The following is a 72089-nucleotide window of genomic DNA, read 5'->3' as shown; positions in this document are numbered from 1 at the left end:
GAAGTTAAGAAGGGTCCATAGTGTTTAGTTTTCATACTCATAATTAAAGATGACTATACATAAGATGTATGTTATCCAAAAGAGTATAAAAGGAGATTATTAAAAAATCTTGAATTCATGATTTATTAGGCTCCAATGAATGTAGTGGCTATTTTTGGCATGAAGGGAGTAAAACCAGTACTTGGGGAAGACACAGAAGCTGTGTAGAAGAATTACTTTTTAAAATTTAAATACTATTTATCAATCATATTTTTGACTGGGTTTTGAGTTTTACATTTTTCTCCCTCCCTCCCTTCCTTCCTCCCTCCCCATGACAGATAGCAATGTGATTTAAGCTCTTTATTTATAACCATGTTAAACATAGATCAATATTGAACATATGAGAAAAAAATGAGACATAATGAAACTCAAGAAAGATAGCATTAGAGAGGGGAAAATGACAATATATATGATAACTTTTAAAAATTGAAGATAATAAGTTTTGGTCTTCATTTAAACTTCACAGTTACTTTTCTGGATATGGATGGTATTTTCCATCACAAGTCTTTTAACATTGTCTTTGATTATTGTACTGGTGAAATGAACATGTCCCTCATGGTTGACCATAACCCCTTGTTATCATTATTGTGTATAATGTTCTACTGGGCTGCTCATTTCACTCAGCATCAATTCATGCATACCTTTCCAGACTTTTCTGGAATCCCATTCTTCATAATTTGTTATGAAACAATAGTGTTCCATCACATACATATACCACAATTTGTTCAGCCATTCCCTAAATGGTGGGCATTCTCTTTTTCCAATTTTTTGCCACTACAAAAAGAGCTGCTATGAATATTTTTGTACATATGGGATTTTTACCCTTTTTCATGATCTATTCTGCATACATATTCAGTAGTTGTATTGCTGGGTCAAAGAATAAACACATTTTTATTACCTTTTGGGCATAATTCCAAATTGCTCTCCAGAAAGTTTGGATCAGTTCACAGCTCTACCAACAATGTATTAGTATCCCAGTTTTCCCACATCCCCTCCAATATTGATCATTTTCCTTTCTAGTCATATTGGCCAATCTGAAAGGTATGAGGTGGTAACTCAGAGTTATTTTAATTTGCATTTCTAAAATCAATAATAATTTACAGAAATTATTCATTTGACTAAAGATAGCTTTGATGTTTTCATCCCAAGAATTCTTTCCCTATCCTTTGACCATTTATCAATAGAATGATTTGTTTTTTTATAAATTTTATTCAGTTCTCTATATATTTTAGAAATGAATTCTCTGTCAGAAACACTGGTAGTAAAAATTGTTTCTCAACTTACTACATTCCTTTTAATTTTAGCTGTAGTGGTTTTGTTTGTGAAAAACTTTTTAGTTTAATGTAATCAAAATTGTTCAGTTTGTTTTTAATAATTTTCCTATTTCTTCTTTGATCATGCACTGCTCCCCTTTCCATAGATCTAACAGTAGAACTGTTCCTTGTTCTCTTAATGGTTTTATCCTGCACCTATTTCAACTTTATCTCGGTATGCAGTGTGAGATGCTGTTCTTTGCCTAGTTTCTGCCAAATTATCTTCTAGTTTTCCCAGCAGATTTTATGGAAGGGTGAGTTCTTATTCCAGACTTCAGTATCTTTGGGTTTATCAAACAGTAGATTATTATAGTCATAACCTATTCCATTGTTCTACAACTCTATTTCTTGCAGTTTTTTGTGACTGATGCTTTATAATATAATTTTATATCTGGTATGGCTAGGCTGCCTTTCTTTGCATTTCTTTCACTAATTCCCATGTTATTTTTGACCATTTGTTCCTCCATATGGATTTAGTTATTACCTACCTCACGAAAATAATTTTTTGAAGTTTAATTGATATTGCATTTAATAACTATTTCAACTTAGGTGGTATTATTTTTTTTGTTATTTTAGCGCAGTCTACCCTAGACCTGATTTCATTGATGTAAAAATTGTTTTATAATTGATTTCATGCAATTTCGAACTCTGCTTTTCTAGGTAGTATTTTATGTTTGAAATTATTGCAAATGAAATTTCTCTTTCTATCTCTTGCTTCTCTATCTTGTTATTACATAAAGAGAACCTTCCAACACTGCTCATTTTTCCTTTTTAGTCATCTTAGTCAATCTAATAGATGTGTGGTGATTTCTCACAGTGGCTTAAATATGCGTTTATATAATCAGTAATGATTTAGAGCATTTTTCATATGATTATATATTGCTTTAATTTCTTCATTTGAAAGGTTTCTATTTTTATCCTTTGATAATACCAATGTAACCTTATAAATTTGATTCAATTCTCTATATATTTTAGAAATGAGCCTTTTATCAGTATCCCTAACTGTGAAGATTGTTTCCCAGTTTTCTATTCTCCTTTTAATCTTGGCAGTATTGATTTTATTAGTGCAAAACCTTTTTAATATAGTTAAAATCATGCATTCTGCATTTTATAAAGTATTCTATTTCTTGTTTGGTCATAAATTTCTCCCCTTTTCATAGATATGAAATGTGGGGGTCCAGCCTCCGCGGGGTCCTTGGAACCTGACAGGAGGGATAGAGTCGGCGAAATGAGTTGAGTGAACAAGTGGGTAAAGGCAGGAGCAGGTTGACTGACTGTCAGCTGCTTATATTTATTTTTATAGTCTCAGAATCATATGAAACAAGCAAACTAAAATCATTTCCCTGGTTACAAAAGTATACAATTTTCATCATTAATCACATAGTTCATATGGCTACAAGTTTGATCATGTAGTGGTTACAGGTGTGATTATCAATCATGTAGTTAATTTTCTTGTCCCTGCTCAGACCGTGATGACCTCAACCTGCCTGTTGCCTAGTTTGTTGCTGCATAGTAAAGTTATTGATTAAGCGGAACTTTCCTTAGAATAATCTTTGATATAATTTGTTTAATGGAATGCTTTTATGTTTCTGTGCCACATATGTAATGTTTTTCGATATGCTCCCTTGACAACCTATAGCGAGGGTAGTTTTGTTTGTCCACCTGTCCGTTGACTCCTTCAATAACTAATTTTCCTTTCAGCCCTTGTTGGTAGACACTACGGTTTCTATGACTTTTTATTCTTTGCCAATGAACGAAGGCTGTTAGAGTTCACATATTGGTTACCTATACTAACTATTCTCTCACCATCTTTATCATATATTCCTGTGTATGATAAGGGGGGCAAAACTGTTAATTTCCCTGGAATTCTATCTGACCCATCTTGTATCTGGTTTCCCTGTATACATTCTGACATCTGTCTGGAACTCCCAGTGCTGTGTCTTCCAAAGATTTCATAATGCTGAAGCCCTTTGTATGTCTCAGGGAGAGTCAGTCCTGTTAAATTTGGACAGAGTTCACAATCTGTTTTATTCAAGGAATTTCTCTGAAATCCTTCCTTTATAGTCATTCCACTATTAGGGTGAGTAAGTTTTGCAATCAATAATAGACCTATAAATATGGGTATACATGGAATCCCTATATATATATTGAAGAAGGAAATGTTGTTCCATCAGGCAGTGTGACTGCCCTGAGTCTACTTGCCGCGACTGTGTCAAACAGCTTAGAGACCCTGGCTCCCAACAATGAAAGATAGAATATTTCTTGATTTATAACTGGTCTATGTTATTGCCCTTTATGTCTAAATCCTGTACCCATTGTGACCTTATTTTGGTATAGGATATAAGATATGGGTCTATACTTAGTTTCTGTTATACTATTTTCCAGTTTTTCTGACTGTCATCATCAACTCCTACTGATGTACTGAAGGGAAAAATTTTCTTTACCTATTTTTCCTAATTCCCTGTCATGGATCCATTGGATCTGAGAGATTAAAGGCTATTCCTTCAGATTATTATCTGTTTTTCATTTTTGTCCTTTTATACTGGCCATGCAAACAGGGAGAATTTAGAAATTTAGGAAGAATTGAAATAATCTCTAAATGACAATGTGTCTTACCATATCACCATTCTATTCAGAACAACAGAGAGTTATTTACTAATTTCATGTCACCTAGGTTTGAACTTTAGTGACCCTCTCCTCAAAGTTTCTCTTACTTTCACTCTGGGTCTAATTCCCTTCCTATTTCCATTTGATTAGCTCTTCTATCCACTTACCTTCTCACCCCTGAAATTGCCAACGATTGTTAACTCCCAAAGTCTCACTGAGAATATTGAAATAATCAGCTGCTTAGGTTCCTTGTTATGCATCTCTCTGTACTCCTCTTCCTTCTCCACTCAACTTTTCTTGACACCAATCCAGAGGCACAGTCAGTGGTATAGTGAGAATGCTACTAGAAATGGACTCAGGCTGCCCAGATTCACCTATTAAGGGTGTTTCTTCAGTAAAATACTCATACTATCAACCTTTCAGCACTATTCTGACAGTGCTCCTTACATCTTAAAGTGTAAAATCAAGGTGAGGATTTAATATCACTGCCAAAGAACAATTAGTTAAGGGAAAAAAACCTACTTCATATTTTTTAAAATCCAAGAAGCGAAAACCTTTTTCTCAGCCACTTCAAGGCACCTCAGATGTTGGTGGTGAGCTCACTCTTCCCCAAGGCAGGCACAAGGTGCTCTGACCTTCACCCAATGGCCTCCAATGTTGCTGCTGCTTCAGCTCCCAGGAGAGCCTTATGGATCTAATGAAGATATGAGAATGCAGACAGGCCTACATAGTCCACATCCTTCAGACCTGCAAGCTGACACAGCCCACAAGGGTTCCGTTCCAGTCTCAGAGGACAGCTGTTCTTGACATCTAGCAAGTTTTTCGAAGAATATGGAAAATGAGAACAATTCTGTTCCTCCTTCCTGGTTTCATTCATTTTTTTTTCCACCAATAGTCCCAAAAGTTGGTCCAGAAGCCATTTCAAGGAGATATCCTGAAGTTTAGGGGCCTCGGTTTCCTTGAAAAGACTGGTTATTCATGGTCTTTTCCTTTTGATCCAGGAAGAGGGGGCTCTAGACTGGCTCAGCCAATTGGTTCCTTCCTCTAGATTGGCTCAGCTGAATGGTTCTTTTCTCTAGGGAGGATCATGATTCTGGAGGCCTTAGAGGCCCTAGAATTCCTTGGCTCACCTCTTCCTGCAGCCTCTGGCGGTGAACCATCCTCCCAACTTCCCTTTCTCTTCTGTAACCCAGAGCTGCTGGCAGGCCTGTCATGGAGGGGCAGAGGCCTGGTGGCCTGGCCTAGGGGAGGAGAGGAATGAAGGCTTCCACAGGCCTCCTTGTATAACAGAGCCTCGTGCTTCAGTGGGAGGGGTGCTGAGCTGCTGGTGAAGTGGGGGTGGGAAGGGAAGAAGGGGGCTCCAGGGGAGTTGTGACCTCATATGTGAACCCACTTTTATGGTCAGGTCAGGAAGAAGGTTCATCATTTTCCCCTTCTCTGTCTTTGTATAAACTTTCAACTCTCTGACAGTCCAGGTGTGCTCATTTTTGCAATGGCCATCAACTATAGGTTAGAGGTAAGATCTTAAAGAGTAAAACTCCAAAGTGTCCCATCTATACTTTCTGTTATTTTCTTTTTTCCCTATATTTTTAGGATTTTACATGTTTAGGTGATACCATTATTAGAAGACATAGATAAAGTAAGCCTCCTGACTCATTCTGAGGCAAATTCTTAAAACCTGTGACAAAGAAAAACTTCCAGTTCCCCTAAGACTGTCCAGACCTGGGGTGGTAAAACTCGGCAGGGACTGGGCCTCAGCTGGTAGAGACATGTGGAAAGCAAATGTGGCTGAATGAAGGTGGAATCTTTGATTATTGTCATCTTTGCTTACTAGGAACCCCATAGAAAGACCAAGATCCTGAGCAAACGGATTATTGGCACCTGTCGGTGGAACTTTCATAGTGAGAGTCCCCTCATTACCTTGCCCATTAGAGGCACAGCACATTCAAAATATCATCAGAATATGATGCTCTCCGAATAAATGTTCTCAGAAACAAGAACCAAGACATTCTTAAGAATCAATTTTGTAAGCAATAATAAGAGAAAAATGACAATAAAAAGGGGGGGAAGAAGGTAAAGTTAAGGAAATAAAGTTTTGGTAACCCCCATGAAGAGGGTGCTGCAGGAAGACAGAAAAGAAGGGATTAATGACCAGAAAGGGAGTTTTAGGGAAAAATAAAAGAATGCACAGTGTTTTTTTTGTCTTGTTTTGTTTTTATTTCAAATTGTAAAAGGGAAAAGTTTGTCAAGAGAGTTTTCAGGAAATAAGAGCAAAGACCAGGATGGAGATTCCTGAAGAATGCAGCATCTTCCAAATTATTAACAGCTGGCCTCATTGAAGAATCAACTATGTCTGAGACAAATTACAATACCTACAGTGCCTGTATACCACAGGAAAAGAACTGAACTGACCAAAAAAAAACAAAAAATAGCATTAAACTTCAGACAGGGGTGATAAAAAAACATAGAAATCCTGAAAATCTAAGGAAAAATCAATAAAATTGAAAGTGAAAAAAAAGTGAATGGGGGTTGTCCTTGTGACAGCTGATTCTTCATCCTATGGAAACCTAATACTCAACAATTCTCACAGTGTCAAAATTTAATAAGTTTTTATAACCTATATTTCCATCCAAAGTATGCATTGTTAGCCTCCAATTAAGAGTTATAAATCTGAATGTTATCTCTGGGTATAAAAATGTCAATCTGTCATGTCAATGCCTGCTCTTCCTCATTTCATTACTGACTTGGTCTCTGTCAATACCATCTGGTCAGCCTTGTAATAGTATCAATAAATTATTCTATTTTGGTCAATCAATCATAACAAAAGAGACAACTTGGATAGGAGAGAGAAAATTCTATATATTCCTTCTTTGGCCTTTTAATAAAAGAAAGATTTTATTTATTTTGAATTTTACAATCTTTCCACTAATCTTGCTTCCCTCCCCCCACCCCCTACAGAAGGCAGTCTGTTAATCTTTACATTGCTTCCATGGTATACATTGATCTCAGTTGAATGTGATGAGAGAGAAATCATATCCGTAAGGAAGAAAAATATAAATTATAAGAGTTAGCAAAATTACATAATAAAATAATGTATGTCTTTTTAATTAAAGGTAATAGTTTTTGTTCATACTCCACAATTCTTTCTTTGGATATAGGTGGTGTTCTCCATCTCAGATACTCTAAAATTTTCCCTGATTATTGCACTGATGGAATGAACAAGTCCATTAAGGTTGATCATCACCCCCATGTTGCTGTTAGGGTGTAGAGTGTTCTGATTCTGCTCACCTCGATCAGCATCAGCTCACTAAATGGCATTCTTAACAATAAGAATTGGAAGGAAATAACATAACTCATGTGAGGATTATAGTGTATAACTATTTTTATCTGTATGAAATCTCATTGGTTGCCAAACTCACTTTTAAATGGCTCTTTGTCCTTTCTGTATAAACATGCATATTAATTTTGCATCAAGGTAACCATTAGCTATAATGACTTCCATCCATGGATTTCTTGGTAAATCTTACAAAATAAACTTCAAGTATAACAACTTTTTGTTATTTCATTTTTTTTGCAAGGCAATGGGGTTAAGTGGTGTGCCCAAGGCCACACAGCTATGTAATTATTAAGTGTCTGAGGCTGGATTTGAACTCAGGTACTCCTGACTCCAGGGCCACTGCCCCACCTAGCTGCCCCCATTATTTCATTTTTAGCCCAAAATAATTAAGTTGACAATGGTGAGGTTATTCATCATTACCAGAAGTATTGATTATTCTGTTTGTCTTTGAAAGTCCTTCAGAACATAGACCCTTCTTTCGTTGTCATTCTTCTTACATTTTGCTCTCTTCCATGTACCCTATGATCCCAAGATTCTGGCTTTTTTGATCCTCAATCATGAGACTCCATCTCTTCTGGCTATTCCCTTTGATGGAATATTCTCCTTTTTTCCCCCTCCATCTCTGTTCCCTGGAGAATTTTAAGGCTAAAAAAAATCTCCTTTCTGTAGGAGGGTTTTTCTGGTATTTGCCTTCCTCAGGCTCCATGGCCTGCCTTCCTTAGTGATTTCCTATAAACTGTATTTTCCTTGAATGTTCCTAGTCATTAACAAAATGCATTTTTCCATTAGAATGTTAGTTCCTTGAGGAAGGGACTGTATTTTAAACTATCCCTGTGAGCTAGATCTTCCCTGACTGGTGGTAAGAGCTCATTAAATGAGGAAGTTAAGAACCCATTAAAAGTGGAGAACTCATTAACTATGCAAGCTTCCCTTCAGCAAATCCCCAAACATGTACTTGTAAAGCTCATTCTTTTCTTCCTAAATTCTAGGGCTTTAGAGAAATTACTGACAAAACTCATTTCATTAAATGTAGCCCATTTTTCCATCCTCTGAACAACTTTTTACATTTTTACATTGATTGATCAAGTATATATATATTAGTACATAACGGTCTCTTGATTACATTATGAATCTCTAACTCATCCATAAAGTCTGTTCTGTATCAGAACTGACAGGATCCAATCAGCAGTAGGACTACTGTCTCATCTTCTGACTTGATATTTTATGTTGTTATCAATTACGACATAAACATATAACAGTGGAATTGCCCCCTTTCCAAAATGCCATAAGTAAAAGAATGTATTTGGTTTCTTAGCGAGGTAACCAGACTGGTTCCTACCTTCATAGGATGGTCTTTATTCTGATTGTTTACACATCTGAAAAGTCAAACTTGCAGATGCAATTAGAGGGAGACCAGGCTGCTTCACACAGATGGTCTATTTTCAGATTTATAACTGGAGAGACACACACACAACTTGAAGGCAAAAGCTAACATTTAGTCTTTCAAACCCGAATTAGACTGAGAAATTTTTTAAAGAAAAATAGGCTTAAAGAAACTAAACTTTGACATGTTTACAGTTCCAAACTTTTAAAAAATTTGATTATTTTTTCCAACTACACCCAAGGATAGCTTTCAGTTAGTTTTTGCAAGGTTTTGAATTTCACATTTTTCTTCTCTCCCTTTTCTTCTCTCTCACTGACAGCACTCAGTATAAAATGTTTACATATGCATAACTGTTAAAACTTATTCAAGAAGACCATAAAAGGGTAAAAAAAACCCACATATAAAAATATTTAAGCAGCTCTTTTTGTAGTTCCAAGTTTTGTTTTGGGTATTTTTTTCCTTGACCTTTGTGGGATGTTGCAATTGTGGGGAGGGTGGATTCTGGTCCCAGGCTGTCCTCTCTGGCATTCCTGGTATTCCAGGTTTGCTCTCTGCTGTAGGCTTTCCCTGGCTTGAAATCTTGCTCTCCAAGCTGGTATTAGAACCCTCATTGCTAGCAGAAGTGTGCCTGGACTTTAGCTATGCTGTGTCTAAAAGCTGCTCTCTGGCTTCCAAGCTCCCCTGCCTACATTGAGCTTTTTAAACGTACAATAGATCTTTCCTTGAAGTTCCTCCAAGACAGCTTGATGAAAAGTTCTTTCATTTGTTTTTAGTAGTTTCTGTATCTTTTGGATCTGTTTACAGGTTTCATTCAAAGTTGTTTCAGGAAAAATTCAGGAACTTTCTAGCTTTGCACTACAAATATGGCTCTGTACCAGAAGTCTTAAGATATGAAAATCAACTGAAAAAATATATATGGTATTTTATATATGAAGTAAATCAGAAACCTGATCCCTATTGATTGTGAGAAAATTATGTTCTAATTTTTTAATGTGAAAAGCAAAAATATTAAAAGTATACATACATTGTCCATATACAGATGTAGATATATGTGACTCTCTGTCTTTGTATATTATAGATCCCAAATCCATATTGAAGCAGCAATAGTAAATGGCATTTACGATGCCTTTCTTACAGATTCATATGAAGATGAAACAAAAATAAATGATATCTTTAGCACCTGGCATTCAAGGTCTCCAGCAAAGTCAATTGTTAGTAGTATAAGGACTGTTAAGGAAGATGGAGCTAGAATTTCATCAGGGACTGAACTGCCAAGTCTTCCTTCTTTCAAAACTTTTCCAGAAACAGCAAAAATAAGAGAATTCCTCGTTGATTACAACTATGAGTCAGAATGTGTGTATGTCTGGGGGGGGGGAGGAAGAGTAACTGTATCTTGTATGGAATTTTAAAGTGAAAAATTGAGACATTAGAGGTATGAAAGATAGAAAATAGAATAGGAAAGGATACCCTGCAAATTTGACTTCTTCATCATCTTTCCACCAAAAAATACGTCTTAAAATTAAAAGAAAAATAAAAACTTTGATACTATTTCAAAAATTCATTAGGATGAATAGGAAAAGATTTCCAATTTTCTTGCAGTATCATTGCATAGAAGATTAATGGGGAAAAAATCCCCTCAGTATTATCTCTGTCTCTGAAAGAACTGAGGTCTAAATTTCTTTTAAGAAGGCAAAGAGGAGCTTTATTACCCATAGACTGAGGAAGTTCCCCCACCAGAGACTGGAAAAGAAGTGAGAGCTTGAGAATCCCTTCCCTTCAGCTTTTATCACATGGATGAAGAACAGTCAGATCCAGGTGGGGGGATAGTAGATCAGACCTGGTCACAATAGAGCTAGGATGGTGAGAACTTTCTTTTTTTTATTTTTTATTTTTTGCAAGGCAATGGGGTTAAGTGGCTTGCCCAAGGCCACACAGCTGGGTAATTATTAAGTGTCTGAGACCAGATTGGAACCCAGGTACTCCTGACTCCAGGGCCGGTGCTTTATCCACTGGGCCACCTAGCCACCCTGGTGAGAACTTTCTAAGATGAAATAATTCTGCATGCAAATGTTGATTACCAAAATCTGAACTCGATTTTTTTTTCCTGGCATCAATGAAAACAAGTGGACAAAAAGATTCAGACACTTGCCCATAACAAGGGTAATGAGGGAAGATTCAGGGGCTATTAATAAGGATTTGATAAAGTTCCAATATTGCTTCAGGCAGATGTATGGTATGAGATGGTTAGGATTTTACCACTCTCCTCTTCCTACCCCAAATGAAATCAGAATAAGGCGCTCTGAGATTATCCCCCTCTGGGGTTCAACATGAGTTCTCTCATCAGAATGAAAAACGATGTATTTCTCTCTCGCTCTCTTCAAGTTATTCTCAGCCAAGTACACTTGTTAGAAGAGAAACATTCCCAGGGATTTGTCTTGAGCTGTTGGTGTGTCCCAGTCTGTGTGATCCTATGTCAACAATCAGGATTGCTACAATGATTGTAGAGTTGATAGATATTGCACCAACCAGAAGTCTAGATGGCAAAGTCAGAGTTTCATTGACTGGGGCAAAATGGAGATTTTCCCCTAGCTCTTGTTTCCTGTATTGCTTTGGTCTGATGCATGAACATCTTCATGCTCCCGGGGTCCAAGGTGTTCACATCACTGATTCTGTACCCTAGATTTATGCAGCAATCTTTTCAACAGTTCTGTCAGAATCACTCAAAGACATTTCTAAGTGTCCTCTGGCTGAGAAGGCAAGGGAATTTGCAGACTCAGTGTAATACCTGGGTAATCTGAGCTATTATCTCAGGGTTCCTCTCTGAAGTGATTGAATCTGCTTCCATTTACTTATCTGTTAACCCAAGGTCCTATACTAGCCTCATTCAGAACAGTTTAACTTTTCAATTATTTTGCTAATAAATAAACTACAATAGCTGAACAATAACAATTTTGCTGATATTTTGGGATTCAAAGATGTCTATCAGAACATTAGCCTTTAAGGAGCATTATAACAAAAAAGGACAATATAAACAGATACTTCTTTGAATGAAATCATCATCATATTGTGAAGAAGTTTTTATGATTTACAAGATATTTGTGTGAAATGAGAAGCTCACTAAACCATTGCTTTTAAATATAATGCCTCCTTACCATGTATAAATGAGTTCACAGGTACTTAATTCTCCACCTGTCACATTCAACTATCTACTCTCCTTTGCATGAATTCTGTAAATATGATCATATTCTGACCATCTGGAAATTATGCCTCAGAAGACCTAGGAAATAGGCTATTCCTATATTTCTATCAAGCAGTCAGCAATTAGACCAAAATTGAGAATAGTTTATCAATCTTTCTTTTTTTTTTAGATTTTTGCAAGGCAAGTGAAGTTAAGCAGCTTGCCCAAGGCCACACAGCTAGGTAATTATTAAGTGTAATGAGTTCCCTAGGGACCCCCCCCCCCCACTCCACACACACACCCTGTGAAGACCACCAACCCCTACATTCCTCACATTTTCTTCCTGTATTTCATCCCTTCTGGAAGATAGAACTAACTAAGCCAAAGGGTTGGCATGGTTTTATACCAAAGTTCCAAATTGATCTACATAATTGTTGAATCCTTTCACAACTCCTCCAACAGTGTATCAATGACTCAATTTTAATACATTTCCTTCCAACATTTGTCATTTTTCTTCTTCTTTCCTATTAACCAATCCAATAGGTATAATGTAATCCCCCCATCAATATTGAGTTAGAATATTTCTAAAAATGATTTCAACAGTTTGCATTGATAACATCATCTGAAAACTATGCATCTCTCTTGATCATTTATCATTTGTGGAATGGCTCTCATTTTCTACAAATTTGGCTCCATTCTTTATGTTTGAGAAATGAGGTCTTTATCAGAGAAACTTATTTCAATATTTTTCCACAGCTGCTATTGCTAACTTTAGTTCCATCCATCCTATTCCCCTGCCCCATTTATTCTGTTCCCTTTCGTTTCATCCAACTGCCCAATTCACTCAATTGCACAATCTTCAGTCCCTCCTATCACCTTCTCTTCACACTCCCCACACCCCTAGTCCCCATCCTCTGTCTCCAACCCCTTTCTTCTCCTACATTCCTCTAGCATAAGATAGATTTCTATTCCCAATTGAGTATGTATGGTATTCCTTCTCTAAACCAATTTCCATGAGAATAAGGCTCTCTTACTCCTCCTCACCTTCTCCCTCTTCCCCTCCACTGCAAAAGCTTTTACTTGTCTCTTTTATGTGAAATACCTTATTCTATCTTTACTTTTCCTTTCTCCTAGTACATTCTTCCCCTCTATTAAATTCATGTTCTTAATCTATTATACTTTCAGATTCAACTTACACCTGTGCTTTGTATATATATATATATATATATATATATATATATATATATATATATATATATACACACACACACACACACACACACACACATATATATATATATATATATATATATATATATATATACACATATATATATATATATGTATATATTCCTTCTAACTGCCCTCATATACTTCCCCAAGATAATGACATCTTTGGATTTCATTTCTCCTTCAAAGCTCCTATGCTTCTATAAAGTGACTTACTTGAGAGTCAGAGAATCAATGGACCCCATCCCATATTGGTTGCCAGATGATGTGGTTTAGATCACCAGTCATACGATAGGTTTTGAATAGTGAAAGAATTTTGCAACTCATAACTCAGGGTGATAAGGGACAGGGTGATAAGATTTATTTTTCCAGTGCAAGATTATTGTCTTTGATCTTTCTCCATAAAGGATAAACAGCTAGCAGAGAGAAAAGTTAGGATTTATATAAGGGTACAGGGGATGATCTACAGCCTGGAGAAAGTATAGGGGCAACAGAGGAATTATGAAGAGGATTATGTTAGTATATTCAGGGATAACAGTTCATTTTGAAAATCAAAGAGCTAACAGTTTGTTATCATGTAAGGCTTCTGCCTCTGTTTCCCTGTCCTTGTGGAATCCACTCAACAGTGCTTGAGAGTTTCAAATGGCTGTTATCATTTTAAGGTCTGGAATAATGGAGGACTTTTCTCAGGACTGTTTCTCAGAGAGAGTAGCAAGGAATATTACAAGAAATTTTACAAAATTTTTTCTCAGAATATCAAAGCCAGCACAGCTCATGATGTAATCTCCTGTAGAAAAGCACAGAATTCCATAATATTCTTTCTGCCTAGCATTTCCATGTCAACAATCTGACACAGGCTCCTACATTTCCTCAGGTTTTCCTATATTAATTTGAAGATCTTATAGTCTAAAATCTCCAAAGGTCTAATTAGAAATGCCAAAAAACTTGCTGCTTATTTCACTTAATCCTGCCTACTCACTAGGTCTCAGTTTCTCCTAGAGTTATTATAAATGCAAGTCCTTCGGAACCTCTGAAGTCCTTTTCAGCTGTATACTTAAGAACCTGTGGGTGATCTCACAAGGTCTCTTTAAGTTCCCTAGGCAGCAAGTACCCCTAGAGTTATCGTGGGGATGGGGATTTTTTTGATTGAATCTAAGTGCTCTGAAGATCTTGGTGCTTCTTGACTTGGGACCCTGTATATGATCTCACACAATTAATGACTCAAAAGGATATGGGAAGTGATCACTGATGAATATGTGCTCAACCAAACATAGAGTTTTCCCTATTTCTAGTTTCAATCAATCATGGATTGTACTGTCTCATTCTACTTAATAGTGCCCTCCCAAAGGCATAAAAGTTGCTTTCATCCAAGGAGAAGTATCACTAATTCTGAGGAAGATCTTGGACCCAATCAAAGAGAGACCCCCAAATCCTTAATAAATAACAAAAACTTCGAGATCCTTAATGTCTTTTTGTTGCTTACTCAGTTGGAATGTTGGAATAAAAAAGCCTCTCTGTTTTATTCATCTGTACTATTTTGTTTTCATGATTACTCCTGTCAAGTATTATTTGAGATATGAGGAGTTAGGCTACCTCTTTACTACATTTTTTTTTAGTTTTTGCAAGGCAGTGGGGTTAAGTGGCTTGCCCAAGGCCACACAGCCAGGTAATTATTAAGTGTCTGAGGTCAGATTTGAACTCATGTCCTCCTGACTCCAGGGCCAGTACTCTATCCACTGTGCCACCTAGCCTCCCCTTTACTACATTTTTCATAAAGAAAAAACATCTTTTTCTTGTTCTAAAAAAAAACAACTTGTAAAGATCTGAAGTAACCAGAACAAAATTTTCAAGGCTCACTTGGGTCATTAATAAAAGGGTGGGTGAAGGTGGGGACATCAGTATCACTATGTTGGTGAGTTGACCTTAAATTATTTATCTTCAAGTAATTTTATCATGGAGGTTTATTTAAAGTTTCCTCTTTCAAAAATAATTTCCATTACAACTTTATGGGATCAGATGTTTTTAACGGTTATTTCTGGTGTTTAAGGGAAGAACTATTAAGATTATTACTCTGTTATCTTCCCAGAATAATGCTGTTTCTACATTAAAATAAATAATTTAAAAATAAAAAATTTAATGACTAGCAGCAATCTGAGTAGAACAGCAAACGAGTAAATTTAATCCATTCTGACATCTCCCAGTAAATATTTATCATATCTCCCAGTCATGATTCTCTGGCTACTGCTGAGTAGAGACAGACTGAAGGATCCTCCCCTGGCAGGGAACTAGATTCCAGATCCAGTTATTCTGAAAAGATGGAGTTCCAAGTTGTGGCGTGGGCACGGGGGGGTGAACACATGCCCAGCAAGTATTGTAGCAGACGGGAACAAAACTCTTCTGGCTGTGGCCACTTACAGGAAAGTAGACTCCCTGGTTTTTGTTTCCAGAGAAGAGTGAACTGAAGTTTGCAGCCAGAGTGTTTACAGGGATAGCATGATTGGAAGCCCTAGTCATGGCTTGGAGATAGAGAGGAATGGATAATATTCTTACCATAGATAGAGCTCAGAAAGCAACAAAGAGAAAAATGTAAAGCCTGAGGAATCATTTCCCACACCTTTGGAGAGAATTTAACTTTAATAACAATACAAAATTAATCATAATGTATAAACAACAAAGGAGAAGGAATCTGACCAATGTTAGATGAATTGAGATAGAGATCTGGGTTCATACTCCAAAGAAGTTAGTAAAGTTAAAAAGAATCACTTTTCACTCAGATAAATATGTCAAATATTCTCAATCTCCAAAAGCAATTTAGAAGAGCTTACAAAGGATTTTAAAAATGAAATGAGAGACTGATAAAAATAGAGAAGAATAAACCTATGAAAAGAAAGTCAATAAAATGAGGGAGGAGATTCCAAAAGTTAATAATTATCTGTTTATAAATTAAAATTGGAAAAGGGGAATCTAATGATGCTAAAACACAAGATATAATAAAACTAAGTCAAGAGATAGACTGCTTCTGATCATCCAAATATTATGAGAAAGACCCATTCATAACATCTGTCAATTTGACTTCTTTCTAAGAAAGGCATCATTTGGAACAGTCTATGTGTGATGGTGGGCAAACTGAAAACATCCTTGTATTAGGTCTTGACTGAGGATAGGACTTGGCAGATGAACACTTTGGACCCCAAAGAGGATGAAGATCCCATGCTTCCTGGTGCAACAATGTGTGAGGCATGGACTGAGCAAATCCTCCACTTTGTCATAGTCATTGACATTCTGACTTTGTCATCTCACACTGATTTCTATCTGATGCAAACTCTATCAACTCCACAGTCATTGTAGGAATATCGATTGTTGACATAGGGTTTCGCAGTCCTGAACACAAGTACAACTCAAGATAAATCCCTTGGCATCCTTCCCTTCTTCTCTAGTCTACTCTGCTGAGAATACCTGAACAATGAACAGAGAAAAATAGAAAAATATGTTTATCACTTAGACATGGGAACTCAGGTGCAGTTGCAAACCCTAAAGAGAGATGGTCTCAGAGCACTCATTGACTTGGCACATTCTGATTCCATTTGGGTTAGGAGGGGGAAGGTGGTAAGGATCCTTAAAATAAATATACCTTTAGCAATAATTAAGCAATTTTAAATACTTATAAATGTCTCTTAATTCTCTCTCATGACCCTTGTTTAGGGCAAGGGTTTGAATCATTTTCCATTTGTCTTCACAGGTGTAAGGAAGAAAAGTGGAATTCAGATTTTGCAACAGAAATCACCATTTGCCTGCAGAACAGTTTCACCTTAGATGTCCTTCACAATCCTAGTTTGACTGTGACCAGGTCTGATTTTCAGTGTTCCCCTAATTTTCTCTTGCTGTAAATTGTCCATGTGTTAAAAATTTCAGAGAGATGTTTCTTATGTTCCTACATCTTTTCCTCTTTCTGATGGTGGACCTTCTTCAGTCTGTGGAGCATAGAGGAACTCCTCTCTGCTTCCTCAAAAGAAAGCTCAGTCCCACCCATCACAGAGATGGGGATCTTATTGTGGGAGGATTTTTCCCTTTAATTATATATGAAATGACTTTTGTACATTTTTGGAAATATTTCCACACCCCTCCTGAGAAATCTCTCAATGGCTTTCAGTAAGTTTTTATTTTATTTCCTTTTTAAGAAGTAATTGTTTTTTGGGGGAAGAGGCTGATTTAAAAGTAACTTTTAACATATTTGCCTGGACAGAATATAATTTCTTGTCCTATTTCTCTTTAAAATCCTTTAAACGGGGGCGGCTAGGTGGTGAAGTGGATAAAGCCCTGGCCCTGGAGTCAGGAGTACCTGGGTTCAAATCTGGTCTCAGACACTTAATAATTACCTAGCTGTGTGGCCTTGGGCAAGCCACTTAAGCCCGTTTGCCCTACAAAAAAAAACCCAAAAAACCCCCCCAAAAACCTAAAATCCTTTAAATGGAGCAACCTCTCTCCAATCAACCACACATAAAATCACACTCTGAACCATAGAGTAATCAAACTGGTTTTTCTTTCTTACTTTTTGTTTATGAAAAGGTTTTGAAAGATCTGGCAACTCCCTCTGAATATATCATTTAACTTTATTTCAACCTTTTTTTTTTCCTGGAAGGCATCATATATGACTTTCTTTATGGCTGCACCATTATGTCTGATCTTTATAATATTTGTCCAGAGAGCCGCTTATGAGTTATATGTATATGCATAGGATCTTATTCTTATATGTATAAATCAAATGATTTTCACTGTTCACATATAACTATTAAACAACTACAATATATGATAGTTGTGATATCTATCATTGCTGTGGACATATAACTACTAATGTATATAAATCCATATGATAATAATCTATAACTAAATTTGTATCTCAGAGAAAAAATAAAAATACATGTCTCTATCAATGTAACAATTATTTAATCTCTTAGAGTGTTGACTGGTGAACTGAGAAGATAATGACTTGCTGATGATTGTTCAGTTGGGATTTTTTAGTCATGACTTTTAGGTCAGATCATCCTGATTCTCTGTTCAGGCTGCTATGTCCCTTTCTGTCTCTGTCTATATCTTTATCATCTATATTTATATATTCATATATATCCATATACACATGCAAAAATGTATATACATATCTCCCTCTTTCTCAGTCATGTTTCCATTATTAGGGCTAAGGACACTAATTATTTGATATAATTATTTTGGTAGATTGAATTCATTCTCAATGTTTAATGTTTTTAAATTATTGTTTTTCACATAAAATATAAGACAGAATTTTCTCATAATCTATCTTTATCAGGTTTGTGAATTACTTTATATATTTTATTTTAGTTGATCGTCATGACTTTTCATGTCAGAAATTTTATTATACCCTATCTTATAGAGATGAGGAAATTGAGTCAGAAAACATTTGGGAAATTTGCTTTATTTCATAAAATTAATATCTGAGATGATATTTTAATTTCAATTCTGTTTTTAAGCTCAAGAATGAATCCTCTGTGCCACTTAACTTACTCAAGTATTCTTTGCTTATTCTTTTTTATATTTATTCTCATCTTGTAAATTTGCAAGTCATTTTTAAGATTTAATTTGTTCACTTTCTTTTTAATTAGATTTATGAAAGTTTCTAAAGGTGGTCTCTCCCTATTCTGGTAACTTCTCTCAATTCCTAAAATGATATTCCTAAGTCATATATATATATGTATATGTATATATATATACATATATATATACACATATATATATGTATATATATATACATATACATATATATATATATGTATGTATATGTCACACACCTATGGTATGAATCCTATACCTCCTTCTTAGTTCCAGGATCAAATACAAAATACTTTATTTTCATTGAAGAGCCCATCACTAATCATCCGCTTCTTACCTTTAAAGTCTTCTTATACTTTACTCACTTTTATAGATGCTAAGACCCAGCTCCACCAGTCCACTTGATGTTTCTCCAGTTCACTAGTCCTCTCTTTTCACTGATTGCTTCTCATCTTCAGAAAGCAGCTCTCCCTTTGAATTTTTGAATTCACTGAGTTTCTTCCTACCCCACCTAAAATCTAATCTTCAGCAATAAATTTTTTGCTAGCCAACTTAATGTTAGGGGTGTCCCTAAGGAATTATTTCATAATAATTTTGCATGTATTTTTGTATTCAGAACCTTAACTTTTTTGATCTTTCTTTTGTTTTAAAACTCTTGAGTTTACCACAATCCTTGGCCCATAGGAAATAATTAAAAGCCTTTTTTGTTGATTGGCTATTAATCTCTTTCAAAATATTTATATTTTTGTATACTTTTAAGTTCTTTATATTGTAGTCCAATTTCTCTGTTTTCTCTATTATTTGTTTTTTCTTTCTTTTTAATCAATTTTTAAAAATTTATTATCATTTGAAAGAGTGATTCACTCTTTTGTGCTTGCTGCTTTTCAACATTTCTCTATAATTCACATTGACAAGTCAAGCCATTTTACAGATTTCATGTTCCCTTTATATTAGATAAGTACATTACTGTAGATGAATTCTTAGGTACATTTGAGCTCTAATTCCACAGTTCTCCATTAAAATTTATTAAATGCACATTATTTATTAATTTTATTTAGAAAAGCAATATATTATTATATTTAATATATTGATTATTGATTATATATATATATATATAAAGATATTGATTTTGATTCTGCCTATATCTGTACTGTACTGAGGCAGTGATGTTGTACAGTGGATAGATTGCTGAGTCTAAAGTCCTGAGTTCATTTCAGATCCCAGACAATTACTGGATATGTGAGCTTGGGCAAGGCACTTAACCCAGTTACCTTCAGTTCCTCAGCTATAAAATAATCTGGAGAAAGAAATAGCAAACCATGCCAGTATCTATGTCAAGTCAAAAAAAGATATGGGTTCAAAAGAATCAGACACAACTGAATTGAGTAAACAACAACATAGTTCTGTATATAGAGAGAGATGGTGAGAAGCAGAGATAAAAGGATGGAAAAAAAACACCTAAGAAGAGAAAAAGAAGAGGTGAGAGAGGGAAATGAGAGAGAGAGAGAGAGAGAGAGAGAGAGAGAGAGAGAGAGAGAGAGAGTTATGACAATATTAGTTCTACCAACGATAACTTCTAACCCACATTATAGCAATGGGAAAATTCCTTAATTTGTCACTGCCTTGAAAACTGTCTGGGTCTATAAGGTGTAGACCTGAAATAATTTGAGAAATTTGCAAAAATAACTGAGAGTTACCCATCTCAAAGAAATGAAAAAACTGAAAATATACATTTTTGTAACCGTCTGGTGAGTTTTAGGGATTAGATGAAAATGAAATAAATCAAATTTATTTGATATTTTTCTTAGCCCAGTTATGGCTTCATTTACCAGGCCAAATTTATTCTGTGTTCCTAGGAGTGAGGCCAGAAGTTGTGATTTAAACTAGCTATATCTTTTCATTGCCTGTATATTAAGAATTGATTGAATAATGACTATTTGATTTTATTAATTTTTCCAACTATACAAAATTGCAATTTTCAACAATATTTTTTCAAAGTTTTGAGTTTTGTTTTTTTCTCCCTCTCCCTCTTCCCTCCCTTTCCCTCTGACAGAAAGCAATAGGTTATTCGTATATAACCATGCTAAATAAAGATCCATATCAACCATGTTGTGGAAAACAGACTCCAATTGAAATGGGAATAAAAAAGAATTAAAGTGAAAAAAAAACCCCTAATACTTAAGACAACTTTAAAAAAAACCTGAACATTGTAAGCTTTCATCTGCATTTGAATTCCACAATTCCTTCTCTAGATATGGATGACATTTTCCATCATAAATCATCAAGAAATTTCATTGATTATGCTGAAATAAACAAGTCCATCGTACTTCCCAAAATTTCCATTAGTATACAATGTTTTTAAGTTTCTGCTCTCTTCATTCAGCGTTACTTGATAAATGTCTTTCCAGGCTATTATGAAGTCCCATCCATCATGTTTTCTTTTTAAAGCAATAGAATTCCACCACATTCACTCATTTCCCAATTGATGGACATCCCCTCAATTCCTCATTCTTTACCACTATAAAAAGAGTTGTAAAAATTGTTGTACAAGTGAGATTTTTAAAGTTCCTTTTTTGTGATGTCTTTGGGATTCAAAGTATTTTTTTCTGTATCAAAAGTTTTAATTCCCTGTGGGCCAAATTCCAAATTGCTTTCCAGAAAGGTTGGATCAGTTCACAAAACCACCAATAATGCATTGGTGTCCTAGCTTTCCCCCATCCCCTTGAACAGTGACCATTTTGATCAATCTGAGAAAAGTGAGGTGGTACCTTAGAGTTGTTTAAATTTGCCTTTCTTGACTCTAGAATGATTTAGAGCATTTTTCATAGTCTTTGTGATAGCTTTAATTTCGTCATCTGCTAATTGCTTGTTCATATCCTTTGATCATTTATCAATTGGGGAATGACTTCTTATAAATTAGACTCAGCTCTTTATATACTTTAGAAATGTGTCTTTTGTTAGAAACATTAGTTGTAAAAATTGTTTCCCAACATACTGCCTTCCTTTTGATCTTGGTTGCATTGAGTTTTTTGGTGCAAAATCTTTTCAATTTAATGTAATCAAAAGTATCCATTATGAATTTTATAATATTCTCTATATTTTTGGTCATAAAACCTCTCCTTTTCATAGATTTGATAGAAAACTATTCCCTGTTCTCCTAATTGGCTTATGATATCATCTTTTATGTCTTAATCTTGAACACATTTACACCATATCTCTATATGTGAGATATTGATCTGTGTCTAGTTTCTGTCATACTATCTTTCAGTTTCCCAGTAATTTTTTCAAAAGAATGTTTTTATTCCATAAAATGAAATCTTTGGGTTTATCAACCAAAGGATTACTATAGTCAGTAACTACTGTTTATTTTACATCTGGTCAATTCCAGTGATCCACCATGTTATTTCTTAGCCAGCACTAAATAGTTTTGATGACTGATGCTTTATAATAAAATTTTATGTCTGGTTTGACTACATCATCTTCTTTTGCATTTTTTCATTTATCCCTTGATATTCTTGATGTTTTATTCCTCTATATTGATTTTGTTAATTTTGTCTACCACTATGAATTAACTTTTGGTAGTTTGATTGATATAGCCCCCCAAGTACTGTGATTTATATACTCTAAAATTAAAAGCACTATTTGAAATTGTCTTTGGGTACCAACTACCTTCTTTGGGAATAAAAGAGTTTTTTGAGTCCTGACATTATTGGTCTCATTTGAGGTATCAAGAAAAACACTACAATCAAGTCCTGGCCCTGGTGTTTGCTGTAGAGGAAATCAACAGGGACGCCGGTCTATTACCTAATATTACTCTAGGTTTCCACATCTATAACTCCTATCCCAACGATGTCAATACCTTGGAGAGCTCCTTAATGTGGCTATCAGGTCAAGGGATGGTTATTCCAAATTACCACTGTGAGAAGAAAGGCAAATCTTTGGTTGTCATTGGAGGAGCCAATTCTGAATTGTCAATCCAAATGGCTTCCCTCCTTGAACTCTACAAGTTTCCACAGGTAAGAATCATGCTAAGAAACAGATAAAAAAAATAGGAAAACATTGATGGCTGGAAGGAGAAAACCCTAGGAATTTTAAGGTGGATAGGTGACATGGTAAACATTGGGAAATCCTATCTTCTGGAGATATTCTTCAGCTCATGCTTAGGGCAAGGAATATACAGAGAAAAGATATAGATATGAGTTATCATCATTGATGTTCTATTAGAATTTACCCCTCTCAGAATGCACTGATGTATTTAACTACTCCATCTATCCATCCATCCATCCATCCATTCATCATACATCTAGCTAGCTATCTCGTTATCTAAACTATCTTATATTCCATTTCATTAATCTAAACCTTATATTGCATTATATTGAAATGATTACATTCATCTTAATATTTATGTGTTCTAAATAAATATTAACTATTTTTACATGTATACAACTATATAAATGGAAATCTAGATGGCACAATTGATAAATACTTGGGTTAGCAATCATGAATACTCATATTCATGAGTTCAAATTTGGCTTCAGACCTTTATTACCTTTGTGACCTTGTGTAAATCACTTGAATTTAGTTTCTCATCAGTAAAATAGACTGGAGGAAGAAATGGCAAATCACTCAGTATCTTTGACAAGAAAATTTCAAATGGACTTGACTGAAAAACAATATAAATATATATACTTTTGTAATCATTACAATTTAATATAATATTGCTGTTTCATATATACATATATACATATATATACATATATATTCATTTGTGGGTACATCTTACATATGAGTTTTTATATGTGTATATATGTATTAATTAATATGTATGTAGAAATGTAACAACCAAAATTAATGAGAACTTATCAAATTCTTGAACTTGAAATGAATATTATACAATTGGGTGCAGAAATGGAATTGGCAAGCTGATGTAGATGGGACAAAGTAAATATAAAATCTCCAAAATTATCATAAAATCTCAAGTGAAAAAAAAGGAAACTGAAATATCAAGAAAAAAGTTATCGCACAAAAGTCTGTGGATAAAAGAAAGAAACTCTGGAGGTTGCATTAAGACAAGTTTTTTGAATGATATGAAACCTAGTCACAGGTACCAGAAACTTCCTTAGAGATGAGATGAGATCTTAAAAGTAAAAAAGGGAAACAATAGCAAGGAGAGAAGGTAGAGGCTCAGATTCTGAGACTGCAGATTGGTCTATGCAAAAATATGGCAAAAATGGTGGCAACATAGGATTCATGGTCTGTTATTATATAATTTTCTCTTATCCATACTTCAGTTTCAACAGAGAAAATTGTTCTTTCCTGTTCAGATCACCTACGGCCCATTTGATTCCATCCTGACTGACAAGGTTCATTTTCCAAGTGTTTATCAACTGTCACCCAAGGATTCCAACCTTGCCCTGGGAATGGTCCAATTAATGGTGCATTTCAACTGGACATGGGTGGGACTGGTTATAATAGATAATACCAGGGGGGAATCATTCCTCCTGGATATAAGAGAAGAGATGGCCAGGAAGGGTGTCTGTGTGGCCTCTATAGAGAGGGTTCCTCCCAGTGAAAAATATACTATTAATATCCATAATGAAATCATGCAAAGAATTGGTGGATTTTCTACCAATGTAATCGTTATTTATGGGGATACCAATTCACTAAGGACATTTCAATATGCTCAACATCCTTATGTGATATGGAACAAAGTGTGGATTACCACTTCCCACTGGGATTTCATTATGAGACCCCATGGCATGCCTGTTGTTACTTTCAATGGATCTCTGATATTTTCTGGTCAGACAAAAGAAATTCCAAGTTTCAAAACTTTCTTAAGGACAGTCAAACCTGCTAAATATCCAGATGATATTTTCCTTAAAAGATTTTGGCATTCAGCTTTTCAATGTCCAGTTGACACTTCAAAATGGGAGCAAGAAATTTGTTCACACAATGCTTCTTTAGAGATACTTCCTTTGCGGTATTTTGACATGTCTATGTCAAGTCAGAGTTACAATGTCTACAATGCTGTGTATGCTGTGGCCTGGGCGCTCCATCAACTACTCATAGCTAGATCAGAAATGGAATACCGGAGAGATGAAGTCAGCCTAGTTCCATATCCCTGGAAGGTAAGTTTCCACTTAGAGTGCTAGAGAGTTCACATGTCCCAACTTCTCTGATGTATAGGTTAGGAAAAAAGAGTTGTGTGTAGAAAGCAAGAAATGAGTGATTCACTCTCTGTTATCCCTTAGGAACTAGGTCTATATTTTTCTTTATCAATAATGCTAGTCGTAGCTGTTCCAGAAGTCAATCTCAATCATGACCAAATCAACAGGAACTGGTGAGGAATTGAACTTTGGATTACATATCTTTAGTTTTAATTCCTAGATGAATCTAGAGAGATGACATAGTGAGTTTTGAAAAGGGATCCTAAGGCCTGTGCAGACACAGTCTCTATGACTTCATCATATTTGATATTTTTCGAGTTGAAAGGACTCAAGCCCCAGATAGTTCCCATTTTTTTATATGTACCACAGCTACCTAAGGTGGGTACCATAGGTTTTACCAGGAGGGCCAAAGGGATCTTTGACATGATGACATCTGTGACATGAGAATTTCCCAAAACTGTAATGTGTGTAGAATTTAGTTTATGGGACTAAGGATAAATAAAACTTGTAAGAAGATCCAGGTTAAGCAGGGACAGCACTCAAAGGCTTCAGGGCCAAATCTGTCCCCTAACTGATTTTATATAGTTAGAAGGCAAAGGAGGAAACATAGTGTTCAGTTTTCATACTCATAAATAAAGATGAAGATAAATAAGATGTATGCTGTCTGGAAGAGAAGAAACAGATGTTTAAAAAATCTTGTTATCATTATTAGACTCCAATCAAGGTACTAGGCATTTTTAGCATGAAGAGAGTTCAAAAAGTAATTAGGTGAAGATGTATGAAAGCTGTGTAGAAGTATTATCGCTTTTTAAAAAATTAAAATGTTTTATTTATTTGTTTTCCCAAGTACATACTACTTGGTTTTGAGTTTTACATTTATCCTCCCTCCTTCCCTCTCCCCCACTCCTTGAAGGAAAGCAATCTGATATAAGTTATATATTTTAGTTCTATTAAATATAGAATAAGATTGAACATGTTATAAGAGAAAATTCAGGTCCACATGGAAAAAAAAGAAAACATTAGAGAGGGGGGAAATGACATAACACATAAGCAACTATTAAAAATTAAAGATAAGAAGCTTTGTTCTTCATTTAAATGCCACATTTCCTTCTCTGCATGTGGATGGTATTTTTCAACGCAGGTCTTTTAAAATTGTCTCTGCTTATTGTACTCTATCAAGGTCAGTTATCACCCAATGTGACATTAGTGTGTATAATATTCTTCTGATCTGTTCACTTCACTTAACTTCAATTCATGCTAGTCTTTCCAGACTTTTCTTAAATCCCATTTCCCATAATTTGTTAAAGAACACACACACACACACACACACAAACAGACAGCAGTTTGTTCATCTATTCCCCATTTGATGGGCATTCTCTCAAGTAATAATTCTTAGCCACTACAAAAAGAGCTGCTATGAATATTTTTGTCCATGTTTTCATGATCTCATTTGGATCCAGACCTTGTAGGTACATTGCTGAGTCAAAGGTTATGCATATTTTTATTTCCCTTTTGTGCATAATTCCAAATTCCTTTCCAGAAAGGTTGATCAGTTCACAACTCCTCCAGCAATATATTAATGTCCCAGTTTTCCCATATTCCCTCCAACACTCATCATTTTCCTTTTCAATCATCTTTGCCAATCTGAGAGGTGGGAGGCGATACCTCAGAAATGTTTTAATTTACATTTCTGTAATAAATAATGATTTAGAACATTTTTTCATATGACTATAGATAACATTGATTTCTTTGGCTGAGAATTACCTTTCCATATCCTTTGACCATTTATCAATTGGAGAATGACTTTTTTTTATAAATTTGACTTAGTTCTCTATATATTTTAGAAATTAGTCCCATGTCAGAAACATTAGTTTTAAAAATTGTTTCCCCCACTTGCTACATTTCTTTTGATCTTAGTCATAGAAGTTTTGTTCGTACAAAAACTTTTAGTTTAATGTAATTAAAATTATCCAGTATGTTTTTCATAATGTTTTCTAAGTCTTTGGTCATAAACAGTTCCCCTTTCCATAGATCTGATAGGTAAATTATTCTTGTTCTCTTAATGGGTGTATAATATTATCTTATATATATATATATATATATATATATATATATATATAAATTCTGCACCTGTTTCAACCTTTTAAACAACTAGTTTATATTTAATTGGGACCAATTCTTCCTTGAAGGTTTGGCACAATTCATTGGCGAATTCATCTGCCCTGGAGATTTTTTCTTAGGGAATTCGTTGATGTATTGTTGAATTTCTTTATCTGAAATGGGCTATTTAATTATTTAATTTCCTCTTCTTTTAACCTGGGCAATTAATATTTTTGCAAGTGTTCATCCATTTCACTTAGATTATCAAATGTATTGGCATATAGCTGGGCAAAATAGGTCTGAATTATAATTTTGCTTTCCTCCTCATTGATAGTGAATTCACCTTATTCTTTTTTGAAACTAGTGATTTGGTACTCTTATTTCTTTTCTAAATCAAATTAATAAAAAAGTGTATCTATTGGTTTCATTTATTAGTTCAGTAATTTTTTTGCCTTTAATTTTCATTTAACTTTAATTTTCAGAATTTCTAATTTGGTATTTAATTGGGAAATTTTAATTTATTCTTTCCCTAACTTTTTAGTTGCATGCTTAGTTCATTAATCTCTCATTTTTTTGCATATAAGTATTTAGGGAAATAATATATCCCTAATAACTGGTCTTCCAGTGCAACCTAGCTGGTGGAATGAATGGTTATCCTGGATGGTCCTACCAAAGCTCTCCTAATGCAAGTGCTGAAACTCTCCCACTGTGCACACCACAAAGGCTTCTGCTCACATTTTACATCACTAGTCCCACAATTGCCTTTGGTATTGTACAATATGATGAATAAGCCCATCATATTTGATCATCACTCAGTTTTGCTGTTGGTGTGTACAATGTTCACATTCTTTGCACTTCTCTCAGCATTAATCCATGCAAGTCATTCCAGCCTATGTTTAAGTCCCATCCCCCAGGGACAGGCCTTTCTGGGAGATCTTCCTCTGTTGTTTTGTCTATCTAAAATCTTTTGAGATGCTTTATTCCTATCAGTTCTGAGGGAATGCCAGGAGACCTTAAAACAATGCCTCATTTTCCTCCACCATCTTGGCAAGAAGTCCCCTGAAGTATTATTTTTATAAAATTATTTGTTCATTTTCCAACTACTTGCAAAAATAGTTTTCAAGATTCATTTTTTCTCAGATTTTGAGCTCCTCATTTTTCTCCCTCCCTACTTTGCCTTCTACCTCAACTTAACAATGAGTAGAATGATTCCTACATGTATAGTATGTTAAACATAGTTCCATAATAGTCATGTTGTATAAAAAGAATCAGAACAAAAGAAAAAAACATAAAAGGGAAAAATAAAAAGCTGTAAAAATTTTTCAAAATTGAAAATATTAAGCTTTCATCTTCATTCAGAATTCCTCAATCTTTCTCTGGCTTTGACTGGTATTTTCCATCACAAGTCCATTAGAATTGTATATGATAATTGTACTACTGAGAAGAGTTAAATCTATCGCTGTTAATCATCACATAAAGTTGCTATTAAAGTGAAGTATATTTTCCTGATTCAGCTCACTTCACTCTGCATCAGGTTGTCTGAGTTTTTCCAGGTTTTTCTGATGTTTGGCCATTAATGATTTCCTATACAACAATAGAGTTCCAACACATTCATATGCCAAGATTTGCTCATTCATTCACCAATTAATGGGATTCACTAGCTGCAAAAAACTGGGTCCCCAGCTTTCTGCATTTCTTCTAATCTTGCTTATATTGATTTATTTTTTGTAAAAAAAAGACCTTTTAATTTAAGGTAATCAAAATGGCCATTTTGCATGTTTTAATGTTGTATAATTCTTACTTGGTCATAAATTCCTCCCTTGTTGAACATTATGATCCATATACTATTCTTTTTTTCCTACTCATTGGCTTTTGGCATTATTCTTTGTTTAAATCCTTTGCTCATTTTGACCTTCTCTTGGTATAGTGTGTAACATGTTGTTCAAGGCCTAGTGTTTATGTCATACTATATTCCAGTTTTCAAGCTGTTTTTGTGAAATAGTGAGTTCTTAGCTGAGAACATGGGAGTCACCCGGTTTAACAAAAGGAGATATTTTTACTCATTTACTGCTGTTTGGTTTGTACCTAATCTATTCCACAATCCACTTCTCTATTTCTTAGTCAGTAACAAACAGATTTGATGACTGATGCTTTATATTATAATTTTTCATCTGACAGAACTTGGCCACCTTCCTTTTCATTTTATTTTAATAATTCTTTTCATATTCTTGCTCTTTTGTCCTTCCAGTTCAATCCTGATAAAAATTTTCTAGCTTTGTAAAATAATTTTTGATGGTTTCATTGGAATGGAATGGAATTAATAATTTATTGTGTGTAGAATTGTTATTTTTGTTGTATCACCTTTGTTTATCCATGAATAATTGACATTTTACAATTATTTATATCAGTTTTTATTGGTAAAAAAGTGTTTTGTAATAGTTTTCACATAATTTTTGGATATATGTTTGCAGATAGACTCACAAAGATTTTATGTTGACTACAATTTCTTTTTTTATTAATTTTTTTAAATTTAAGGCAAAGGGGTTAAGTTACTTGCCCAAGGTCAAACAACTAGATAATTGTTAGGTGTGTGATGTTGGATTTGAACTTAGGTCCTCCTGACTCTAGGGCCTGTGCTCTATCCACTGTACCACCTAGCTGCCCCTATAATTGCCTTAAATGAATTTTCTCTTTCTTTCTTTTTCTGCTCTGCGTTTCTGGTTACAGAAATGATGATGGTATATGTGGCTTTATTTTACGTCTTACAATTTTGATAATGTATTAATTGCTTGAAGTGGTATATTTTTTAGTATGCCATCATATCATCTACAGAGTGTGAGTGTTTTGTTTCCTCAATACCTATTCTAATTCTTTCCATTTCTTTTTTAATTATTTATTCATTTTTTTGCTGCAAGATGATAATTTTGTCTTGCAAAGTATCCATTTTCTCTTGCATTTGCTAAAGTTCTTAATTGTTTCAAGTAGTTTTTAGATGATTTTCTAAGGTTCTTTAAGTATACCATAATATCATTTGTAAAGAGTAAGAGTTTTGTTTCTTCATTGCCTATTCCAATTCCTTCATTTTTTTCTTCCCTTATTCCTGAGTCTAACAATTCTTATTTTTTAGTTTTTTTTTGTAAGGCAAACAGGGTTAAGTGGCTTGCCCAAGGCCACACAGCTAGGTAATTATTAAGTGTCTGAGACTGGATTTGAACCCAGGTACTGTTGACTCCAGGGCCAGTGCTTTATTCACTATGCCACCTAGCCGCCCCAAGTCTAACAATTCCAATGCAATATTCAATAATAGTGGTGATAACAGACATCTTTATTTCACTCTGATCTTATTGGGATGCTTCTAGCTTCTAATTACATAAATTCTAATTGATGGTTTTTGTTATATACTGATATTGTTTTAAGGAATACTCCATTTATTCCAAAGCTCTCTAGTATTCTTAATAATAAATCAACTAAGAGTCTGGATGCATAGATAAATGAATGATTTTCATAAATGAATATTATGCCATTAGATCTCAAGAAGGTACTAAGATGTAAATTGGTGAGAAACAATACAGTAGGTTTTATTTCATCATTCATTCTTTGATTCAAAGAAGACCAAGGATTATCACAACATATCTTTAGTTGTGTAGTGATTAGATTTAAGTGAGGCAGAGTTGCACAAAAACATCAGACTCACTCTCTTCCCCAAGTCATATAAGTACAGCAAGAAGGCAAAAGTTAGTATAAATGACTATGGCCTGAGATCTAAAGGATAACCTTTCCATCTTTATTGACTGAATTAAATTCTACACATTCCACAGTGAATTCTTCTTCTACCTTCATGGCCAGTGGAATTAATTTTTCTCAGTCACCCATTTCATCAAGGAAAAGTCTTCACATGCTTGAAGTAGGAGTCCGGAGACCTCATTTATGACTTTGAGGACTGTTAGTTACTGTCCACTAGCTTAGCCCCCTTGCTGATATGGTTTTCCTAAGGTTGTCATCATTGGTAATGTATCAGAAGAGGAAACAAATGAGTAGAAAGACATCTAAAGAGAAAGTGATACCACAAAAACCAAGAGACAAGAAAGAGTCCATGAAGCCTGGAATGCTAACAGTTTGAAATATATCAGAAATTTCAAGAGGGATAAACAACAACATTATCGCATTTGATCATTAAGTGAACATGGATAATTTTGGAAAGAACATTTATTCTTCAGTGATTTTACAATCCACTTAATAAGTTTTGCTTGGTGAGAATATAAGTTGTGATGTTCAGGGGAGACAATTTGAGTTTTTGCTTGTTTCATAGAAATTCAAATAATAAAGACAAGTAAGATATAATGCAAAGTCCTGGTATTGGTCACCAGTAGAGTTTAAGGAAGGCTTTCTAAAGAATTGGAATGGATGAGGTATATCTGAAGTAAGTCAGAAAAGAACCATAGTATATGGAAAAATAAAAGATTGAAAATAGAAAAAAATCCCAACTGAAGTAGGAATCTATTTAGAGAAGGTGAGTTACTTTTGCATAGAGAAATGTGTTCTACTGGCAACTTTAGAGAGAGATTTTATGGTTTGGTGAAGACATTACCTCAAATGAGCAAAAAGAGTGATTTTGTTAAAGTGGATTAAGAGTGTTTGTTTCCCCCCCTTAAAATTTTGATTGAAAAAGAGAAGAAAAACAAAGGAAAACAGATTGGGAAAGATAACATGATATGGGTTCAATGATTGGCACAGTATGAGTGTTTAAGGAAGAAACAGGAAAAGTGCAAGAGATGTGAGAAATTAAATAATTAAAAAAGAGAAAAATAATTAATAGAATTATGTATCTATTTAAAGGAGGTGGGGAATGAAACTTGCTTGCTGTGGAGGCATATTAAATTTCTATCTTGACTCAGTTCAGTAATAAAATCTTGTGGTTGCACTGGCTAGTTTACAAGGTCTTCTCTAGAGAGCAGTCTATGATTCTCTGACTCTAAGAGAAGAAATGTTTCCTATTTTCTGTCCTTGACATCCTCAATATTGAGTTGAGGTGCACAGGCAAAGAAGATAGACTATAGGAAGCAAAGGTGGCTTAAGAGAAGCAGAACATTCAGGAATGAAACATTCATTATAGACGAAGCAAACACATTTCTTGCTTTTTTGAGTTTCCAAATGGAATTAGTTGAAATAAAATTTTAATGTAATTAGTAGAATGTTTACATGTGACTTATACAAGCTTTGATTAAGAAGATGTGAGTTGGACCCGAGGTGCTTCTAGTGAATTTCCTTGTCCTGAGGTTTGGCAAGAAATGAGTTCCAATAAGGCAAGCAATCAAATTATTTGGGAGTATAGTATGATGTGGTGGTGAAAAGATTAACAATGAAGGCAAAATTGGGAAGGGAGGAAAGTAAAAATATTCATCATTGCTTTAATATACTGCAAATGTACTATGGTATGAAGTAATTCAATGTCAAGCAAAGGTGGAAAATAGGTTTAGGATGGTGAGACATGGTAAGAAATTGAGCAGTTGATTGAATGAGTGAATTGAAAAAGTTTGATTAAGCAACTGCTATCCTTAAAGGGTTGGTTAGCATGAGGTGCACAATAGAATTATCCCTATATAAGGCTCTGGTGACGGCAAAGTTTATCTTGAAATTTCCAAATCTTTTGGGGGTCATTGCACTGGAGAATAACTTCTAACTTCCCTTCCCATTCAGCTGCACTCCCTTCTTAGAAACATCCAATTCCACAACAGTGTTGGTGACCAGGTATTCATGAATGAGAAAAGTATCCCCATGGCAAACTATGATATTAACAATTTTGTGGCCTACCATAATGGTACAGAAGTGCTGGTGAAAGTGGGAGAGTTTATTCCCCAAGCTCCCCTTGGTGAAGATTTTTCCATCCATGGGAATATCATAACATGGAGTCAATTGGAAGAACAGGTTAGTAGTAGCCACATGGAAGTTTTTTTATGGTTTTTGAAGGGAATCTGGGTTTCACTTCCTTTTTACCTCTTGGAGTCATTTTCTTGAGTAATGAAATTCTTCCCAATAAAATTTTTCATTGCATTCCACCATAAGTGTTAGGATAAATGGGAAAAGAAAGTTCAGGAAATTAATTTGGAAAGCACTGAAATGATAGTTAGCATTCTGAAATTCTTTTGTTTTTACACTGTCACTGAAATAGTCATTTTAAGTTGTTCTTTTTTTTTAAGAGGGATGATAAGTGATTGGAGTTTCTCTTTTAGTCTATCACTCTGTCCTTCTGTCTGTCTTTGTCCTTGCCCTTAGGGAAAAATTGCCTATAAAAAGAATAAGCCTCTTTAGGAGTCCTCAACCTTTAGGGCTTAAAGTGATAAGGAGATTCCAGGGCATCTGGTTCCCAGCTTTAAGAGAGAAGATGGAAGATGTAAACCCTTGTTCAAGTTGCTGAAATAAAAATTCTCTGAGACGACATTAGAGGAACAATGTCCCTATTCAACTTGGTATTTGAGAGATGATAGGGAATTACCTCTTAGATGAGGTAAAGGACAGTCTCTTCTGGATAAGTTTTGTTCTCTCATTCTCTGGCATCTAGATGGCACAGTGGAGAGAGATCTGGCCTTGGAGTTCAGAGCACTGGAGTTCGAATACACCTCAGATACTGGTCACTTTAGCTGTGTGACCCTGGGCAAGTGTGGTTTCAGAAATTTTGAGTGTGAATTTGTTAAAGAGCTGGAGATAATTTGATATATATATATATATATATACATATATATATATATGTATGTATATATATATATATATATATATATATATATATATATATATATATATATAGTAATACTCTTAAAAGGTGCCTCCAAGGGTCATCTATTCAGGTAATTAATGATTTGCACTGAAGGTATTTGGATTTAGCTGTTTATATCAGAAAGAAAATTTATTTTCAAGTTACACTTGGAAATACTGATTGCCTAACATCCAAAGTCATCTCCAATCATCCTTATTCATATCTGACCAATGAACCAGATGATTCTGGAAGAGAAATTGAGGCTGGTGACCTCACAAGGATCTACCTCATTCAAATCCAATTCATGTACTTGTCAAGACATCACTGATGTATTGGTATTCTTTGAAAATGAAGGACCAACAGTGTTATCTCATCTTTTTTAGTTTTTTGCAAGGCAAATGGGGTTAAGTGGCTTGCCCAAGGCCACACAGCTAGGGAATTATTAAGTGTCTGAGGCCGGATTTGAACTAAGATACTCCTAACTCCAGGGCTTGTGCTCTGTGCACTGCACCACCCAGCTGCCCCATGTTATCTCATTCTTTAAGAGAAACCTCTTTCATTTTTTATTGTCTTGCATATATTCTTCTCTATATACATTCTCTGATTTCTGTTTTGCTTTGGTTTTTTTGTGCTTCACAAAATAAGGGGTCATGTTGGAACTGGTATACTGTATAAAAGAATTCAAGCCTTGGATATAGAGGTTGGATGTCCTTTCCTTCTCCCAAGTGACAAAAGGTTCAAAGATAGAAGGGGACAAGTTTAGGGGGGAAACTAGTAATCAGAGTTTTTCACACCATGAGTTTACAATATCTATTGGGCAACAGTTTGAAATGTCTGAAAGGCAATAGGAAATCAAAGACTGGAGATCAGTAGTAGAATTAGTGCACAACAGTTAGATTGAATCAAATTCAATATAGAGATGATAATGAAATTTATGGTAGCTGATGGGGTCACCAAAGGAGTAGTCCAGAGAGAGAAAAGAAGTGGACCCAGGACAAATCCCTTAGGATCTCTAGTAGATAGAAAGTACATTTTGCTTATTTGTTTTTTTTTTTTTTTTTAGGATTTTTACAAGGCAAATGGGGTTAAGTGGCTTGCCCAAGGGCACACAGCTAGGTAATTATTAAGTGTCTGAGACCAGATTTGAACCCGGGTACTCCTGACTCCAAGGCCGGTGCTTTATCCACTAAGCCACCTAGCCGCCCCTTAGAAAGTACATTTTGGAAAAGGATGCAGCAAAGGAGACATTTAAAGAGAGTTTAGGTACTAAGAATTTTGATTGAATGTAATCATATACTGCAGTAAGGCTGCAGCATGGCATTCTTTATTCTAAGGAAACCAAAATCATCCCAGTCCAACTTCCTGCTTCCCTCACTGAAGGAATTCAGGTCTCCCTTAAAGTCAGATTGGGAGAAGACTCTAGAGATGTCTATTCGACCCTCCTTTTGAGTCATTTAATAGTAATCCTTATCATAGTTGTACCTCTCTACACCTCTTGGGTCACTGACTCTAAACTTTCCCTACATTAACATCGTGTTTTTTCATTATTTCAACAAGGATCTTTAGAAATCTGTTCTGTTTCCAATGATTATGAGCCAAAACAAAGACTCTCTTCTTTCTTCTGTTTTTTCTTTTCCAGTCATCTTCAACTTTAATTATTTGACAATGAATTCTCTTTGTTGGATCTCATAATTTTTTTTTTGCATTAGAACTCCCATTAATGACATTAGAAATGAGGCCAAAAGCACCTATCTCTCATATTTACTATAAGGATAAAATGACAATGTTTGGAAAGTGTTTTAAAAATCTAATTGTGCTATATAAAACTACCTAAAATTAATATTTAAAAGAATTTGTGTAAGACCAGACAATTTGTTACTTAACTAAAACTATTACTTTTTTGTTATTACGTGGTTATAACTATTATTTATAGCAGCAACTTCAGAAAATGGCCGGCTCTGTCATATGTTATAGGAATCATTTTAAGGAAAATCTTTAGTTAGCCAAACATCTTGTACCTATGTACTAAGAAATAGAAATATGTGGTTACTTTAATGCAAAATGTGACATATATGTTTATTATTTGTATTAACATGCTATAGCTTGTATTTAAATTCATTTGGAATTCTTGATTAGTTGTCATTTGACCTTCTGGCTGTGTTTTTTTCCAAGTTAGAACTGCATTTTATTCAGTTAGTATTTTAGTTTCTCTCTCTCTCTCTCTCTCTCTCTCTCTCTCTCTCTCTCTCTCTCTCTCTAATATGGATCAAGGGGTTGAAGTGACTTGCCCAACCAAAGTTAGACAACTAGTATATATCAAGTATCTGAGACCACATTTGAACTCAGCTCCTCCTGACTCCAGGGTCATTGCTCTATAACTGAGCCACTTAGCTGCCCCTAACTTAGCATTTTCTAGAACTTAGTATAGTATATGATTTACATAAAGTAATTTAGAAAAGCTTGTTGATTGACTATATCCTCAAAAATCTGGACCAGGTTATTACTTCACTAGAAATTCTACAATACTTAATGCTTTATAACATCCTCAATTCTCATGCCCCATGGACTTTCTAGTCTATATAAATGCCAAGACTTTTCAAAGAATTTCCTTCTTATCCAGACTCCCCGCTCGGTGTGCAGTGAGAGCTGTGGCTCTGGATTTCGGAAATCTGTCCGTGAAGGAGACATCATCTGTTGCTTTGACTGTGTCCCCTGCCCAGTGGGGAAGATTTCCAACCAGACTGGTAAGTATGTGAAGAGAAACAACTTTACAAGAAAGAGTCTTTTATAGGAGAGCGAATATAACATTGGAATAGATTCTTAAGGTCACATAGGTTTTGTGGAAGCAAAGCAATTGATGCAAATTTGAAGACATGAGTGGAAGAATACCAGAGATAGGGAAAACCAGGCTAGGAGCATAAAGTGGTCAGTGTCAACATAATACTTAGTATGGGCCCTGATAATTTGGGATAAAATTAAAGTCTTTGATATATGTTTATGGAGCTAATGTTCAGGGAGAGACTTAAGGGAAAGATGGAAATACTAACTCCCAGTCAAATAAAAGTAGTTATACATATATGAAGAAATTTTCACCCAAAGTGAAGAAAACAGCAGTTAATATGTATATATATGAATATTTATGCATGTAGATATTTATATATATATAAATATAAGTATGTATAAATCTCATCTAAGTGGGAAACAATGTATTTTTATAACTTCATCAACTTTTTTAGATGTGTTAATATTTTTATTCATTAACCAAATTTTCCCCATTATCCATCACATTCTTTCCCCCCCTAAATAAGACTGGATGTTACATATTTTTTTAAAAATTTTATTTATTTAAGGCAATAGGATTAAGTGACTTGCCCAAGGTCACACAGCTGGTCAATTATTAAATGTGGGAGATCAGACTTGAACTCAGGTCCTCCTGACCCTGAGGATGGTGCTCTATCCACTGCACCATCTACCTGTCCCCCCATATTAATTTTTGTTATAAAGGATACATTAGGGTTTATTTTCAAAAGAGTAACATTATTTTTCCTATGTATAAAAATATATTTTTTATTCAAGTACAAAGATCTACATTTATCAAATGTAGCCATTTCCAAACCCTGAATTCCAGCCTGAATTTTTCTTATTTCCTAATTTGCCTAATTTCATTTCCTAATCTCTCCTGTCCTGCAACAGAGTTCTTAAATGACCACTTTTTTTTTCTTTTTCTTTTTTAGATTTTTCAAGGCAATGGGGTTAAGTGGCTTGCCCAAGGCCACACAGCTAGGTCATTATTAAATGTCTGAGGTTGGATTTGAACCCAGGTACTCCTGACTCCAAGGCCAGTGCTCTATCCACTGCGCCACCTAGCTGCCCCTTAAATGACCACTTCTTGTCCATGAAGCTTGCTCATTGTGCATTGGCACCACAGCTGTTGGTGATTTCATCCCATGAATTCTTCACCCAAGTCACAACTTCATGTAGACTAGGTGTCATAATGTTTTCATGCTGATTTCTCTCCATTCTATTTTCAGTGTAGTCATTGATTTCCATACACAAATGGTCTTTGAATGACTTCTTGGAATCATGACTTATCTATTCTTCTCTCTGCAACATGTCCACTTGGGTAAAATAATTATTATTTTATTATCAATTATTTTAAGTATTAATGTCAATAATATAATTTATTTATATGTAAATATATATTAATATTATTATTTTATAATTCAATCTGTCCATTGTGTGTTGCAATGGACATAAGAAATCCATCCATCTAGCAAAGGATCTTAATTGCAGCTTAATTTGGGGGTGGGGCTTGTATTAGGAGCATCCTGAAAAATCATACTGGGGTTTATTTTCAGGGATATATGGCCAAAGAAAAAGAGAAAATAAGAACCAGAGAGGAATCAGTAAAATAAAGCAATATGCCAAATAAAAGAGAAAATTTGTGTTGTTCTCTTTTTTTTAGATCTTTGGGCCTCATCCCTCTATGAAAAGCAGGATGTGACTTTTTTTTTCTCATATTTCATCATTAGGACCATGAATTTGTTCTTTGAAATTTTAAAACATTCATTTAAAAAATAACTTTTGTTTGTGTGTTTTTTTTTCTATTTTTTGGTAATTGGTTTTGTGCTAAACCTTGTACATATTCTAATTTTCTCTCAGATTGTGCAATTAGTAAACTAGACCATAGAAGTCAGAATTTTAGTTGAATCTTAAAAGAATCCACAGAGGTCTGTAATCACACCAGTATCAGGGAGTGTTTCAGGTCTGGGGCACAAGTTAAGAAAATTTAGAAAGTTTTCATGTCATTTCAAAATTTCATTTTGAGTGATTTGGAATACTCAAGCTTTCATTAATCCATTTTATGATTTTTCTTTTGAGAATGTTAGATTTGGTAATGTAGGTTGTTATTATAATGTATATTATATATAAATAATATACACTTAATTTAAGCATATAGATATAGATATAAAATGTTCGTTTTGAATTGTTAATTGTATTATTTGTTATTTATTTCATTGTTTCCTTAATTTGGGTCATTATCTCTGTACTTCCTAAATTATTCAATTGAAGAATATTTTCAAAACTAATGATTTAAAATTAGTCACTTCAAGATTTACGAAGTGCCTGCAGGGTTTTAGGGATTGTCCTAAGCAAAAGGCAAAACCCTGTAGGGGAAAGACAATATGTAAAGAAGTTGAGAGAGGTTGGAATGTTGAAGTCCTACAACTGGGTGAGACATAATGAGGTGTCCACTATAGGAATGTCCTTGAATTGAAGGATCTTCAAGGAGTTCTCTGAGGTCCACCCACCAATCTCTCTGATTAAAGGGAGAGAGAGGCCAAGGACAAGGGGTTCTAAAAGGGTATGGGTGTTGGAGGTAGAGTCAATGGGATCATTCAGGAAGAACATTGCAGTATCTCATATTTCTAAAGCTATGCAATTTGCTAAGAACTTCATAATTGTATTTTCATTTGATCCTCACATCAACTCTCAAAGGTAGGTACCATTAGTATCTCCATTTGACAGATAATGAAACTGAGGAAAATGGAAATTAATTGACATATCAGGGTCACACAATTAAGAAGTTTCTGAGGGTGGGTTTGATCTCCGATATTCCTCATTACAGTCCCAGTTCTATTCAGTGGACCACTAAGTCAAGGAGAATATGATGATGTCTAGGTGATCGGCTAATTCTACATTTCATATTTATTTGGACAATCTCTCTTGCCCTGATTCAGGGCATTTTTTCCAATTCCACCTGGAAAAAGTGTACATCTTAACATGATTGAAAACATATCTTCTTTTTCTTCTAGTTTAGTCAGATTTTTTTTTCTATCCTTTTACCATTTGGGTTCATATGCCAAAAAAAGGGAATAATTTGTAATTCTCTTATCATTTTTGCATTACTTTCTATATATCCATTAATTCAGATCGATTTCCTTCACAACCTTCAAAAGTATTTAGTAAATTTACACTGACTATTAATCTTGTTGTATTGTCCATTTTTTAGAATAGTAGTCTTTCCTCATCAAATTTTATATCAAATTTTCCTTTAATTTATAACATAATAGTAACTATTTTTGGAATTTGATGCATAATAATTTTAGTAGGTCTTCATTTTTATTATATGTAGGTATTTGCTTTATAGATGTTTCTTGTAAGATATAAATGGAGAGATTTCTTTTTCTTTATCCAATATGCTACTCCTTTTTTCTGAGTAACAATCTAATCCATAAGCTCATTCAATTATTATAAGGTAATTCATAATATAGTTTTATAATGCATAATGTAATATGATGTGATATGATATAAGATGCTATGGTTTGATATATGATATGATGATGCAAATAATGTTGCAAGGTAATTTGATATGATGTAATACATTATAATAATATAATATAGCATATGCTAATTCAATAAGTTAAAGTATGGAGCCTAAGCTAATTTAATATAAATTTAGATTATTTTACCTATACTTATTTTAAGTTAGATTTCTTGTTTATATCGTGATTCATTTGTTTCTAATACTTTTCTTTTTTTCCAATTTTTAAGTCTCCATGTTCTTCACAGAATAAGAATTGATGTCTATATTGATTCTCCTCTGTGTTGTCTTTTAGATTTTTGACCACGTGATCATTTTTTTAAAATTATGACCCACTTTCAAAATTATGAAATCTTTCAGGAGATAGAGGTGTAAAATTTTAGAAGATGTTGAAAAATTTCTTCATTCTCTTATGTGTTTCATCATCTTTATTTCTTGACATTCTTATGGTCATTTCTTCCCTATTTTTCATGATGCTGATGATTAAGTGATGATTGGTGGTGTTGGTTATGGTGGGAGTGATGCAGATAAATTATTTGATAATAAAAATGTTAATAAAAATCTTTACATGCCAGGAAGAAAATATACATCTTGCCCATAAGTTACCAATAAAGTCACAGAGATGAAAGTCAAAACACATTAAAATAGAAAGTTGAATCATTAAAAAATGTTCTCACTGTCTGATATCCATAGAGTCCATTTCCTTTACATTTAACAATATGTTAATATTGTTAATTCATGAACTTTCAGTTGGTCATGGGGACTTTAAAATCTTACCAGTATTTGTCCTTGCATTTACAGCAAAACATATGATTCAATTTGTTTGTTTGCTTGTCTTCAAAATAATTTAGCGAATCATTTGATGTGGGGGTCCAGCCTCCGCGGAGTCCTTGGAACCTGACAGGAGGGAGAGAGTCGGCAAAATGAGTTGAGTCAACAAGTGGGTAAAGGCAGGAGCAGTTGACTGACTGTCAGTTGCTTAGATTTATTTTTATAGTCTCAGAATCATATGAAACAAGCAAACTAAAATCATTTCCTTGGTTATAAAAGTATACAATTTTCAACATTAATCACATAGTTCATATGGTTATACAAGTTTGATCATGCAGTGGTTACAGGTGTGATTATCAATCATGTAATTAATTTTCTTGTCCCTGCTCAGACCGTGATGACCTCAACCTGCCTGTTGCCTAGTTTGTTGCTGCATAGTAAAGTTATTGATTAAACAGAACTTTCCTTAGAATAATCTTTGATATAATTTGTTTAATGGAATGCTTCTATGTTTTTGTACCGCATATGTAATGTTTTCAATGTGTTCCCTTGAAAACCTATAGTGAGGGCAGTTATGTTTGTCCACCTGTCCGTTGACTCCTTCAATAACTAATTTTCCTTTCAGCCCTTGTTGGTAGATGCTATGGTTTCTATGACTTTTTATTCTTTGCCAATAAACTAAGGCTGTTAGAGTTCACATATTGGTCACCTCTACTAACTATTCTCTCACCATCTTTATCATATATTCGTGTGTATGATAAGGGGGGCAAAGCTGTTAATTTCCCTGGAATTCTATCTGACCCATCTTGTATCTCGTTTCCCTGTATATATTCTGACATCTCTCTGGAACTCCTAGTGCTGTATTTTCCAAAGATTCATAATGCTGAAGCCTTTTGTATGTCTCAGGGAGAGGCAATCCTGTTAAATTTGGACAGAGTTCACAATCTGTTTCATTCAAGGAATTTCTCTGAAATCCTTCCTTTATAGTCATTCCACTATTAGGATGAGTAAGTTTTGCAATCAATAATAGACCTATAAATATGGGTATACATGGAATCCCTATATATATTGAAGAAGGGAATGTTGTTCCATCAGGCGGTGTGACTGCCTTGAGTCTACTTGCCACGACTGTGTCAAACAGCTTAGAGACCCTGGCTCCCAACAATTTGACTTTCAATTTCTTTTTGAAATTAAGCAGATTGAGGAAAATGAGGCAAATGGTTAAGTGACATGCCCCAAACCACACAGCTCATGTGTGCATACATGGCTCTATTCAGAAACAAGAAAAAAAATGACAATAAAAAGTGATAGAGAAAAAAATACATTTGGCCAAAATGGGGAAAAAGGGGCTGGGGATACATTTTAGAAACAAGGGATTGTTTATTCTTCATTCATCACATTTTTATTTTTTTCTGGTATGTGGTGACTTAGTCTAGTAGTTTTCAGTTGAAGTAGAAACAAGTTGTTTTGTAATGCATATTTTACTTAGAAAATTTTAAAAATACATTCAGTATAAATGTAGTTTCACTTCTTTTGCTAATGTTTATATCTGGTTACATTCAAGATTTTTAGAGTTAAGGGAGTGGAAATGATTTTTATATCTTGTAAACAATAATTACTGTGGAGAAGTCTGCAAGATCCTGTGAATTAGAGAAAATGTTCAGCCCTCCATCTTGACTAAGAACTCCTGCATAGTCCCAATATTATTACCATACATGAGTCATTATACAGGTTGACTAGGACAGCTTATATATCTCTTCTCTGTAATTTCTGGTATTCTAGTCACATGCTCCCATATATAAATTCCCACAGGGATTCAATTTGTGTCTTTTTTATCCATGATTCCTTCTCCTTAGGACTTTATTTTTTATCTATAGGCTTGGACCCCATACCATCAAGGAGTCACATGACACCATGCCAACTCCTTCCCTTTACTTCCCCTCCCCAACCTTTACTTTTCAACTACCTTGTTTGTTCTTCTCCTTTTACCCTTCACATTAGGATGCAAAAACTGGAAGGGAAGGATTGTCATCAGTTTGCTGCTATGTGTAGGCCAAGATCTTAACACAGTATCTACCAAGTAAGTTTTAGTAAATGTTTCTTGACCACCTCCCATCGCCTCATACTTCTTTTATGAGAAGCTGTTATTATAATGGCCATGAAATCTGAGAGAAGACTTTTTAAAAATCGATCTATTTATGAACTAGAAGGGTCTATGCATCTGAATTATTATTGATTATGAATTTGGGATGCTCATTTCATGAGATACTGATATCTCTTGAGGAAATGAATAAGATCATGAGGGCCCCTTCCTTTGTAAACAAGAAGTTCAGTTTGCAAAATTTTATTGTTCTCTTGCCAGGGTTAATAAAATTTGGCCCAACTTCAAATATTGAAAATGTTTTTATTCTTTATAGATATGAAACGATGCATTGCCTGTCCCGAAGATGAATATGCAAACAAGGAGAGAAATCGTTGCCTCCCCAAAGTGGAGATCTTTCTGACATTTGAGGAACCTCTGGGCATGACTCTGACCTGCACAACTCTCATCTTCTGTCTCTTGACAATTCTGATCATTGGGGTCTTTGTGAAGCATCAGGACACTCCATTAGTGAAAGCCAACAATATTATTATTAGCTACACCTTGCTCTTCTCCCTATGCCAATGCTTCCTGTCTTCGTTGCTCTTCATTGGAAAGCCTACCTCAGCCACATGTCTTCTTCAACAGACAATATTTGGAATCACATTCACGATGGCCATCTCCTCCATTTTGGCTAAAACCATCACAGTATTGATAGCCTTCAAAGTAATAAGACCAGGGAGCAGGAACAGAAAATGGATGGGCTCTAAGACACCCATTTCTATCATTCTTATCTGCTCCCTGATCCAAGTGATCCTCTGTGGTATTTGGCTGTTAGTTTCTCCACCGTTCCCAGATACAGACCCATACTCAGAACCTGAGCACATCCTCCTGAAGTGCAATGAAGGTTCACTCATTGCCTTCTACTCTGTCCTGGGCTACATGGGGTTCTTGGCCCTGGGGACTTTCACTGTAGCTTTTCTGGCCAGAAACCTTCCTGACACCTTTAATGAAACCAAGTTTATCACTTTTAGCATGCTAGTGTTCTGCAGTGTCTGGATTTCATTTTTGCCCACATACCAGAGCACCAAAGGGAAAATGATGGTAGTTGTGGAAATCTTCTCCATCTTGAGCTCTAGTGGTGGCTTACTTGTCTGCATCTTCATTCCCAAATGCTATGTGATCCTTTTGAGGCCACAGTGGAACACCCAGCAATGGGTAAATCATAAGCCCTATGCCAGAGGATGTCAGCAGTCAAGAACATGACCCCCTGTCTCCTAGAAATATTATGAATATCCTGAAAAAAATAACGAAGTCATGTTTGAGGTTAGATATCTGTTCATATAAGTGTCTCCATTATCTGCTCATCTGAAGCTGTCCATTTTCAGGGCTCTTCCTTTATCTCCATCACCACCATTACCCTTCTGCCAGTTGCTGTATCAATTTCTCAATTATAAATTTTCATTGCCATTTTTACATTCTTAATCCTTTTAGACAAAATTTGTTTTTGCCACCCCACCTAGTGGTGTCTATAGACATTAATCCTTCAACCAACACCATCACCCTTCCCCCCCCCCCCCAGGAATAACTTCAGTTTTGGTTCTCATAAACTCCAACTGATATACTAATGGGAATATTTTTCTTTCATCATTTTCCTTTCTTCTCTGTCATGAATCCACTTGATCAGAAAGATTAAAGTTTTTACCTTCTAATTAGCAACTACTTTTCTTTTAGTCCTTTTATACTGACCATGCAAACAAGGAGAAATTGGAAATGTGTTTAAAAGTGAAATAAACACTTTTCTAAAATAAATCTTTTATTTTTTTTCCCATTATATACAATAATACTTTCTACCAATCAGTTTTGCAAGGGTTTGACTTTTACAATTTTTCCCTCTCTTTCCCCCAACAGAAGATAATCTAATAGTCTGTATATTTGTTTCTGTGATATTCATAAATCAAAACTGAATATGTTGAGAGAAAAAAACATCCATAAGAAGAAAGAAATTATTAGAGTGAGGAAAATTATTTAATATGTAGGACAACTTTTTTCAAAATTGAAGAAAATTATCTTTGATCTTTGTTTAAATCCCATAGTTTCTTCTTTGGAAACAGATGGGGATTCTCCATCATAGATCCCCTAAAATTTTTCCTGATCATTGAACCGATGGAGTGAACAAATCCATCAGCTTTGATCATCACCCCATCTTGTTGTTAAGGTGCATAATGTTGTTCTGGTTCTGCTCATCTCATAGCATCCATTCATGCAAGTCTTTCCAGATATATATATACATATATATATATATATGTATATATATATATATATATATGTATGTATGTATGTATATACATCATAATTTGGTCAGCCATACCCTAATTGATGGACATCCCTCAGCAATTTTTTACCACTACAGAATTACTATAAATATTTTGTACATGTGGGATTTTTATCCATTTTCATGACCTCTTCAGGATATATACCCAGTAGTGGCATTGCTGGATCAAAAGGTATTCACATTTTTATTGTTCTTTGGGCATAATTCCAAATTGCACTCCAGAAAAGTTGGTTCAGTTCACAGCTCTAACATCAATGCATTAGTGTCCCAGATCTCTCCCACCTCCTCCAACATTGATCATTATCTTTTCTGGTCATATTGTCTAATCTTGGTGTGAGGTGGTACCTCAGAAATGCTTTAATTTGCATTTCTCTAATCAATAATGCTTTAGAGAAATTTTTCATATGACTAAAGATAGATTTAATTTCCACACTTGAAACGTGCCTTTGCATATTTTTTGACTACTTGTCAATTGGGTAAATGACATCTTTTTTAAAATGAATTTGACTCAGTTCTTTATGTATTTTAGAAATGACTCTTGTCAGAAAACACTAGTTGTAAAATTTGTTTCGCAATTTACTTTCTTTTGATCTTGGTTATATTGGCTTTGTTTGTTCAAAACTTTTATAATTTAATGTAATTACAATTATCTAGTTTGGTTTTTGTAGTGTTCTCTATCTCTTCCTTGATCATAAACTGCTCCCCTTTCCATAGATCTGACAGGTAAACTACTCCTTGTTCTCCCAATTAGCTTATAATATTTTCTTTTATGTTTAAATTCTACACTCATTTTGATCTCATCTAAGTATAGGGTGTGAGATATTGGCCTAATCCTAGTTTCTGCCAAACTATCCTCCAGTTGTCCCAGAAGTCTTTAATCAAAAAGTGAGTTCCTATCCCAGAAGCTAAATTGTTTGGGTTTATCAAACAGCAGATTACTAGAATCATTTCCTGCTGTCTCTTTTGCATCTAATCGCTTCCACTGATCCAACACTCTATTTTATAGCCAGTACCAGATATTTTTGATGATTGATACTTTATAATATAATTTTAGATCCATTAAGACTCCATCTCCTTCATTTGCACTTTTTTTTCATTAAATCACTAGAAATTCTTGACATTGTTTCTCCATAGGAATTTAGTTACAATTTTTCCTACCTCACTGAAATAATTTTTTTGGAGTTTTGATGACTATATCACTAAATAATAGCTTAATTTGTGTAGAATTTTTCATATATATATTATATAAGCTGGGCCTATTCATGAGTAGTTGCTATTTGCAAAGTTATTTATTTTGTTTTGTTTGTTTTTGGGTTTTGCCAGGCAGTGATTAAGTGATTTGCCCAGGGTCACACAGCTAGGGAATTATTACGTATCTGAGGCCAGATTTGTTGCCTAGTTATTTAGCTCTGATTTTATTTGTGTGAAAAGTATTTTATAGTTGCTTTCATAGAATTTCTGAGTCAGCCCTGGCAGGTAGATTCCCGATTATTTTAATGTTGTCTGAAGTCATTTTAAATTGTATTTCTCTTTCTGGTTCTTTCTGCTCTATCTTGTTAGTAATACATATATACATATATGTAAATGTCCAGGATTATGTGGATTTACTTTATATCCTACAACTTTCTAAAGTTGCCAATTGTTTCCAGTTGTCATCTGCACAGGGTAAGAGTTTTGTTTCTTCCTTCACAATTCTGATTCTTTCAATTTTTTCCTTCTCATATTGCTAATGCTAATATTTCTAATATAATATTGAATAGTAGAGGTGATAATGGGTAGACATTTCACCCCTGATCTTACTGGGAATGCTTCTGGCTTATTGCCATTATAGATAATGCTTGTTGATAGTTTCAGATAGATACTCATTATCATTTTAAGGAACAATCCATTTATTCCTGTGCTCTCTAATATTTTAAGTAGAAATGGGTGTTTTAGTTTGTGAAAGTATTTTTCAGTATCTATTAAGATAATCATATGATTCCTGTTAGATTTGTTATTGATATAGTCAATTATACTGACAATTTTTCTAATATTGAACCAACTTCGCATTCCTTAAACAAATCCTGCTAGGTTCAAGTGTATTAACCTGAATTTATTATCCTAACTTGCTGTAATTACTTTGCTAAAATTTTATTTCAGATTTTTGCATTCATATTCATAAGGGAAATTAGTCTAAATTTTCTTTCTCTGTTTTTCCTTTCTTTTTTTTTTTCTTCCTGGTTTAAGTATCCGCACCATATTGTTGTCATAGAAGGAATTAGACAGAGTTCCAACTTCACCTATTTTCCAAATAGTTTAAATTGAATTGGAATCAATTCTTCCTTGAATGCTTGATAGAATTTAATTGTGAATCCATCTGGTCCTGGAAAGTTTCTCTTAGAGAGTTCATTGATAACTTGTTGAATTTCTTTTTCTGAACTAAGGTTATTTGGGCATTTAATTTTCTCTTCATTTAACCTGAGCAATTCATATTTTTGTAAATATCCATCCATATCATTTAGGTTATCAAATTTATTACCATACTGTTGGGCAAAACAATTTTGAATTATTACTCTAATTTCCTTGTCATTGGTGGTAAATTCACCTTTTTCATTTTTGATATTAGTCATTTGCTTTTCTTCTTTCTTTTATCTATTTTCTTGATATTTTTATAAAAGCAAATCAGATTTATTTATTAGTTTAATTGTTTTCTTGTTTTTGATTTTATTACTCTCTATTAATTTTCAGAATTTCTAATTTGATATTTAATTGGGGATTTTTAAACTGTACTTTTTCTAACTTTTTTAGCTGCATGGTCAGTTCATTGATTTCCCCATTCTCTATTTTATTGATTTAAAATTTAGTAATGTATTATATCCCCTAATAACTGCTTTGACTGTATCCCTTAAGTTTTGGTATGTTGTCTCTCTATTGTCATTGCCTTGGATGAAGTCATTAATTCTTTCTTTGATTTATTGTTTGCTCTACCTATTCTTTAAAAAGAAGTTCTTTAGTTTCCAATTAGTTTTAGGTCTATCACTAATTATTGCATGTGATTTTTATAGCAATATGATCTGCATTTGAATATGAAGTTTTTAATGCTCTAGTACATGGTCAATTTTTGTGTAAGTGACATGTACTGCAGGAAAAAAAGGTATATTCCCTTCTGTTCCCTTTCAGTTTTCTCCAAAGGTCTTTCATGTCTAAAGTTTCTAACATTCTATTTACTTCCTTAATTTCCTTCTTGTTTATTTTATGATTAGATGTATCTAATTTTGTCTAATAGATTTGCTGTCTATGTCTTCCTGTAACTCATTCAGCTTCTGCTCTAAGAATTTGGATGCTATACCACTCAGTGAATGCATATGTAGTATTGAAATTGCTTCATTGTCTATGGTACCTTTTAGGAGGTAAGATAAGGTTCCCTTCCTTATCTCTTTAATTGAGTTCTCTTTCTCTAATGAGTCTCTTTGTCCCTGCATTTTTCCCTTCAACTGAAGCATAATATATTCTGCTCCAACCTTTTACCTTACCTCTGTATGTATCTCTGTTTCATTGCATTTCTTGTAAGCAGACTATTGTGAGAATCTGGTTTTTTTTCCACTTTGCTATCTGCTTATGATTTATGGGAGAGTTCATCCCATTCATATTCAAAGCTATAATGACTAATTTTTAATTGCCCTCCATACTATCTATCCTCCATTTGTATTTCCCCCCTTTTTTCCTCTTATCCCTATTCACCAGTATTTGCCTTCTGAATTCCACTTCTTTCAGTATGCTTGCCTCCCAACCCCATTTCCCTTTCGTTCCTCTTTCCCTTTGCTGTTTCTTCCTTCCCTTCCTTCTTTCAGTTCCTTCTTTCTTACCCCTCCTACCTTTTCTCTCTAAATGCTTTAAAGGGAAGGTAAGTTTTCTAAACTCAACTGAGTGTTTGTATTAGTCCTTCTTTGAGTCAAATCTGATGAGAGTAAGATTCGTATAGTTCTCACCTCCTCCCTTCTTTCCCTCTGTTGCAGTAGGTCCTTTTCTCCTCTTCATGTGATATAATTTACCCCATTCAATCTCCCCCTTTCTCCTGTCTCTTTACTCTCCCACCATTTTCAGAAGATATTCTTAAATCATTCCATCAGAATCACAGACAAATTATGAGTGTCCATTACTTCTGGCTAATTATAATCCTTCTAATAGAGTTACCATTCTCAAGAGTTATGAAAATCTTTCTCCTAAGTGAGGATATAGCCAGTTTCATCTTGTTGGATAACAGATTTTCCCCCTTTTACACTGTTTATCTATTTGTGTATCTTTTGAGTCTCCTGTTTGAAGATCAGAATTTCTATTTAAGTGTGGTCTTTTCATCAGGAAAAGTTGAAATTCTCTTATTTTGTTAGATATCCACCTTTTCCCTTGGAAGTGAAACCTAAGTTTTGCTGGATATTGAGTTCTTGGCTACAGTCCAGGTTCCCTTGCTCTCTGGAATATCATATTCCAGGCCCTTCAATGCCTTAATGTTGATTCATCTAGGTCTTTTGTAATCCTATCTGTGACTCCTTGGTATTTGAATGGTTTCTTTCTGCCCACTTGCAGGATTTTCTTCTTTATCTGATAGTTCTGGAGTTTGACCACAATATTTCTTGGTGCTTTCATTTTGGGATCCCTTTTAGGAGGGAATCAATGTATTCATTCCCTGACTATTTTAACCTCTGGTTCCAGGATATAAGTGCAATTCTCCTTAATTATATTCTGAAGTATACAGTCAGGTTTTTTTTTTTCTTCAAGGTTTTCAGGAGTCCTGTGGTTCTTAAATTGCCTCTTCTGTATCTGTTTCAGGTAAGTTTTTTGCTGATGAGGTATTTTACATTTTCTTCTATTTTTTCATTTTTAAAATTTTGTTTGACAGTTTCAGCTTCTCACAAAGGCATTAGTTTCCATAGATATCAATTTTTTTTTATCAAAGAGTTTTCTTCATTTACTATATGCATCTTGTTTTCCAACAGGTCAATTATAATTTTGAGGGAGTTGTTATCTTTTTACATTTTCCTAATTATGTTTTTGAGAGAATTATTTTCTTTATGCGTTTGTCCAATTTTATTTTCAAAGGATTTGTTTTCTTATTTTAGGCTGTTAATTTTTTCTTGTGTTTCTTTTCCCCACTTTTTTTCCATTTTATTTTTAAACTCCTTCCTGTTCTCTTCTAAGACGTCTTTCTGGTGCTGGAGACCAATTTATATTTTCCTCTGAAGCTCCAGTTCTGAGTTAGGATCTTTGTCTTCAAGGTCACATTCCATGGACCCTGCTTTTCACTGACCTGTCTTCATTTTCCTAGGATCTTGTGTTGGGGGGAAAGGCTAGTTCACAGACCTTTGTTGTTGAGGTCCCTGGGCTTAGTTGAGGTTCACTGGGCTTAGTAACTTCATGTGGGTTGGCCAGTAAGAAATGCTAGATATTTTCTCTTGAATGTCTGTGATGTTGATCAGTGGCTCACTGTAGTGGGGGGAGGTGCATTCACAGCAGGATCTGCTGAGCCCTCAGACTAGAAAGCTAATCATCTTTATTACAATTAACTTTTGGAGATTTTGACCAATATCTGGATTTTAGGACAAAATGCAGACTACTATGTTTGTTCTGGAGAGAGTCATGGCTTCCCATGGTAACTGATGGGGGTTTGGGGGGTACTCAATTGGAAACACAGGGACTCTGCTGATAACATAGAGGGGCTTGAGGTCTTGGTTTTCTATACAAGCCAAGCTGAACAGATGGATGTATAGACTGCAGAGTTGGAACTCTCCTATATGCTCTCAGAAAATGCTTCTGCCATTGTTTTACAGGAAAGCTCACAGCTTCACCTCACAGACACTGTGCAGGGTCTCTGCTTTGTACCCCTGGCTGACCCTAACTCCCTGGGACATACTTTGTTGGTAGATATTCTCCTCAGTTCCTCTCTGGGTTCTTTGGATCCAAAATCTATTCAGAGGCTTGGTTCTTGTTAGTTTTGAGGGAAAACCAGGAGAGCTTAAAACAGTGTCGGGCTTTTCTTTTCCATGTTGACCAGAAGTACAAGTGAAATAAATTCTCATTGGAAATGTATCTAACCACGTCACCATTCTATTCAGAACAAGAAATGGTTATTTACTAACTTCATGTTATCCAGGGTTGAATCCTATAATTCTCGTCTAGAAGTCTCACTTATTTTCACCCTTTTATCTTAACTGGGATTAATTTAGCATAGCTGCTAAATTTCCCTTTTAACAAGTCTCCCCGTTCTATTCATTCTTTCTTTTTTTAAGTTTTTTTGCAAGGCAATGGGGTTAAGTGACTTGCCCAAAGCCACACATCTAGGGAATTATTAAGTGTCTGAGGTTGGATTTGAATTCAGGTACTCCTGACTCTAGGGCCAGTGCTCTATCCACTGTGCCACCTAGCTGCTCCCCATCACTCAACTTTTGATAAAATTATATTAAATTACAGGTCTGACCATGTCAACTACTCATACAAAACATTCTAAAAGAGAAAATGTCTTTCTCGTACATAAGCAAGTAAAAATACATTCTTTGGTATTTAAGGCACTTTTACACTTGACTCCTTCACACCTTTCCAGCGTTTTGCTAATTTTACTTCTCTTTTTGCTACTTTGCATTCCATAGACACTAGCATGCATTCATTACCTGATGAACAACAGTCCATCTCCCAATACAGAGTTCTTTTGATCTTTCCCCACATCTTGAATTCTAGTATGAAAGAAGTCAACTGAAGGTCTAGATTCCTATAGTAGTGGTGACATGAGAAATAGTTTACCAGGAAATTCTGAAAGAAGATATTTGATAATTCTATGACAAGTTTTAATATCATCCTATCAATGTCAATCATTTAAAAATCTATTTCTTTTGCTTTAATTTTCAATGTGTGGTAAAAAAAACCTGTTTATTTCATGTCTGATTTATGTTTGTGCAATTAATGTTTTTGAATTTCTTATCCACTTTTCCTTACTCTATATGATCTTTTGAACTAAATCAAATAATTAATTTTCATTTTCATTTTGGAATGAGGACTACAGAGTGTCAGAATCCTATTTCCCCTGTTGACAAGAGAGAAGACCCAAAAAGTAAAGATCATAAGGCTACCTGCAAGAGCAGGAAAAGAGTATTTCAGAAGGTGGGTTCTGTTTACTTCTCTGAAATATCATTAATATAAAAAATGCTGATACTTTACTCTGTGATCTCACAAGACTGTCTCATTTTATATACATACATACATACATACATATATATATATATATATATTCACATCTACTGTGTACCTTGTATATAAACATATTTCATGATGTGGTCTCCTCTAGAAAAGCACAGAATGAAATAATGAGCTTTCTGTCTAGAATTTCCATGTCAACAATCTGATATGTAGGTTCCTACTTCCTCAGGCTTCAGTTTTTCCAATCTTAATTCAAACACCTCAGTATAAAATCTCTTAGGGTCTTTTTGGGTAAAGATCTGCTGCTTATTTTACCTAGAACTGCCTACCTACTAGGTCTCACTTTCTCCTAGAGTAATTAGAAATGCTAGTCATTCAAAATCTGTGAAGTCCTTTTCAGCTCAATACTCAAGAATCTGTGGGTGGTCTCATAAAGTCTCTTTAAATTCTCTTGGCACCAAGTACCCCTATAGTTATAATGGGGATGGGGATATTTTTGTTTGAATCTAGGTGCTCTGAGGACCTTGCCATATTTCAATAGGGACCCTGCATATAATTTCACAAAGGTTTTTTTTTCCCCCAGAACTCAGTATTTGTTGTAGTAATTCAAAAGCCTAATTATGTAAAATTTCTCATCTCACCCTGGACTTGTCAGCTCCCTAGGCCCTCAAGTCTCCCATTAGGAATCTATAGCCTAAGCAGTCCAAAACCTCTGAAATATTTTTCATCTCTATATCTATAAACTTCTTCAATACACTCCCTCCCTCTATCCATATAGAAATACAGCCTTTGTTAATTATAAAATAAAACAAGATTGCTTCAGGATTTATTTATATACAGAATCTCTAAGTATACTCCCTTCTTCTGTCCTGATAGAAGTATAATCCTCACCACCACATGATCCATTTATACACATACCTTCTAAATACGATCCCTCCAACTGTACCCTGCCTTCATTAACTAAAGTATTTGCAAAACATCATCAGTTTAATGGTCAATCAATACCCATAGCCTCTCTTTAAAAATATTTCTTTTAACTCTCCTATGAGAAATACATCTTTCAAAACCACTAGTATTATCTTTCATTGTAGGAATATATTCAGGTTAATGTTGTTGACAATCATTTTTCCCCTTTCCATTTCCATTTCTATGCATCTCCTGAGTTTTGTATTTGAAGATGGTTTTCTTCTAATTACTTCTGGCCTTTTTTGACCAGAATTTTGAAAGTCTTTTATTTCTTTGAAAATCCATTTCACTCCCCCCCCCCCAACAATGTGGTGCATTTTGTACTGTGGTTCCTTCTTGATTGTAATCCAAGATCCTTTGAGTTCTGTAATATCAAATTCTAGGCCCTTTAATCCTTTATTGTTGAAGTGGATAAGACCTCTGCAATTCTGATTGTTGTATTGTCATTTACATTGCTTCTTTTGGGCTGTTTGTCTTATTTTCTCCTTTAACTGAGAAATTAAATTTTGACTGCAATATTCCTTGGATTTTTTATTTTGGGATCTCTTCATGGAGGTGAGCAGTGGATTCTTTCAAGGACTATTTTGTCATCGTGTTAATGGGTAATTGGGAAAGTTGTCCATGGTAATTCCTAAAAGATATTTTCCAGGGTCTTTATTTGATTGAGACATTCAGGTTAATAATTAGCAAGAGTAGGGGGTGAAACATTTGTTTGGGAAATAGAAGAAGAAATGGCCAGAAAGAGTGCCTTAATGACCTTTATGGAGAAGATTTCTTACCAGTGAGGAAATCTCTAAGACCCATTTCGAAATCTTGATAAGAATTGATAAATCTTCTGCCAATTTAATCTTTACGGAGATACCAGTTCACTAACAATCTTGCAATATGCATGATTGCCTTATCCTATAAATAAAAAAGTATGGGTTACTACCTTACACTGGGATTTCATTATGCGATTCTGAGACTGACCTGTTAAAAGTTATAATGAAACTCTGATATTTTCAAGGTAGACAAAAGAAATTCCAAACTTCAAAAAATTTCTATGGAGAATTATACCTGTAAAATATCCTGAAGATATTTTCCTCAAAAACATCTTGAAGATGTTTTCCTTAAAATGTTTTGGAACTTCACCTTTCAAGGTCCATTTGACTATACAAATTTGGATAAAGAAGTTTGTTCACAAGGCACTGTTTGAGTAATGAGTTTTGGTTTCAATTTTCTCCTACAAAATGACACATTCACACCAACAAAACTAAAAAGTTTATTTTATAAAGTGATTATAAATCAGTTTTACATCAAAAGTAATAAATAAGTCCTAATTTAATAAAAAGAAGAGCAAAGCCTACATAAACATAAATATTAAGAAAAAAAGCATCTCCGATTTGGGGGAGCTTCAACATCTGAATCAATAACAGCTGGGAAGTCCCAGAGTACACCCTCCAGAGTCCCAATTGGGAAGGCAGAGCATCCTCTCCATGGGTCAGACCCCAATTAGGCTAAGGTCTAATTAGATCTTATATAGCTAGAGAACAAAGAAGGTTTCTTGCCAATTTTTGTAGATAAAACCAGTTTCTCATACATGGGGAAGTAGAATTTGCCAATTAATATTCATAATAACAACCATAAGGAGTAATCATAGGAGAAAGAACCTGACAAAAATGGATAGAATGGGTAGTGGGTTCATGCTCAGATGAAGTTATCACAGTTTTAAAAAAGCCATTACTGAATCAATGAAAAATGTCAAAAAGTCACAATCCCCCAAAAGATTCTTGGATGTGCTTGAACAGGACTCTATAAAATGAAGTAAAAGAGAATATGGAAAAAATTGGTGGGAAAAAGAGAGCAAGCCAAGAATGTCAACAAAATTGTGAAAAGATAGTCAATGGAGTGAAAAAATGAGATTCAAAAATACAAAGGAGAAAATAATTCCTTAAAAGCATAATTGGAAAAGGATATGTTAATGATTTTTATAAAACAATAAGAAATAATTAAATAATGAAGGGAAGACAAACCAGAAAAGAATGTGACACATTTCATTAGATTACTAATGTGGAGAACAGATCAATGACAAGCAATATAAGAATTTTGGCACTACCTGAAAGTTATTACAAAAGAAATAGAGAATCTAGATACCATCCTACAAGAAAATATTGATGAAAATTTCCCTGAAGGTTTAGAATATGAGGATAAAGTTCTAAAAAAAAGAGGATAAAGTGGGAATAGAAAAAAATCATTGATCAACACCTGGAAAAAGATCCCAAGATGAAAACTCACAGGAAAAGCATAGCCAGGTTTCAAGTTCCCGGTCAAGGAGAAAATATTGTAAGTAAAAAAATAAAAGTTCTATTTAGTAGAAGATTTATCAGACATTATATGAAAACAAAAGCAACTAGAAACAGTATTTTTGAAAGAGCAAAGCAACTGGATTTGCAAGAAAGAATTACCTACCCAGCATAGTTTAGCATAATTCTGAATGAAAATAATGAATATTTAATGAATTGAGTGGTTTACACTTAACTATGAAAAAAGACCTGAAGTCAATGGAAAATTTGCCATATAAGATCCAGGAGAATCTTTAGATAAAACATTACGAGCCAATAATAAGGGACCCAGTGAAGTCCAACTATTAATTTTTTCTACTGGAAAATGTTAACAGTAGTCTTAAGAATGTTATCATTACTGAGATAGTCTGGAAGCACATACATCTTCCAAAGGCTTAGAGTTGAGTTGGCTATGATTGGATGATTCTTTTTTTTTTTTCATTTTTGCAAGGCAATGGGGTTAAGTGACTTGCCCAAGGCCACACAGCTAGGTAATTATTAAGTGTCTGAGGCCGGATTTGAACTCAGGTACTCCTGACTCCAAGGCCAGTGCTCTATCCACTGCACCACCTAGCTGCCCCTGATTGGATGATTATAAAAAGCAACTGTGTCATACAACCAAGGCATGAATTTGAGAACTGTCATTGGAAAGTAGGTGAGGGTGCAATACTGATAGTGCCAGAACTTTATTCTCACCAGAAATGGCTTAGAGGGAATAGCATACACATCTACAGTGGTATAAAGAGATAGGAGGCGGGGGCAGAGATTTTATGGGAAGGAATCTTAGAAAGGTGGGTAGTACAAGGAATAGAAGAATAAGGGGAGAGGATAAGGGAAGAGTTCTAAAAGCAGATGGTAATGAGGGGAGTTGTGATTAGAAGCAAATTAGACAAATGAGGAGGGAATAGGGTAAACGGAGAAAGTGAGAAGGATGTTGGTGAGAAAAAATGTGGAATGAAGGACATCACACAATGAGTGATTATAACTGAATGTGAGTGGGATAAATTTATCCATAAAACAGAAATAGATAGGAGAATGGATTAAAATTAGAATCAGATAATATGTTGCTTATTTGAAATATAATAAACAATTAGAGAAAAACAGAGTTAAAATAAAGGATTGGAATGGTATTTATTATGCCTCAGCTGATGGATCAAAACAGGTTTAGCAATCATGACTTCAGTGAATATTGGAGCTAAAATAGATTCAATTAAAGCAGACATACCAGGAAACTACATTTTGGTAAATGTTATTATGAACAATGAAGCCATATCTATACCAAAACTAAATGTATCAAATACCATAGCATTCAATCTGCAAATTAAAGGTTAAATGAATTACAGATGTAACTAGATATTCATTCATAACAAAACACTCTGAGACTTTAACCTTTCCTCTCAGAATTGGACAAATTTTATGAACAATAAATAATAAAAAGTCAAAGCAGAGAATAGAACCTTAGAAAGCTAGATATGACTGATTTTGGAGAGAAATAAGTGTTAATAGAAAGGAATACATTTATTTTGTCTCTGGTACAGCGTACCTTTACAATAATTGCCCATATTCTAGGACATAAACATTATATAATTAAGTGAAGAAAAACAAGCTATTAAATAAATGCTTTTTCATGTCATAATGCAACAAGATTATATTCAGGAAAAAACCATGAATGCACAGGGAAAAAACTAATTGTAGGCTAAATAATATTCTTTTACAAATGAAGAAGTGTGATGAAATGACCAGTTTTACATTCAGGAAGGCTCATCTTCCTGAGTTCAAAGTGACTTAACCCTGATTGCTTCAGTTGCCTCATCTATAAAATGAAGTGGAGAAAACAATGGCAAGGTACACTAGTATTTTTGCACAAGTTGCACTAAATTAGATCATGCAGAATTTTTCAGGAGAAATGAAGCATCAAAGAGGGGCTTCTTAATTTTTCTGTATGTGTTTCTGACCCCTGTAGAACATTGATAAGGCCTATGAATTCATTATTAGAAATGATATTTTCAAATGTATAATAAAAATACATATAGTTTCAAAGGAAATTGATTTTATCAAAACTGAATTGTAAAATTGTATGTTGATATAGTTTTATCTATGTATATGTTTGTCTATATTTATATAAGTATCCCTTCTTAATCCAGTGTAGAGATAATCTGACTTTGAAAAACAAGACAGTGAAGTAGAAAGATAAAAGATTTTATGTAATTAAAAAATTCTGGTAGAATTTCACAATTCTACATATCATCTTATGTTTGTATATTTTAGGTTTTAAACTTAATTTTATAATAAAAGATAAAATATTTAAAGAATAAAGCTTTTGTAAAAAATCTAAAGGGTGAATATACCCTAATGAAGAAGAAATTAAAGAAATTATGTTATTTTCCCCAGTTATATATCAATAAATTTAACAATTTAAATGAAAGCAAAGAATATTTACAAAATAATTTTAACTATCTCTTTCAAAAGAAGAGGAAATAAAATATCTAAATAAACCCATTTTTAGGAAGAGAAATTGTGACAGCTATAAATGATCTTGCTAAGGAAAAAAGTCAGGGCCATATCAGTTTATAAGAGAATTCTCTATTGAAAGATGAACTAATTCCAATATTAGAGAAATAATTTGAAAGAGTAGTCAGAGGGATGTCTTCCAGACTTGTTTTATGAAATAGATTTGCTACTGATACTTTAAACTAGGAAGAATAATACAAAGAATAAAAAAATTATAGATTAATTTCATTAGTGAATATGGAAGCAAAAATTGTAAATAAGACACTAGGCTAGGAGACTGCAACAATAAGTTATAGAGATTACAAATTTTGAGGAACTGTGATTTATAATAATGCAGTGATGGTTTCACATACAGAGAACTATTGACATATTTCATATCAATAACTGAAGTAACAAAATTGTATGATTATAACATGCAGAAATAACGTTTTATAAATTATGACTGATTGCTGTTAAAAACACTTGAAAACATATATATAAGAGGACTTTTCTTCATAGTGGTAAGAAGCAACAACTTAAAACCAACAGCAAACATTAGTTTTGATGGGCATTAGGTAGAAACCTTCACAATAGGAGCCAGAGTAAAACAATGATGAACGTTATAACCAATACTATTTAATATAATAAGTGAAATAATACATATTGCAATAAGAAATAAAAAAATGAAGACATCAGAATGGAGAGTGATGAAATAAAAGTCATTTTATTTTGTAAAATTTTATTCATTTTATGTTTTTGCAAGGCAAATGGACTTAAGTGGCGTGCCCAAGGCCACACAGCTAGGTAATTACTAAGTGTCTGAGACCAGATTTGAACCCAGGTACTCCTGACTCCAGGGCCGGTGCTTTATCCACTGTGCCCCCTAGAAGCCCCCCAATTTTATTCATTTTAAATTGAAATGCAAAACTACAACACAAAATAAAAAAGCAACATTTCATATAGATAGCAGAATGCAGGAATAGATTGAATAAAAAAGCAATAAATTTCCATTTTAAGAAAATCCATATAATAAATATCATGTATTATTTTTGAAGATCCCAGCTTTTCTTCATTTCCTTCAGGATTGTCTTATGTTTTCTCCTATGCATTTTACTTTAAATTTAAGTACAGAAGGATACAAATTAAAGGTGAACATACATTCACCCAAATACACACACACCTTTACATGGATATATGCATGAATTCATACAGAATATACTTTTGATGCAAGGGAAAGAGGAAGAGAATTATGAATGTAACAGAAAGAAATTGGGTGGAGATTTAAATTGACCACCACCTACTCTTGGAATGTAAATTGACTAGAAGCAGAGAAATACTGCTCAAATTGGGTGAAGATCCCCATTCTTGATGTACCATGGATTCATTGTTTAATGTAAAATTTGTATCTGGATATCCTTAGACTTTACCCTCTACCTAATTCCTGGTCTACTATGGGGTAAGGGAGATTGCCTTCTGCCTTCTGGATGAGAAGCAATTCATAAAAATCTGTGTTGGACCTGCTGTTTGGCTGTTCTCTCTCTCTCTCTCTCTCTCTCTCTCTCTCTCTCTCTCTCTCTCTCTCTCTCTCTCTCTCTCTCCCTCTCCCTCTCCCTCTCCCTCTCCCTCTCCCTCTCCCTCTCTCCCTCTCCCTCTCCCTCTCCCTCTCCCTCTCCCTCTCCCTGTTTGTGTGTGTGTGTGTGTGTGTGTGTGTGTGTGTGTGTGTGTGTGTGTGTACAGAAAGAGAAATACAGAGAGGTGGAGAGACAGAAACAGAGAGAAAGAGGCAGAGACAGAGATTCCTGCATTACCTCCCCTTTCCCCACCATTTGCATCTTCTGTGATCAATGTTCATTTCATACCTCATTTTTATGAGGATTTACTTCTTTTAACTCTGTGCTTAGAGTTTATATTTTTTTTTAGAATAACACCATCACATGAAGCTCAGTCCATATAAATCTGGCAGTCATTAAGAATGTTAATTACATTTAAGGGGCAAGAAACCTGCAGTTTGATCTTGTTGAGGCATTATGGAGTTCCGGCTAAAGAGTGATTTAATTGTGAACTGTTCCAAGGTATCATATTCAAATATAAATATTTCACAGGATTTTCTTTTTCCCATCAAAAATATGGGAACATCATAAGTAAACTCTAAAGAAAATGGTGAAAATAAAGGGAAATAAATATTTGCCTGCAGAAGTGCTTTCCAACAGAAGGTTCATCTTCATCCTAGTTCTGCTGTGACCAGGTCTGATCTACAGCACATTCCCGCCTTGGTCTGACTTTTATTTGTCCATTTGTTAGCTGTGGAAGAGAGATGTTTCTGATGTTCTCTCTCCTTTGCCTATTTCTGGTGCTGAAGCTTCTTCATTCTGTGGATCATAAAGAATCTCTTCTTTGCTTCCTGAAAAGAGATTTAGGTCCCACCTACTACAAAGATGGGGATTTTATTGTGGGGGGGATTTTTCTCTTTTATTCAATATGATATTATTGCACTTTATGATTGGAGTTATTTTCAAAAGCATCCTAAGGCACTTTTGGAATTTTAGAAGTAAGTTTTAGTATTTAATTTTCATTCTAAGAAGTAATTATTATGGGATGGATGGGAAGGTGATTTAAATGCCACTTTTAAAACAGTTACATGGACACTATCATTTCCTGTCTATTGTCTGTCTCTTATCCCTTAAGTGTCTCAATCTTTTTCCCTTTAAAAGTCCATATAAGAAACCACTTCTCCCTGCTTTCCCCACAAATGTAAATAGAGAATAACCCACAGGGTAAACAACAAATATTTTTCTTAATTTTTTCTCTTTCTGAAATGGTTTTGACAAAAGGAAGATTTGTCAGTTCCCTTCCTTAGGAAGACCATGCTCCAGCTTCCTTCCCAGTCCTTAAACTACTAAGACTTGACATTCTTATAGAGCTCCATTGCCACAAAAATTCTGTGAATATATCCTGTATTTTCATTGCAGCCCCATATGCAGCCTGGGTGAAAGGCATTATAATTGTCATCCAATATCACTGTGTCTTTATGTCATGGGAATCTGCAATAGACATAGAGATCCATATATGAGAGTATGTGTGTATATATATGATCTTATGTATGTCTGTATATTTATAAAAATTTGTGCCTGTTACAGTTCATGTATATTAATTGTATAATTTTATTTTTTTTTTAGTTTTTTTACAAGGCAGGGGGGTTAAGTAACTTTCCCAAGGTCTCACAACTAGGTAATTATTATGTGACTGAGGCAGAATTGGAACTCAGGTCCTCCTGACTCCAGGGCTGGTGCTCTATCCACTGTATCACTTAGCTGCTACAATTGTATAATTTTAAATATATGATAGTTCTGATACACATATCTATTCATAACTATTTATGAAAATAGAACAATTAGTGTACATAAGGAGGTACTGACATGTATGTATATAATTATATGTAGATAAATATTTACATGGCTCTAAGTAAACATGCTTCTGACTGGCAGCATAACCATAATTACCTCTCTAAGAGTGTTGCCAGAGGTGCTGAGAGGTTCAGTGAATTGATGGCAATTATACAGTGGAGATTTTGAAGATTAGACTTTTAACTTAGGTTTTCTTGATTCTCTGCCAAGCCTGTTATCTAAGTCTGTCTCTGTCTTTGTTTCTCTCCCTCTTTGCCTCTCTCCCTCTGTCTCTCCCTCTGTCTATCTCCCTTCCTCTTTCACTCTGAACCATTCCCTCCTCCCACATGCTTTTCTTGTTAAAGTTCAGGATTATAATATTATATATATATATATTTATATATATTTACACATATACACATATATATGCATACATAAATACGCATATAAATATATAAAAGTATGTATGTAGTTGAAAGAGTTGAAGAAATTTCTAAAATGACTGAGAGTTATCGATTTGAAAGAAATCACATATCTAAAAATATACACTGATGTTTCTATCTAAATTGTTTTAGATATTTCAAAGTACAGAAACAACTCAACCTCACTGGAATTAATTTTTATTTGCCGCAAGTATGGCCTCATTTACCAGCTCGCATCTTCTCTATATTTCTGGGAGAAAGTCCAGAATTCAACTTGTTATATCTATATATTAAGATGGATGAATTGGATTACATAATTTTTAGTTAAAATTGGTATTTAACACTAAGGATACATTGTTTCCAATTCCATGTATCTTTTCTATCTTTTCCATTTGTATGAGCTTTTAGAGTTAACTGATAAATATAGAAAACACTACAGTGCTTTTCTAGTCACCTCAACCTCCCAGCTTGCTATCTGCCTATTTCCTGACTGAAATATAATCCACTGATGTATTTTTAAAAAAAATTATCTTGGGGTGGCTAGGTGGCATAGTGGATAAGGCACTGGACTTGGAGTCAGGAGTACCTGAGTTCAAATCTGGGATCAGACACTTAATAATTACCTAGCTGTGTGGCCTTGGGCAAGCCACTTAACACTATTTGCCTTGCAAAAATCTAAAAATACAAAACCAAAAAATTTATCAATATCAATTTAGGCCCAAACATTGTCCTTTTCATTCCTGCTTGGCACAGTATTAGGTAGACAAAACATATATTCTTTGAGATGTTCTGAACTCTATCAAACAAATGCATCAATGAACAGTTAAGGACTTTTTTTTTTATATTAAACAAAACCAGGCCATAGAAACAGTTTATTAAAAGAAAAGATGATATAAAAATCTAATCTAATATGAACACTGAAAATCAAGTTTACCTTCTAGGTTGATCTTCAAGAATCTAAAATTATCATTTCCAACATTCCACTCCAGCCACTCCACAGAGGATTTTCTGATTTATGGATGGAAAATAAATCAATGAAATTAAGTTCACTAAACCCCTCTCCATAATCAGGCTTTGTAGTTGCATGCCATCATGAATGCAATCCTTTGCTCTTCTATTGGTGGTTCCAGTTATAGAAATGGACATAGCAACACTTTACAGTCAAAACTAACTTATTAATGTACCAATTTTTCATTCCATGTGTCAGTAATATGGATCTATATATCAGAAAGAGCAACCTTACCTGCTTCTTTAAGAGATAATCATTCTTTTATTTGTGGAATAAAAAGCAGCACAAAATAGCTCATAGAAAAATTCATCCTTGATAAGTATTTCTTTTGATAGAGATTACTAGATTTGGTATTATCATTGCATAGACAGATTGATTTGTAGATTATTTGATATACAAATAGTTACACAAAAAGCTAGATAAAATGTCAGATATTCTTGGACAAGTATATGTAACTTCCTATGAGAGTGAGGTTTATCTCGAGAGTAAGGACAATCATACTTAGTTCCTTCAACTGTAGACTCTAAAATTAAAACACAATTAGTAACATTTTTTTTTTTTGTGAAAGAAGTAATTTCTTTCAGAAGAATTTCCTGAGTCCTAACATTATTGATTTACATTGAACTTGCAGCCAGAACTGTACAATCATGCCATGGCCTTCATGTTTGCTATAGAGGAGATCAACAAGGATCCCAATCTGTTACCTAATATGACTCTAGGATTCCATATTTATAGTGCCTTCCCAAGTGATTTCAGAATGCTGGAGAATGCCTTAATGTAGCTTTCAGTAAAATGACTGATGGTGCCAAATTACCACCCTGAGAAGAAGGGCAAGTCTTTTGTTATCATTGGAGGAGCCAGGCCTGAATTGACAATCCAAATGGCTTCCCTATTGGAGCTCCACAAGTTTCCCCAGGTAAGAATCATGACAAAAACTGCCCAGATTTTAAGGAGAACAATGAAGACTGAAATTGGGTAACATCAGGGAATTCAAGCTGGATATGTGATATGGCAAATATTAGGAAATTCTTTCCGTGAATTTATACTACCAGATCTGGTGATCAACAAAAAGGAAAATGTAGAGGTAATACACTGAAATGAGTGATCATCATTGCCTCCTACAGTTGGCACAATTAGTCCTTGCTGATTTCCTCTACAGCAAACACAACGGTCAGGACTTGATTGTAGATAGGATTTTAAGTTGCAAAATTTCCTTCCACCCTCCCTTCCCACAGCCTGGCCCTTAATGGTGAACAGTGAGGTTAATATTGTACATGCACATTTGTGTGAAACATGTTTATAGATAAATGCTTTTGGCATGTGTAATTAGGATTAAAGGAAAGAAATGCATATAAGTTATTTTTTATAAAGTGAATGTTGTGTTCATCAGATGCTGAAGGGTTTTGGGGGTTTGGTTGTTTTGTTCAAATTTGTTTTTCTTTCTCTGGCTGAGGACAGCATTGTCCACAGCCAATCTGAAACTGTTATCCTAGCTCCCTGAAATGCTGCGGGGGGGGGGGGGGGGGGGTACATACTTCAAGACTGATGATCATCTCACAGTGTTGTTGTACACGTGAAGATTGTTCCCTTGGGTCTGTTCCCTTCCTTCAGCCTCAGATCCTGTAATTCAGTCCAGGCTATTCTAGAATTCAACCATTTATGCTATCTTATAGAATAATAGATTCCATAATGTTCATATTCCATAACTGTTCTACCATTGCCCAATGGATGGATATCCCTACAATTTGCAATTCTTTGCCAATACTAAAAGAGCTGCTACAAATATTTTGGAACAGGTGAATCCTTTCACATTTTTGATGAGCTCTTCTGGATTATAGACCTAGAATTATAATTGCTGGCTCAAAGGGTATAAACATTTTTATTGTTCTTCGGGCATAGTTTCACATTGCTCTCTAGAATGGTTGGATCATTTCACAACTCCACTGCATTAATGCCTTAACCCTCTCACAACCTTTACAACTTTGATGGTTTTTCTTTTCTTTTTTTTCATTTTTAGTCAGTCTGGTAGGAGTAAGGTAATGCCTTGTAGTTTTTTTAATTTGCATTTCTCTAAAAATAATGATTTAAATTATTTTTTATATTACTATGTATAGCTTTAATTTATTCATTTGAAAATTGTCTATTCATATCCTTTGAGCATTTATCAACTGGGGATGAATTTCAACCTTATAAATTTGATGTAGTTCTCTATATATTTTAGAAATGAGACTTTTATCAGCACTCCTAGTTGTGAAGATTGTTTCCCAGCTTTCTGCCTTCCTTCTAACTTTGTAAATATTTATTTTATTAATGCAAAACTTTAATATAGGCAAAATCATTCATTTTGCAAATTTCAATGTATTTCATGTTTGATTAGAAGTTTGTACACTTTCGATAGACCTGATAGGTAGAGTATTTCTTTATCTATTAATTTATTTATGAAACCATTCATGTCTAAATCCTTTACCCATTTTGACTTTATTTTGGTGTAAGGTGTGAGATGTGGGTTTTTGTCTGGTTTTTGTCAAACTTTTTTCCTCAGTTTCCCAAAAATTTTTGTCAAATATTGAAATCTTATTCTAGAAGCTAATGTCTTTGGATGTGTCAAATAGCAGATTACTGTAATCATTTCCTGTTGTTTCTTTTGAACCTATCCTAACCCACTGGTCCATGACTCTATTTCTTAAATTGTATTAGGAAGTTTTTGATGACTGCTGCTTTATAGCATAGTTTTAGATTTGGTAGACTAGAACACCTTGCTTTATATTTTTTTTTTCATTTTTCCCTTGCTATTTTTGTCATTTTGTTCTTCCAGATTAATTTTGTTGCTATTTTTTCTAGCTCAGTAAAATGATTTTTTGGTAGTTTGAATGGTATGGCACTGAATAAGTAATTTAATGTGGGCAGAATTGTCATTTTTTACTATATTAGCTTGATCTAACCATTAATTGAAAATTTCCAATTATTTACATCTGACTTTATTTGTGTGAGAAGTGGTTTGTAATTCAGGTGTTCTGAATTATCTATATAATTTCCTCCTCGTTGGTGGTTAGTTCACTGTTTTCATTTTTGATACTTATTTAGCTATCTTATTTCTTTTTTTAATCACATTATCCAAAGTTTTATCTATTTTATTGGATTTTTTCCATAAAATCAACTCAGTTTTGTGTATTAGATCACTGTTTATCTTGCTTTCAATTAATTGATCTCTCCCTTGATTTTCATAATTTCTCATTTGTTTTTTAATTGGGGATGTTTAATTTGTCCTTTTTCTAGCTTTTTGCTCTATACCCAATTCATTGTTCTCCTCTTTCTCTTTGGTATTCACATAGGCATTTAGAGATATAAAGTTTCCCCTCAAAACTGCCTTGGCTGCATTCCATAAATTTGATGTGATGCCTCTTTATTTTCATTTTCTTCGATATAATTATTGCTTATTTCTATGATTTGCTGTTTGATCCACTCCTTATTTTAAATTAATATTTTTTGGTTTCTTTGTCCATTGAATGACATTTTCATGACATCAATTCTGGTCTCATATCTATAATAATTGTTTTTTTTTTCTTGGTCATCTTGACCCTATTTTCCTCAGTTGCTCATTGACAAAAAGACTGGAAAAAGAAATGGCAAACAACTCCATAATCTTTGTAAAGAAAATCCAAAATGGGGTCATGAGGATGTGGGCGTGACTGAAACAAATGAAAGAACAAAATAAATATATACACTAATATAAATATTTATAATACATGTAATGGTATGACATTATACATATATACATATATGCATGTGTGTGTGTGTGTGTGTGTGTGTGTGTGTGTACAAATGTAAGTCAGTCACAATCAATGGGCAGCTATTAAGTTCCTTAAACAGGGAATGCTTTGAGCTCAATAATGGAACTGACAAGTAGAGGGTACAGGGACAAAATATTAAAAAATTATAAACTTTAGTCAATGAAAGCATATCATCTGAGATAATTCAACAGTGTCAAAGAATGTCAAGTGAATCTGAAACAAATGTATGATAGAAAATTTTATCTCAGAATTACCCATGAATCAATGGTTGCATCAGGATAAGTTTCTTATAAAATGTAGCACCTGGAAGCAGGTGCCAGTGACTCCATTAGAGATTGAATGATTCTTTAAAGGTACAGAGAGAGAGACAAAAATAGGTAGAGAAGATAGAGGATCAAACTTCAGGAATGCTTCTTGATATATGGCAAATTGTGGTACAAAAATTTGGTCAATTAAATAAATAAAAAGATTCATGGTCTTTTATAAGATTTTCTCTATTCCATATTTTAATACCAACAAGCACCATTTTCTTTCCTGTTCAGATCATCTATGGCCCATTTGATTCCTTCCTGACTGACAAAGTAAATTTTCCAAGTGTTTATCAACTGGCACCTAAGGATTCCAAACTTGTCATAGGAATTGTTCGATTAATGGTGCACTTCAACTGGACATGGGTGGCACTGGTTATCACAGATAATACCAGGGGAGAATCATTCCTCTGGGAGATAAGAGAAGAGATGGCTGAGTGTCTGCATGGCTTCTGTTGAGAAGATTCCTTCAAGTGTCACATACTCTGTTTATTCTCCTCACAGTATCACTCCAGGAATTGATAACACTTCTGCCAATGTAATCATAGTTTATGGGGATAGCAATTCACTAAGTAATGTGTTATATGCACGATTTCCTGAATTAACACATAAGAAAGTGTGGATTACAATCTCTCAATGAGATATCACCATTAGATTACAAGTCCCATTGATGATAAAACTTTCAAAAGAGCTCTGGTATTTTCAGACCAGACAAAAGAAATTCCGGGTTTCAAACATTTCCTAAGGACAGTTGAACTTTCTAAATAGCCAGAAGATATTTTCCTTAAAAAGAATATAGAATTCAGCTTTTCAATGTCCTTATGACTATGATAATGAGGATTTTAAAGATTGTTCACAAAATGCTTCATTAGAGGTGAATCCTTTGCGATATTTTGACATGTCTATGTCCAGCAAGAGTTACAATATCTACAATGCAGTGTGTGCTGTGGCCTGGGCTCTCCATCTCTCCATCAAATTCTCTTAACTAGATCAAAAATGGAATACCCAAAAGATAAAAAAAGCTTAGTTCTATATCCCTGGAAGGTATATATATATATATATATATATATATATATATATATATATATATATACATATATATATATATGTATATATATATATATATCACCAGATTGTCCACACAGTCATATTTTCCAATGATCCCTAGGCCAGGAAAAAAAAAGAGTTGCTAACTCTTCAATATAGGGATTACAGAATTAGTGTGTTACTCAGCTAAATTTCTTGTCAATTTTATTTCCTTGAAAAGCAGGCCTTTACTTTTCTTCTTCCAGTTATCAGTCGCATCTATTGCAGCAGTCATTTTCAGTCATGACTAGAACTTTTGCCAACAATCTAGAACAGCTGGTGGGAAATCTAGTCATAGTTTGCATATTATGAGCTTTTATTTCTTGCCTGATCCTGAGGGATTAAAACTGAGGCATAAAAAGGGATCCTGAAACCAGACAGTATCTGCTACTTCAAGAAATTGAGAGAACCAAAGGGGTAGTTAATTCTGATTCATAATACATACCACATTCTTTCTGAGAAGACTATTATGGATTTCGTTAGGATTTAATGCATTTTGAACCCCAAAACATATGCACAAGGATCTCCTGCCAAAATAAAAAATGAAAGATTTACAAGATGGAAATTATGCTAATTGATAGATGGGAGAAAATTCAGAAGAGGCAAGGTCAACATTCAAAGGCTTCAGGGTATGATCTAGTCTTCCGTCTGGTTTTGTAGTCAGGAGAGTAAGAAGGGCACATAGAGTTCAGTTCTGGTAATGGTAGATAATGATGAAGATCAAAAAGTTGAATGTTGTCCAAAGAAGTGCAAATGGAGCTATTCAAGGACTTGAATTCATGGTTTATGAGACTCTGATAGAGGGAAGGGTCATTTTTGTTTATAGGCAGATACGTGATGTCTTTGTTGAAGTATTTCAATGTCTATTACATTATAAAGAATTTAGAATTATTCCCTTTGACCTTAGAAAGTAGAAATAGGAATAAAGATTTGATATTAAAAAGAGAACAATTTAGATTTCATATCAAGAGAATATAAAAGTATAAATTAATTTGCATAGGAATATGCATGATTGAGTATTTCAACGATTGTGCATTTTTTTCCTTTGTTGTTCATTAAGAAAAAAATTGAGTTAATTGTTTCCTTAGTATTCTTTGGGAGGATTGCTTTCCTAACTGCTCCCTTGTAACTCTCAAGTTATAGCATTCTCTTCAGCTGGACAGATTTGCTTATTGAAATTTACATACAATTTTACTATTTACGATTTGCTATTTACATACTAATTTACATACACAATTATAATTATCACTGTTAGATAATCATTTTAAACCTGAATTATCTCATTGGTAAAACACAGAAAATAATCCCTAGACACCTCCCTCACAATGTGGTTCTGAGGCCAATCCTTTAGGCAAGGTAAACTAAAAGGGCAATGGATTTAGTGACTGCAGTTAGATGTGCTCTCTAAAACAGTGAGAACAAAAAAGGCAAATCATCATTGGAGAAGTGCAAATATTCTTATGGGCATAAAACAGAAGAACAGATTTTGAAAATGATGGATCATTGACCTAGACCCAATTCCCACCATGGGAATTGTAACTATATTAATAAAGTGAAAATAAGGAATCATGTTTAAACTGTCAAAGTCTCCCAGGCAAGGTAGATCCTGAGCACAAAGCAAGTCATACATACTAACTCTGCCAAAATGCTCAGATTCTTCCCAGAGTGATGTAAGATCTAAAACAATCCAATTAAATTCTAAGGTCACTTCTTCCACTCCAGTTATTTATTTAACAACAACAACCAAAAAAAGCATTTATGTAACAGAAAATGGGCTTCTAACAAAAGGGGATCTCAAGGCAGTAAAGCATCCCATTGTGAACAGAGCCAGTCCAAAACAAATGTAGGATGTAGGCCACAAGGTATTGTGTCTAGAAGCAACAAGATTAGATAAATTCTCCGAGAAAGTTGACAGAAAGAACTAGCATGGTTAGAAAACCCCAAAGAAAGTTGTAGGGTTCAATACCACGGGACCATTAGAGTTCAATAGTTTGATACTCCAAATAGTCTGCCTTAAAATAAAAGAGGAATCAACAAATATTTAATTTTTTAACCATCTAAGATGCAGGCAAGTCTTATTCAGGGAGGCCAAGGTCAGAGTAGTAAAGTAAGGATATGAAAGTGAAACTAAGTGGGTCTGCATATTCTCAAAAGCTAAGAGGAGGGGCAGCTAGGAGGCTCAGCATCAGACACTTAATAATTACCTAGCTTGTGATTTTGGGCAAATCAATTAACCCCACTGACTGACCAAAAAAATATGCAAGAGTAGAGTTCCTGGTCATTAGAAAAAGATCCAATTCAAAGTCTAAAATTGAAGATCTAAGTACATCAAAGAAAACATTAGCCAATGTTTGAAATAATCAAGCAAATATTTATTAACATCAAGTACATTCAAAGGAAAAAATGTTTTTGGATGAAGTCTTAAGTTATAGCTAAGAGAAATAAAGCAAGAGAAGAAAAACAAACACAGGCAATGGGTTTTGTTTATAGATGAATTGAAAAGGAAATAAATATTTTAGAAGAGGGAGATCTCAGTCTAATGAGATAATGGACTCCTGCAATCCACCAGTAGACCAGATGGAAACTCATAAATCCATGAGAAAGGGGGAAAAAGAATGGAACACAAAGAATTGCAAAGATGGAAAAAAATTGGTGAATATCTTAAGAAAATATTGTAGGATCAAAGGAAGAAAACCATAATCACATTTCTATGTACATATATATGTATATGTTATTACATGTTTATATTTGGATTGATATATACATATGCACAGGCATATGTACTTTTTATCACACTACATGTTTATCTATTGAGGTAATGTATTTTATACATATATGCACATATATGACATTATACGTTAGGAAATCAGAAACTGAAACTGTGTGTGCCTATTAGAACAAAAAGTCCGACTGGAGATAAAGATTTACCTATGACTTTCTTAAAGCAAGACCAGGTCCTACAAAATCAGTGCTCCTACCTACAAATCCAAGTATCATGCTAGCAGATATGAAACTATTTATAATAAAGAATAGATCTTATCATATATTACAAATAGCAATACATAGGTTTTCAAACGAGAATAACAATCTTGTGAAGTTGAATATAAAAGAGATGTGTATATATATGCTTAGGCATGTTATTATATGAACATTTGTATTTGCATGTGCAGGCATATTCATGCATGTGCATTTTCATAAGTCTGAGTTCATATTTTGATAATATCTATGCATGCAAAATCACACACTTAGAAAGACAAGTGGAGGAGGAAAAGATCAAAGAGATAAAAGAAAGAATGAGACAAAGAAAGATAAAAATTAGAAACAGACAGGGAGGGAGAGGGACAGAGGGAGTAAGGAAGAGATTGAGAGAGGGAGAGGGAGAGGGAGAGGGAGAGGGAGAGAGAGAGAGAGAGAGAGAGAGAGAGAGAGAGAGAGAGAGGAGAGATAGTCCAATTGCTCTTCATGTTTTTTGTAGGGTTTGCTGTTGTTCCTGACTTCCTAAGACTTTTCCTTAATAAATTATCCAACTTTCCATGCCCCCAATTTCCTCATCTGTCAAATGGAGAAAATAGTAACAGCTAACTCAAAGGTCACATGCAAATTAAATTTCATGTATCATGCATTGCAAATCTTAAAACATGCTAGTTAATGTATGAATTTACCCTGGCATTGTAGACAAGCAGAAAGAAATATGAAGTATTTAAATACCATGCACTTTGGGATAGATCTCATTTGGAGCTCAGAATATCCAGAGGAAGGTTATATTTCAGGTGTGATGAGAGGACTATAGCAAAGATATAGAGATGAGAAATACAATGTCTTGGATAAAAATATGCCCCCAAATTAACTGTTTATCAGACTTTTGAAGTATGAGCACATTAACAATATAGAATTAGATAAAAATATAGTTTGGGAATGGATTTTCAAAGATAAGCACAATTAAATTAATCCT

General features: G+C 34.3%; 1 protein-coding gene and 1 pseudogene across 1 annotated transcript; both read left to right on the top strand.

Annotated features, from left to right (window-relative positions):
* The first annotated feature begins 17013 nt into the window (after positions 1-17013).
* On the top strand, positions 17014-44128 carry LOC141508911 (vomeronasal type-2 receptor 26-like). Its single transcript, XM_074217981.1, has 6 exons — positions 17014-17237; positions 22393-22684; positions 23993-24796; positions 32633-32860; positions 36307-36430; positions 43200-44128. Exons 1-6 carry the CDS (start codon positions 17014-17016, stop codon positions 44126-44128), a joined length of 2601 nt encoding a protein of 866 aa, XP_074074082.1.
* Positions 44129-63604: 19476 nt separating this feature from the next.
* Positions 63605-72089, top strand: part of LOC141492431 (vomeronasal type-2 receptor 26-like) — a 61786-nt pseudogene continuing 53301 nt past the window's right edge.

This window comes from Macrotis lagotis, chromosome 1, assembly GCF_037893015.1.
Source record: "Macrotis lagotis isolate mMagLag1 chromosome 1, bilby.v1.9.chrom.fasta, whole genome shotgun sequence".
In the NCBI taxonomy this organism is placed as follows: domain Eukaryota; kingdom Metazoa; phylum Chordata; class Mammalia; order Peramelemorphia; family Peramelidae; genus Macrotis; species Macrotis lagotis.
This window is presented reverse-complemented; position numbering and strand designations above follow the sequence as displayed.

Bases quoted from the DNA above. Each gene is read 5' to 3' on its own strand.
- LOC141508911 (XM_074217981.1), top strand. From the start codon at position 17,014: ATGTTCCTACATCTTTTCCTCTTTCTGATGGTGGACCTTCTTCAGTCT. The intron at 22,685-23,992 runs GTAAGAATCATG...TTTCCTGTTCAG, and splicing joins AACTCTACAAGTTTCCACAG to ATCACCTACGGCCCATTTGA. The intron at 36,431-43,199 runs GTAAGTATGTGA...TATTCTTTATAG, and splicing joins GAAGATTTCCAACCAGACTG to ATATGAAACGATGCATTGCC.